Raw genomic sequence first — 70,896 nt, 5'->3', positions numbered from 1 at the left:
CATCGGAGCGACGATGTAGTGAAGAAGACTCATCTAACAGAAGGGTTGTAGGTGACCCATCGGACTGCAAGAGATCCGTGAAGGTGTTCAAATCTGGGGACCAACCCGACATTGTGTGAAGAAAGGGGAGTTTGGAAGAGAAAAATGAGATGGAATGGTGTGTGGAATGAGCTCCACCCGGGTAGGGGTATATATAGAGGGATTGGGGATGAAATTTGTGATTTTTTGCAATTTTTTTCGAATTTTTTGGACTCCAAACGGTCAAAAACGGCTAGTTACAACGGCTAGCACACGTGGACCAATCAGATCGCGACACGTGGACCAATCAGATCGCGCCACGTCGCTCTCGCCCGCGCTCTCGCCCCGCGCTCTCGCCCCGCCAGTGCCTCGCCTCCCTCTCGCCTCCCTCTCGCCCGCCTCTCGCCCGGGCGGGCGCTCCAGCGCGGGCGAGAGCGAGGCGATATCGTCCGCTCTCGCCGGGCGCCAGCGCCATCGCCCGGCGCCGGCCTCTCGCCCGCCTATCGCCTGCGCGCGGGCGGCAGCGGCCTCTTCTCGCCCGCACTGGCACCAGCCTAAGGAAAGCAAACATCCATCACGCATCCCATAGCTAAGGGAATACTGCCACATGTATACAAGTCGTCACGATTGAGACCTGCGCAGTAGAATTTTTTTTTAGTCACAACTATGCCTACAAACCAAACACACGCATAAGTTAGAACATGCGCATAAGTTAGAACATGTCTAAATTTAGACGTCACAAACTGTAGCAAATAAAACAAACCTATACAAAAATAACCCTATGTATGGAGTATGGTTGTTGCCGTGGAGTGGAGAATCAGAAGCATAGGAGAGTAAAAAAGTGTTTTGGATGACCATATCCTAAACTGTCGGGTCATACAATCCTAACTAGGGCTCCTGTTTAGGCAAGCACATTCAGACCCTTCCTATAACCAGTAAGGAACAGAGGAATGCCCAGAAAGTGCAACAAGAATTCAGTGCAAGGATATGATACGATGCTGCAGTTTCCAAATCGATGCAAGGTCAACATCCATGCAACGGTTTACTCCTGGTTTCAACAAAGAGACGTTGCTGCATCTGGAGATTACAGTCAGTCAGGTAAACATTGCATTGCATAACGGCATTATACTACATTACACAGCTGAGCAAGTACATCACATGACTGAATGGATTTGTCTTGTCCGGCTTCGCTATTGCTACTACTAACTTGCCCAAAAAAACTAAAAGAGAGAGAGAGAGAGAGAGAGATAGAGGATGGATTAATTTTTCAAGATAGAGAGATAGATTGACTGATGAGTCAAGCGATAGATTGATTGATGAGAGTCTAGCTAGACCTATCACTACAGTACTACTGATGGATGACCTAGGAGGAAGAGGAAGATAGGGATAGGAAGCAGGGGGATGATGAATGGAAGGGAAGGCGGATCTATATCTCCATCTGCAACGGAACAGTTGGAATCAGGAGAGCGGACTTCTCATGATGCATATATGACGCCCGATGAGAGCGCCATAAGAAGAACAGCGGCCCTCTCCTCCTCGCTCATGCACTTATTGTGGCGCATCCGGCGGCGCTGCTTGAACGTCGCCTCCTTGCCGAACCCCACCACGTGGAGATCCACGGTGACTTGCTGATCCTTCTTGTCCGTGTCTTTCTTGGTGATGCTGGTGTGCTGTGGATCGGTGGCAGCGGCAGCGGCAGCTGCTCTCTTTCTCGGCTGATGCCGATCCTGCTGTGGATTAGCGACCGCTGTTGTCTTCTTTCTCAGCTGATGCTGGTCCTGCTGCTGCGGATCGACGGCGGCCTTCTTCTTTGGCTGCTGCAGATCTTGCTGTGAGTTGGCGGCGGCGGCCGCTCCTGCGTCGAGACCGATCGCCTGCCTCCTCTTGCGGTAGCGGATGCCGCAGGCGTTGCAGAGGGACTGCAGAGGATACAGACATATAAGATGATGAGCCCGGGACTATTGACTATGATGATAAATAAGTAAAACAAAACGAAAGAGCGATTCGGCGACCGGCCGGAACGAAATGCATTGGAATATGACTGACTGGTGGTGTATGAAAGAAAAAAAAACTAGACCTTGGGGCCCTCCGGTCCTCCGCGCCAGAGCGACGTCTTGGTGGTGTGGCAGTTGGCGCAGGCCTTGGCGTCGCCTGAGGCAGTGGCGGCCGAGGGGGAAGTATTAAGATTGGGATACGTCTCCATGTCTATCTCCATCCCCATTTCCGTGGGCAGGGAAAACAAACCCAAGCAGCAGGCGCGGCGGATAACGATCCTGCAGCAACAAGCTAGTCAGGAGTTGCGATCCGACGACGATGGATCGCCGATCCAATTCGCCGGAGAAGCAGTGGAGCCGAATGCCAAGGGGAAAGGAAAATGGGCGGGCAGGGAGAGCAAGGGTTTTAGCTCGATACGACAGTCAGAGGTGGGTGATGGGCGAGTGCGAAACCAAAGGTAGGATAATGCCAGTGACGGCGTTGCCGATGGAACCCTAACGCCGCCTCGGGCTTCCCTTCCCGCTTCCTCTTCTGTGTGAATGGACGAGAATGCCCCCCTCCCTCTCAGCATTTGGCCCATTTGGCTTGGCACTACGGCCCAGCTGTTGTTCCAGCAAGGCCAGCACCCGGGCAAGGGGCAAATCCAATGCAATGCACGTTCACCATCCTATTGCAAAACACTATTTTACACCGAAAGACCGTACTATTTATATACTACAGTTTAAAATTTAAAAAATAAAATAGCCTTATCTTTGGAGAAGTTTGCTACGCCGTGGCTAGAGCCTCAAAATGCAACACAGACTGGAGGAGCGGGAGCTCGTGGGGGAGCTACTATGGCAAACAAAGTTTTAGTTGGGTTTTATTTGATGGACCCCCTGTCGAGATCCTCCGAACCAGGTCTATCAAACATTTTGCAACAAAGAAACATTTTTCAGTAAAAGCACAAGAGTAAGAAGGTATTTTAATTTATTTATGACTCCTCTAAAAACCCCTTTAAATAATTTATTTATGACTCCTTTAAAAAAACCCTTTAAATAATTTATTTGTGACTCCTCTAAAAACCCTTCAAAACATATTTGGGAGCCAGAGCATTGGAGGAGATTGGATGGCTAAAATCCTTCTACTGTTCAATCCCCTCAATTCTCCTTCTCCCAAATAAACCCTAAAATAAACCCCCTTAACCTGCACAATCACCCTGTGATGCTCTATACATTGCTTTGCTCTCCCATCCAGTAGAATGTACTATCATAATTGTCGGCGTTTCGACCCCGGGGGGTCCCTGGACCGACGAGTAAATTTGTCGCTGCGTGTCCTAGCCCAGATGGGTTGGCGGGAGATGGAACACAAGGGGGAAAACGCGGCTCGTGTTATCCTGCGTCGGGGGATGCGCTCGTAGTAGGGGTTACAAGCGCTCGCGAGGGAGAGAGAGTGAGCCTGTTCGTTAGCCCATTCTCCCGCGCGACCCTCTCTCATGAAGGCCCTGGACCTCCCTTTTATAGATGCAAGGAGAGGGTCCAGGTGTACAATGGGGGTGTAGCTATGCGCTAACGTGTCCGGCAGAGAGGTGTCTAAGCCCTGTGTACATGCCAACGTGGCTGTCGGAGATGTGCTAGAGCCCAGTGTACGCGGTATCGTGGCCGTCGGAGGAGCGCTTGAGCCCTGTAGAAGCACAGCTGTCGGGTGCTACTGGGAGCTTGCTGACGTCTCCTTGCTTCCGTAGGGGGCTGAGAACCACCGTCTGAAAGGGAATTAGGCTTACACCTTTTTCCTAATTAATTTTGGTGGTTGAATTGCCCAACACAAATAATTGGACTAACTAGTTTACTATAGTCTATAAGTTCTACAGGTGCCAAAGGTTCACAATAAGCCAATAAAAAGACCAAGAAAGGGTTCAAACAAAGAGAGCAAAAGACATCCCAAATGGCACCCTGGTCTGGCGCACCGGACAGTGTCCGGTGCACCACCAGACAGTGTCCGGTGCACCAGGGCACTCGACGCTGAACTTGCCATCTTCGGAAAATGGGAGGCCGCTCGGCTATAATTCACCGGACTGTCCGGTGTCCCACCGGACTGTCCGGTGTGCCAGCGGAGCAACGGCTACTTCGCGCCAACGGCCGACTGCAACCGCATTCAATGCGCTACAGTGCGCGGCAGAGTCAGAGCACGCACAGTTGGCGCACCGGACAGTCTACAGGACCTGTCCGGTGCACCACCGGACAGCACAGAGGCCCCACAAGTCAGAGCTCCAACGGTCGAACCCCAACGGTCTGCTGACGTGGCTGGCGCACCGGATAGTGTCCGGTGGCGCACCGGACTGTCCGGTGCGCCATGCGACAGCAATCTTCCAACGGCCATTTGAAAGTCACCTAGAGGGGGGGTGAATATGGCGAATCTGAAATTTAACAACTTAAGCACAACTACAAGTCGGGTTAGCGTTAGAAATAGAAATGAGTCCGAGAGAGAGGGCGTAAAACAAATCATGAGCGAATATAAAGAGTGAGACACGATGATTTGTTTTACCGAGGTTCGGTTCTTGCAAACCTACTCCCCGTTGAGGTGGTCACGAAGACCGGGTCTCTTTCAACCCTTTTCCTCTCTCAAACGGTCACCTAAACCGAGTGAGCTTCTCTTCTCAATCAAACGGAACACGAAGTTCCCGCAAGGACCACCTGAGAGCACCTAGAGGGGGGTGAATAGGTGATCCTGTAAAAACTTAACTTATAGCCACAAAAACTTGTTAGAGGTTAGCACAATAATTGCCAAGTGGCTAAAGAGAAGATCTTGCACAATACGACAATCACAGAGAATTCAACACAGAGGAGACACGGTGATTTATCCCGTGGTTCGGCCAAGTACAAAACTTGCCTACTCCACGTTGTGGCGTCCCAACGGACGAGGGTTGCAATCAACCCCTCTCAAGCGGTCCAAAGACCCACTTGAATACCACAGTATTTTGCCTTGCTTATCTTTATCCCACTTGCGAGGAATCTCCACAAATTGGAGTCTCTCGCCCTTACACTTAAGATTCACAAAGAAGCACGGAGTAAGGGAGGGAAGCAACACACACAAATCCACAGCGAAACGCGCACACACACGGCCAAGATTCGAGCTTAAAGACTATCTCACAGTTTCTCACAAGAACAGAGCTCGAATCACCTAGAATCACAAACGGATGCGCAAAGACTGAGTGTGGATGATCAAGAATGCTCAAGAGTTGCTTGGTGTACTTCCTCCATGCGCCTAGGGGTCCCTTTTATAGCCCCAAGGCAGCTAGGAGCCGTTGAGAACAAATCTAGAAGGCCATCTTTGCCTTCTGTCGTCGGGCGCACCGGACAGTCCGGTGCACACCGGACAGTGTCCGGTGCCCGATTCCTTTCCTTAAATGGCGAAGCTGACCGTTGCAGATGCGGGAGCCGTTGGCGCACCGGACATGTCCGGTGCACACCGGACAGTCCGGTGCCCCCTTCCGACCGTTGGCTCGGCCACGTGTCCTGCGCTGATCGCGCGGCCGACCGTTGGTCCTGGCCGACCGTTGGCTCACCGGACAGTCCGGTGCACACCGGACAGTCCGGTGAATTTTAGTCGAACGCCGTCAGCAAATTCCCGAGAGCGGCCTCTTCGGCCGAGGCAGCCTGGCGCACCGGACACTGTCCGGTGCACCACCGGACACTGTCCGGTGCACCACCGGACAGTCCGGTGCCCCAGACCGAAACAGCCAGTTGGCTGTACACAGCCAACTTTCTTCTCTTCTTCTTCTTCCTGTTTCTAATACTTAGACAAGTATATTAGTACACAAAACCAATGTACTAAGACTTAGAAACATACCTTTGCTCTAGATTTTCACTTTGTTCATCCATGGTTATTGATTCACCTTTAAGCACTTGTGTTGACACTCAATCACCAAAATACTTAGAAATGGCCCAAGGGCACATTTCCCTTTCAATCTCCCCCTTTTTGGTGATTTATGCCAACACAACATAAAGCAACTAGAACAAGTGCAAAATCACTTCAAATTGGTTTTGATTCAATTTTGGCATATATGGATCATCCTTTGCCACCACTTGGTTTGTTTTTGCAAATCAAACTCAAATCTCTATTTCTATGTCAAACACACATGTTGAGGCATAAAGAGAGTCATTCCAAAAGAGATTGATCAAAGAGTTCAAAAACTCCCCCTATTTCCCATAATCAACACTTCTCCCCACAAGAAGCCAACTTTTGACAATAAGAGACAATAAAAGCTTTTGACAAAACAAAAACTCTATTCTACTATTTTCAAAATCTCTCAAGTGGTAGCTGATCCATTTATCACTTTGGCATTTATTTTCTCCCCCTTTGGCATCAAGCACCAAAACGGGATCAATCTTGGCCTTTTAACCCCATTGCCTCACCAAAGTCTTCAATTAAGAGCAAATGGCAATAAGATTTCATGAGATGAACTTGGAATTAGTTACCCTCTCATCGGAGTGCAGTGGAAGTCTTTCATGGTCCAAGTCCACCTTTTCCCTTTCAATCCTCCTTCGAGACTAAATCATCAAACTTAAGCACATGGTTAGTCTCAAAGGGTCAAGTTGTAACACATCTCCCCCTAAACATGTGCATCACTTTGCAACGGACTTGTGAGGTCCAGGGAGTGTTTGTACAACTTGAGCACCATAATAAGCAACAAAATGCAAAAAGGAACATGATCAAAAACATAAGTACATGTATGCTACAATTCAATCCAGGTTCCGCGAATCTATGACATTTAGCTCACTACGCAACCTGCAAAAGGTCTTCTCATCTAGAGGCTTAGTGAAGATATCGGCTAGCTGGTTCTCGGTGCTAACATGAAACACTTCGATATCTCCCTTTTGCTGGTGGTCTCTCAAAAAGTGATGCCGGATGTCTATGTGCTTTGTGCGGCTGTGCTCAACAGGATTCTCCGCCATGCGGATAGCACTCTCATTGTCACATAGGAGTGGGACTTTGCTCAGATTGTAGCCAAAGTCCCGGAGGGTTTGCCTCATCCAAAGTAGTTGCGCGCAACACTGACCTGCGGCAACGTACTCGGCCTCAGCGGTGGATAGGGCAACGGATGTTTGTTTCTTAGAGTTCCATGATACCAGGGACCTTCCTAAGAATTGGCACGTCCCCGATGTACTCTTCCTATCGACCTTACATCCAGCATAGTCGGAGTCTGAGTATCCAACTAAGTCAAAGGTAGACCCCTTTGGATACCAGAGCCCGAAGCAAGGCGTAGCAACCAAATATCTAAGAATTCGCTTCACCGCCACTAAGTGACACTCCTTAGGATCGGATTGAAATCTAGCACACATGCATACGCTAAGCATAATATCCGGTCTACTAGCACATAAGTAAAGCAAAGAACCTATCATTGACCGGTATGCTTTTTGATCAACGGACTTACCTCCTTTGTTGAGGTCGGTGTGTCCGTCGGTCCCCATCGGAGTCTTTGCGGGCTTGGCGTCCTTCATCCCAAACCGCTTTAGCAGATCTTGTGTGTACTTCGTTTGGGAGATGAAGGTGCCGTCCTTGAGTTGCTTCACTTGGAACCCAAGGAAGTAGTTCAACTCGCCCATCATCGACATCTCGAATTTCTGCGTCATCACCCTGCTAAACTCTTCACAAGACTTTTGGTTAGTAGAACCAAATATTATGTCATCGACATAAATTTGGCACACAAACAAATCACCATCACATGTCTTTGTAAAAAGAGTTGGATCGGCTTTCCCAACCTTGAAAGCATTAGCAAGTAAAAAGTCTCTAAGGCATTCATACCATGCTCTTGGGGCTTGCTTAAGTCCATAGAGCGCCTTAGAGAGCTTACACACATGGTCGGGGTACCGTTCATCCTCGAAGCCAGGGGGTTGCTCCACGTACACTTCCTCCTTGATTGGCCCGTTGAGAAAAGCGCTCTTCACATCCATTTGGTACAACCTGAAAGAATGGTGAGCGGCATATGCTAGCAAGATACGAATGGACTCTAGCCTAGCCACAGGAGCGAAAGTCTCCTCAAAGTCCAAACCTGCGACTTGGGCATAACCTTTTGCCACAAGTCGAGCCTTGTTCCTCGTCACCACCCCGTGCTCGTCCTGTTTGTTGCGGAACACCCACTTGGTTCCCACAACATTTTGCTTCGGACGAGGCACCAGTGTCCAAACTTCATTGCGCTTGAAGTTGTTGAGCTCCTCCTGCATGGCCAATACCCAATCCGGATCTAGCAAGGCCTCCTCTACCCTGAAAGGCTCAATAGAAGAGACAAAGGAGTAATGCTCACAAAAATTAACTAATCGAGATCGAGTAGTTACTCCCTTGCTAATATCACCCAGAATTTGGTCGACGGGATGATCCCTTTGAATCATCGCTCGAACTTGGGTTGGAGGTGCTGGTTGCGCATCTTCCTCCATCACACAATCATCTTGTGCTCCCCCTTGATCACACGCCTCCTGTTGATGAACCTGTTCATCGTCTTGAGTTGGGGGTAGCACCATAGTTGAGGAAGATGGTTGATCTTGTTCATCTTGTTCCTGTGGTCGCACTTCTCCAATCGCCATGGTTCGTATAGCGGCCGTCGGAACATCTTCTTCATCTACATCATCACAATCAACAACTTGCTCTCTTGGAGAGCCATTAGTCTCATCAAATACAACGTCGCTAGAGACTTCAACCAAACCCGATGATTTGTTGAAGACTCTATACGCCTTTTATTTGAGTCATAACCTAACAAAAACCCTTCTACAGCTTTGGGAGCAAACTTAGAATTTCTACCTTTCTTCACTAGAATGTAGCACTTGCTCCCAAATACACGAAAGTAAGATACATTGGGTTTGTTACCGGTTAGAAGCTCATACGAAGTCTTCTTGAGGAGGCGATGAAGGTAGACCCTGTTGATGGCGTGGCAAGCCGTGTTCACGGCTTCCGACCAGAAACACTCGGGGGTCTTGAATTCTCCAAGCATTGTCCTCGCCATATCGATTAGCGTCCTGTTCTTCCTCTCTACCACACCATTTTGCTGTGGTGTGTAGGGAGCGGAGAACTCGTGCTTGATCCCTTCCTCTTCAAGGAATTCTTATACTTGAAGGTTCTTGAATTCGGACCCGTTGTCGCTCCTTATCTTCTTCACCTTGAGCTCAAACTCATTTTGAGCTCTCCTGAGGAAGCGCTTGAGGGTCACTTGGGTTTCAGACTTATCCTGCAAAAAGAACACCCAAGTGAAGCGGGAAAAATCATCAACAATAACTAAACCATACTTACTCCCTCCTATGCTCAGATAGGCGACAGGTTCGAAGAGGTCCATATGCAGCAGCTCCAGAGGTCTTGAAGTGGTCATCACGTTCTTGCTGTGATGCGCTCCTCCCACTTGTTTACCTGCTTGACAAGCTGCACAAGGTCTATCTTTTTCGAAATGCACGTTAGTCAAACCTATCACGTGTTCTCCCTTTAGAAGCCTGTGAAGGTTCTTCATCCCCACATGTGCTAAGCGGCGATGCCACAGCCAGCCCATGCTAGTCTTAGCTATTAAGCATGCATCTAGACCGGCCTCTTCTTTTGCAAAATCAACTAAATAAAGTTTGCCGTCTAATACACCCTTAAAAGCTAGTGAACCATCACTTCTTCTAAAGACAGACACATCTACATTTGTAAATAGACAGTTATACCCCATATGACATAATTGACTAACAGATAGCAAATTATATCCAAGACTCTCTACTAAAAATACATTAGAGATAGAATGCTCATTAGAAATCGCAATTTTACCTAACCCTTTTACCTTGCCTTGATTCCCATCACCGAATATAATTGAATCTTGGGAATCCTTATTCTTGACGTAGGAGGTGAACATCTTCTTTTCCCCCGTCATATGGTTTGTGCATCCGCTATCAATAATCCAGCTTGAACCCCCGGATGCATAAACCTGCAAGGCAAATTTAGGCTTGGGACTTAGGTACCCAACTCATGTTGGGTCCTACAAGGTTAGCACAAATATTTTTAGGAACCCAAATGCAAGTTTTATCTCCCTTGCATCTTTCCCCTAACTTTCTAGCAACAATTTTCTTATCCTTTCTACAAATGGCAAAGGAAGCATTTAGAGCACAATAAATTTCGGAAGGTTCATTCACTACTTTCCTAGGAGCATTATGAACTACATTTCTCCTAGGCATTTGGTGAACAACATTTCTTCTAAACACATTTCTGCCATGCATAACATGAGAACTAGAAGCAGTCATAGCATAAGAGTCATAAGCATGTGAATCAAAAACATCATTACTTCTAAAAGCATTTCTAGAGTATCTCCTATCATAGTACATGAAAGCATGATTCTTCTTAACACTATTAGCCATAGGAGCCTTCCCTTTCTCCTTGGTGGAGATAGGAGTCTTATGGCTTGTTAAGTTCTTGGCTTCTCTCTTGAAGCCAAGACCATCCTTAATTGAGGGGTGTCTACCCACTGTGTAGGCATCCCTTGCAAATTTTATTTTATCAACTTCACTCTTGCTAGTCTTAAGTTGAGCATTAAGACTAGCCACTTCATCATTTAGTTTTGAAATTGAAACTAAGTGTTCGCTACAAGCATTAACATCAAAATCCTTACACCTAGTGCAAATTGTAATATTTTCAACATACGAGTTACTTGCTACTTCTAGTTTAGCAGTTAAATCGTTAATTTCACCTTTTAAAGAAGAAATGGTTTCATTACAAGTAGAAAGTTCACAAGAAAGTATTCCATTTCTTTTAACTTCTAGAGCAAGTGAATTTTGTGCACTAACAAATTTATCATGTTCCTCATATAAGAGGTCTTCTTGTTTCTCTAAGGTTCTATCCTTTTCATTTAGGGCATCGATCAACTCATTAATCTTAGCTATCTTAGTTCTATCCAATCCCTTGAATAAACTAGAGTAATCAATTTCATCCTCACTAGATTCATCATCACTAGAAGACTCATAAGTATTAGCATTACGAGTGATTACCTTCTTTTCCCTTGCCATGAGGCAAGTGTGATGCTCATTGGGGAAGAGAGCCGATTTGTTGAAGGCAGTGGCGGCGAGTCCTTCGTCGTCGGAGTCGGACGAAGAGCAATCCGAATCCCACTCCTTTCCAAGGTGTGCTTCGCCTTTGGCCTTCTTGTAAGCCTTCTTGTTCTCTCTCTTCCCATTTTTCCCTTGCTCCTGGTCACTATCATTTTCGGGACAGTTAGCAATAAAATGACCAAGCTTACCGCATTTGAAGCATTATCGCTTTCCTTTGGTCTTGGCCTTGCTTGGCTGTCCCTTTCGACCTTTTAGCGTCGTCTTGAATCTCTTGATGATGAGAGCCATCTCTTCATCATTGAGCCCGGCCGCCTCAACTTGCGCCACCTTGCTAGGAAGCGACTCATTGCTCCTCGTTGCCTTTAGAGCAATAGGTTGAGGCTCATGGAGTGGACCGTTCAATGCGTCGTCGACGTATCTTGCCTCCTTGATCATCATCTGCCCGCTCACGAATTTTCCAAGTACTTCCTCGGGCGTCATCATCGTGTACCTGGGATTCTCACGAATATTGTTCACGAGATGAGGATCAAGAACGGTAAAGGACCTGAGCATTAGGCGGACGACGTCGTGATCCGTCCAACGTGTGCTTCCGTAGCTCCTTATTTTGTTGATAAGAGTCTTGAGCCGGTTGTAAGTTTGAGTTGGCTCCTCTCCCCTTATCATGGCGAATCGTCCAAGCTCGCCCTCCACCAACTCCATCTTGGTGAGCATGGTGATGTCGTTCCCCTCGTGAGAGATCTTGAGGGTGTTCCATATCTGCTTGGCATTGTCCAAGCCACTCACCTTATTGTACTCTTCCCTGCACAAAGACGCTAAGAGAACAGTAGTAGCTTGTGCATTTCTATGAATTTGTTCATTTATAAGCATAGGGCTATCCGAGCTATCAAATTTCATTCCATTCTCCACAATCTCCCATATGCTTGGATGGAGAGAGAATAAGTGACTACGCATTTTGTGACTCCAAAATCCGTAGTCCTCCCCATCGAAGTGTGGAGGTTTGCCAAGAGGAATGGAAAGCAAATGCGAATTCGAACTATGTTGAATACGAGAATAATCAAATGAAAAGTTCGAATTGACCGTCTTTTTGTAGTCGTTGTCATCATCCTTTTGGGAAGAAGTAGACTCATCACTATCGTCGTAGTAGATGATCTCCTTGATGCGCCTTGTCTTCTTCTTCTTCCCTTCCTTCCGTCTATGCCCCGAGCCGGAGTCGGTAGGCTTGTCGTCCTTCGGCTCGTTGACGAAGGATTCCTTCTCTTTGTCGTTGATCACGATTCCCTTCCCCTTAGGATCCATCTCTTCGGGCGGTAAGTCCCTTTGTGAAGAGAACGGCTCTGATACCAATTGAGAGCACCTAGAGGGGGGGTGAATAGGTGATCCTGTAAAAACTTAACTTATAGCCACAAAAACTTGTTAGAGGTTAGCACAATAATTGCCAAGTGGCTAAAGAGAAGATCTTGCACAATACGACAATCACAGAGAATTCAACACAGAGGAGACACGGTGATTTATCCCGTGGTTCGGCCAAGTACAAAACTTGCCTACTCCACGTTGTGGCGTCCCAACGGACGAGGGTTGCAATCAACCCCTCTCAAGCGGTCCAAAGACCCACTTGAATACCACAGTATTTTGCCTTGCTTATCTTTATCCCACTTGCGAGGAATCTCCACAAATTGGAGTCTCTCGCCCTTACACTTAAGATTCACAAAGAAGCACGGAGTAAGGGAGGGAAGCAACACACACAAATCCACAGCGAAACGCGCACACACACGGCCAAGATTCGAGCTTAAAGACTATCTCACAGTTTCTCACAAGAACAGAGCTCGAATCACCTAGAATCACAAACGGATGCGCAAAGACTGAGTGTGGATGATCAAGAATGCTCAAGAGTTGCTTGGTGTACTTCCTCCATGCGCCTAGGGGTCCCTTTTATAGCCCCAAGGCAGCTAGGAGCCGTTGAGAACAAATCTGGAAGGCCATCTTTGCCTTCTGTCGTCGGGCGCACCGGACAGTCCGGTGCACACCGGACAGTGTCCGGTGCCCGATTCCTTTCCTTAAATGGCGAAGCTGACCGTTGCAGATGCGGGAGCCGTTGGCGCACCGGACATGTCCGGTGCACACCGGACAGTCCGGTGCCCCCTTCCGACCGTTGGCTCGGCCACGTGTCCTGCGCTGATCGCGCGGCCGACCGTTGGTCCTGGCCGACCGTTGGCTCACCGGACAGTCCGGTGCACACCGGACAGTCCGGTGAATTTTAGTCGAACGCCGTCAGCAAATTCCCGAGAGCGGCCTCTTCGGCCGAGGCAGCCTGGCGCACCGGACACTGTCCGGTGCACCACCGGACAGTCCGGTGCCCCAGACCGAAACAGCCAGTTGGCTGTACACAGCCAACTTTCTTCTCTTCTTCTTCTTCCTGTTTCTAATACTTAGACAAGTATATTAGTACACAAAACCAATGTACTAAGACTTAGAAACATACCTTTGCTCTAGATTTTCACTTTGTTCATCCATGGTTATTGATTCACCTTTAAGCACTTGTGTTGACACTCAATCACCAAAATACTTAGAAATGGCCCAAGGGCACATTTCCCTTTCACCACCACACAATTGGTGTCTCTTGCCTTGATTACAATTGAGTTTGATCGCAAGAAAGAATGAGAGAAAGAAGCAATCCAAGCGCAAGAGCTCAAAAGAACACAACAAATCTCTCTCTCTAATCACTAGAGCTTTGTGTGGAGTTGGGAGAGGATTTGATCTATTTGGTTGTGTCTATAATTGAATGCTAGAGCTCTTGTAAGTAGTTGGAAGGTGGAAAACTTGGATGCCATTGAATGTGGGGTGGTTGGGGTATTTATAGCCCCAACCACCAAAATATGGCTGTTGGAAGGCTGCAGTCGCATGGCGCACCGGACAGTCCAGTGCGCCAGCCACGTCAGCAGACCGTTGGAGTTCGACTGTTGGAGCTCTGTCTTGTGGGCCCGCCTGGCTGTCCGGTGGTGCACCGGACAGGCCCTGTAGGCTGTCCAGTGTGCCACCCGCGCGTGCTCTGCTTCTCTGCGCGCGCAGGCGCGCATTTAATGCGTTGCAGACGACCGTTGCGCGTGAAGTAGTCGTTGCTCCGCTGTCACACCGGACAGTCCGGTGACTCACCGAACAGTCCGGTGAATTATAGCGGAGCTCCTTCGAAAATTCTCGAAGGTGAAGAGTTGGGCGTCGAGTTCCCTGGTGCACCGGACAGTCCGGTGCGCCAGACCAGGGCACACTTCGGTTATCCCTTGCTCTCTTTGTTGAACCATTTTCTTGGTCTTTTTATTGGCTTAATGTGAACCTTTGGCACCTGTAGAACTTATAGACTAGAGCAAACTAGTTAGTCCAATTATTTGTGTTGGGAAATTCAACCACCAAAATCAATTAGGAAAATAGGTGTAAGCCTAATTCCCTTTCAATCTCCCCCTTTTTGGTGATTGATGCCAACACAAACAAAAACAAATATAGAAGTGCATAATTGAACTAGTTTGCATAATGTAAGTGCAAAGGTTACTTAGAATTGAGCCAATATAAATACTCGTAAGATACGCATGGATTGTTTCTTTCTAAAATTTTAACATTTTGGACCACGCTTGCACCACATGTTTTGTTTTGCAAATTCTTTTGTAAATCCTTTTTAAAGTTCTTTTGCAAATAGTCAAAGGTAAATGAATGAGATTTTTGAGAAGCATTTTCAAGATTTGAAATTTTCTCCCCCTTTTGAACATAATGAGATACCAATTTGAAAATCATAGTTTAAAATTAGGTGGTGGTGCGGTCCTTTTTGCTTTGGGCTAATACTTTCTCCCCCTTTGGCATGAATCGCCAAAAATGGATACTTTGAGTGAAATATAAGCCCTTTTCTACTTTCTCCCCCTTTGGCAAACGAAATGTGAGTGAAGATTATACCAAAGTTGGAGAGTTGCTCGGAGCGACGGCGAAGGATGAGTTATGGAGTGGAGTGGAAGCCTTTGTCTTCGCCGAAGACTCCAATTCCCTTTCTATACACCTATGACTTGGTTTGAAATTCACTTGAAGGCACATTAGTCATAGCACATGAAATAGACATGATCAAAGGTATATTTATGAGCTATGTGTGCAAGACATCAAAAGAAATTTCTAGAATCGAGAATATTTAGCTCATGCCTAAGTTTGTTAAAAGTTTGTTCATCTAGTGGCTTGGTAAAGATTTCGGCTAATTGATCTTTAGTGTTAATATATGCAATCTCGATATCTCCCTTTTGTTGGTGATCCCTTAGAACATGATACCGAATGGCTATGTGTTTAGTGCGGCTATGCTCAACGGGATTATCCGCCATACGGATTGCACTCTCATTATCACATAGAAGAGGAACTTTGGTTAATTTGTAACAATAGTCCCTAAGGGTTTGCCTCATCCAAAGTAATTGCGCGCAACAATGGCCTGCGGCAATATACTCGGCTTCGGCGGTGGAAAGAGCGACGAAATTTTGCTTCTTTGAAGCCCAAGACACCAAGGATCTTCCCAAGAACTGGCAAGTCCCTGATGTGCTCTTTCTATTAATCTTACACCCCGCCCAATCGGCATCGGAATAACCAATTAAATCAAATGTGGATACCCTAGGATACCAAAGCCCAAACTTAGGAGTATAAGCCAAATATCTCAAGATTCGTTTTACGGCCGTAAGGTGAGCTTCCTTAGGGTCGGCTTGGAATCTTGCACACATGCATACGGAAAGCATAATGTCCGGTCGAGATGCACATAAATAGAGTAAAGAGCCTATCATCAACCGGTATACCTTTTGATCGACGGATTTACATCCCGTGTCGAGGTCGAGATGCCATTGGTTCCCATGGGTGTCTTGATGGGCTTTGCATCCTTCATTCCAAACTTGTTTAGAATGTCTTGAGTATACTTTGTTTGGCTAATGAAGGTACCCTCTTGGAGTTGCTTCACTTGAAATCCCAAGAAGTACTTCAACTCCCCCATCATTGACATCTCGAATTTCTTTGTCATGATCCTACTAAATTCCTCACATGTAGATTCGTTAGTAGACCCAAATATAATATCATCAACATAAATTTGGCATACGAACAAATCATTGTCAAGAGTTTTAGTAAATAAAGTAGGATCGGCCTTTCCGACTTTGAAGCCATTAGTGATAAGTAAATCTCTTAGGCATTCATACCATGCTCCTGGGGCTTGTTTTAGCCCATAAAGCGCCTTAGAGAGTTTGTAAACATGGTTAGTATACGCACTATCTTCAAAGCCGGGAGGTTGCTCAACATAGACCTCTTCCTTGATTGGTCCATTGAGGAAGGCACTTTTCACGTCCATTTGATAAAGCTTAAAGCCACGGTAAGTAGCATAGGCCAGTAATATACAAATTGACTCAAGCCTAGTTACGGATGCATAGGTTTCACCGAAATCCAAACCTTCGACTTGTGAGTATCCCTTGGCCACAAGTCGGGCTTTGTTCCTTGTCACCACACCATGCTCATCTTGCTTGTTGCGGAAGACCCACTTGGTTCCTACAACATTTTGGTTAGGACGTGGAACTAGATGCCATACCTCGTTCCTAGTGAAGTTGTTGAGCTCCTCTTGCATCGCCACCACCCAATCCGAATCTTGTAGTGCTTCCTCTACCCTGTGTGGCTCAATAGAGGAAACAAAAGAGTAATGTTCACAAAAATGAGCAACACGAGATCGAGTAGTTACCCCCTTTTGAATATCGCAAGGATGGTGTTCACGGGGTGATCTTGTTGGATTGCTTGGTGGACTCTTGGGTGTGGCGGTCTTTGTTCTTCATCCTCCTTGTCTTGATCATTTGCATCTCCCCCTTGATAATTGTCGTCATCTTGATGTGGCTCATCTTCTTGATCTTCTCCTTCATCATCTTGAGCCTCATCCTCATTTTGAGTTGGTGGAGATGCTTGCGTGGAGGAGGATGGTTGATCTTGTGCATTTGGAGGCTCTTCGGATTCCTTAGGACACACATCCCCAATGGACATGTTCCTTAGCGCGATGCACGGAGCCTCTTCATCACCTATCTCATCAAGATCAACTTGCTCTACTTGAGAGCCGTTAGTCTCATCAAACACAAAGTCACAAGAAACTTCAACTAGCCCTGAGGACTTGTTAAAGACTCTATATGCCCTTGTGTTTGAATCATATCCTAGTAAAAAGCCTTCTACAGTCTTAGGAGCAAATTTAGATTTTCTACCTCTTTTGACAAGAATAAAGCATTTGCTACCAAAGACTCTAAAATATGAAATATTGGGCTTTTTACCAGTAAGGAGTTCGTATGATGTCTTCTTGAGGATTCGGTGTAGATACAACCGGTTGATGGCGTAGCAGCCAGTGTTGACCGCCTCGGCCCAAAACCGATCCGAAGTCTTGTACTCATCAAGCATGGTCCTTGCCATGTCCAATAGAGTTCTATTCTTCCTCTCCACTACACCATTTTGTTGTGGGGTGTAGAGAGAAGAGAACTCATGCTTGATGCCCTCTTCCTCAAGAAAGCCTTCGATTTGAGAGTTCTTGAACTCCGTCCCGTTGTCGCTTCTAATTTTATTGATCCTTAAGCCGAACTCGTTTTGAGCCCGTCTCAAGAATCCTTTTAAGGTCTCTTGGGTATGAGATTTTTCCTGCAAAAAGAATACCCAAGTGAAGCGAGAATAATCATCCACAATAACTAGATAGTACTTACTCTCGCCGATGCTTATGTAAGCTATCGGGTCAAATAGGTCCATGTGTAGGAGCTCGAGTGGCCTGTCAGTCGTCATGATGTTCTTGTGTGGATGATGAACACCAACTTGCTTTCCTACCTGACATGCGCTACAAATCCTGTCTTTCTCAAAATGAACATTTGTTAGTCCCAAAATGTGTTCTCCCTTTAGAAGTTTGTGAAGATTCTTCATTCCAACATGTGCTAGTCGGCGATGCCAGAGCCAGCCCATGTTAGTCTTAGCAATTAAGCAAGTGTCGAGTTCAGCTCTATCAAAATCTACTAAGTATAGCTGACCCTCTAACACACCCTTAAATGCTATTGAATCATCACTCCTTCTAAAGACAGTGACACCAACATCAGTAAAAAGACAGTTGTAGCCCATTTGACATAGTTGAGAAACAGAAAGCAAATTATAGTCTAAAGAATCTACAAGAAAATCATTTGAAATAGAATGGTCAGGTGATATGGCAATTTTACCCAAACCTTTGACCAAACCTTGATTTCCATCCCCGAATGTAATAGCTCGTTGGGGATCTTGGTTTTTCTCATAGGACGAGAACATCTTTTTCTTCCCTGTCATGTGGTTTGTGCACCCGCTATCGATGATCCAACTTGAGCCCCCGGATGCATAAACCTACAAAACAAGTTTAGTTCTTGACTTTAGGTACCCAAATGGTTTTGGGTCCTTTGGCATTAGATACAAGAACTTTGGGTACCCAAACACAAGTTTTTGATCCCTTGTGTTTGCCCCTAACATACTTGGCAACTACCTTGCCGGATTTGTTAGTTAAAACATAAGATGCATCAAAAGTTTTAAATGAAATGTTATGATCATTTGATGCACTAGGAGTTTTCTTCTTAGGCAATTTAGCATGGGTTGATTGCCTAGAACTAAATGTCTCACCCTTATACATAAAAGCATGATTAGGGCCAGAGTGAGACTTCCTAGAGTGAATTCTCCTAATTTTGCTCTCGGGATAACCGACAGGGTACAAAATGTAACCCTCATTATCCTGAGGCATGGGAGCCTTGCCCTTAACAAAATTAGACAATCTTTTAGGAGGGGCATTAAGTTTGACATTGTCTCCCTTTTGGAAGCCAATGCCATCCTTGATGCCAGGGCGTCTCCCACTATAGAGCATGCTTCTAGCAAATTTAAATTTTTCATTTTCTAAGTCATGCTCATTAATTTTAGCATTAAGTTGAGCTATGTGATCATTTTGTTTCTTAATTAAAGCTAGGTGATCATGGATAGCATCAGCATTAATATCTCTACATCTAGTACAAATGGAAGTATGCTCAACGGTAGATGTAGAGGGTTTGCAAGATTTTAATTCTACAACCTTAGCATGCAATATATCATTTTTACTTCTAAGGTCGGAAATGGAAGCATTGCAAACATCTAATTCTTTAGCCTTAGCAAGCAATTTTTCATTTTCAATCCTAAGGCTAGCAGAAATGTTCAATTCTTCAATCTTAGCAAGCAAATCAATATTATCATTTCTAAGATTGGGAATTGAAACATCACAAGCATTTGAATCAACCTTAGCAATTAAACTAGCATTCTCATTTATAAGGTTATCAATAGTCTCATGGCAAGTGCTTAACTCACTAGATAGTTGTTCACATTTTTCTACTTCTAGAGCGTAAGCATTTTTAACCTTAACATGCTTCTTATTTTCTTTAATAAGGAAGTCCTCTTGGGTGTCTAAGAGATCATCCTTCTCATGAATAGCACTAATCAATTCATTTAATTTTTCCTTTTGTTGCATGTTTAGGTTGGCAAAAAGAATACGTATGTTATCCTCCTCATTGCTAGCATTATCCTCATCACTAGAGGTTTCATATTTTGTGGAGGATCTTGATTTTACCTTCTTCCTTTTGCCGTCCTTTGCCATGAGGCACTTGTGGCCGACGTTGGGGAAGAGAAGACCCTTGGTGACGACGATGTTTGCGGCGTCCTCGTCGGAGGAGGAGTCGGTGGAGCTCTCGTCGGAGTCCCACTCCCGGCAAACATGGGCATCGCCGCCCTTCTTCTTGTAATATCTCTTCTTCTCTTCTCCCCTTCTTGTCGTCGCCCCTGTCACTATCACTAGATAATGGACATTTTGCAATAAAATGACCGGGCTTACCACATTTGTAGCAAACTTTCTTGGAGCGGGGTTTGTAATCCTCCCCCCTCCTTTGCTTGAGGATTTGATGGAAGCTCTTGATGATGAGCGCCATTTCCTCATTGTCGAGCTTTGAGGCGTCGATTGGTTGTCTACTTGATGTAGACTCCTCCTCCTTCTCCTCCGTCGCTTTGAATGCGACCGGTTGTGCTTCGGACGTGGCGGGGCCATCAAGCTCGTTGATCTTCTTTGAGCCTTTGATCATCAATTCAAAGCTCACAAAATTCCCGATTACTTCCTCGGGAGTCATTAGTGTATATCTAGGATTGCCACGAATTAATTGAACTTGAGTAGGGTTAAGGAAAACAAGTGATCTTAGAATAACCTTAACCATTTCGTGGTCATCCCATTTTTTGCTCCCGAGGTTGCGCACTTGGTTCACCAAGGTTTTGAGTCGGTTGTACATGTCTTGTGGCTCCTCCCCTTGGCGAAGACGGAAGCGACCGAGCTCCCCCTCGATCGTCTCCCGCTTGGTGATTTTGGTCACCTCGTCTCCTTCGTGTGCGGTCTTTAGCGTATCCCAAATCTCCTTAGCACTTTTTAACCCTTGCACCTTGTTATACTCCTCTCGACTTAGCAAGGCGAGGAGTATAGTAGTGGCTTGGGAGTTGAAGTGTTGGATTTGGGCCACTTCGTCCTCATCATAATCTTCATCCCCTACGGATGGTACCTGTACACCAAACTCAATAACATCCCATATACTTTTGTGGAGTGAGGTTAGGTGATATCGCATCAAATCACTCCACCTAACATAATCTTCACCATCAAACGTTGGTGGTTTGCCTAATGGGACGGAAAGTAAAGGTGTATGTTTAGGAATGCGAGGATAGCGTAGGGGGATCTTACTGAACTTCTTGCGCTCATGGCGCTTAGAAGTTACGGACGGCGTGTCGGAGCCGGAGGTGGATGGCGACGAGGAGTCGGTCTCGTAGTAGACCACCTTCCTCATCTTCTTCTTCTTGTCACCGCTCCGACGCAACTTGTGTGAAGGGGATTCCTTTTCCTTCCCCTTCCCTTTGTTGTAGGACTCTCTCGATGGAGCTTTCCCGTGGCTTGTAGCGGGCTTCTCGCCGGTCACCATCTCCTTCTTGGCGTGATCTCCCGACATCACTTCGAGCGGTTAGGCTCTAATGAAGCACCGGGCTCCGATACTAATTGAAAGTCGCCTAGAGGAGGGTGAATAGGGCGAATCTGAAATTTAACAACTTAAGCACAACTACAAGTCGGGTTAGCGTTAGAAATAGAAATGAGTCCGAGAGAGAGGGCGCAAAACAAATCGTGAGCGAATAAAGAGCGAGACACGATGATTTGTTTTACCGAGGTTCGGTTCTTGCAAACCTACTCCCCGTTGAGGTGGTCACGAAGACCGGGTCTCTTTCAACCCTTTCCCTCTCTCAAACGGTCACCTAGACCGAGTGAGCTTCTCTTCTCAATCAAACGGAACACGAAGTTCCCGCAAGGACCACCACACAATTGGTGTCTCTTGCCTTGGTTACAATTAAGTTTGATCGCAAGAAAGAATGAGAGAAAGAAGCAATCCAAGCGCAAGAGCTCAAAAGAACACAACAAATCTCTCTCTCTAATCACTAGAGCTTTGTGTGGAGTTGGGAGAGGATTTGATCTATTTGGTTGTGTCTAGAATTGAATGCTAGAGCTCTTGTAAGTAGTTGAAAGGTGAAAAACTTGGATGGCATTGAATGTGGGGTGGTTGGGGTATTTATAGCCCCAACCACCAAAATATGGCTGTTGGAAGGCTGCAGTCGCATGGCGCACCGGACAGTCCGGTGCGCCACCGGACACTGTCCGGTGCGCCAGCCACGTCAGCAGACCGTTGGAGTTCGATCGTTGGAGCTCTGTCTTGTGGGCCTGCCTGGCTGTCCGGTGGTGCACCGGACAGGCCCTGTAGGCTGTCCGGTGTGCCACCCGCGCGTGCTCTGCTTCTCTGCGCGTGCAGGCGCGCATTTAATGCGTTGCAGATGACCGTTGCGCGCGAAGTAGCCGTTGCTCCGCTGTCACACCGGACAGTCCGGTGTGCACTGGACATTGTCCGGTGACTCACCGGACAGTCCGGTGAATTATAGCGGAGCTCCTCCAAAAATTCCCGAAGGTGAAGAGTTGAGCGTCGAGTTCCCTGGTGCACCGGACACTGTCCGGTGGCACACCGGACAGTCCGGTGCGCCAGACTAGGGCACACTTCGGTTATCCCTTGCTCTCTTTGTTGAACCCTTTTCTTGGTCTTTTTATTGGCTTATTGTGAACCATTGGCACCTGTAGAACTTATAGACTAGAGCAAACTAGTTAGTCCAATTATTTGTGTTGGGCAATTCAACCACCAAAATCAATTAGGAAAATAGGTGTAAGCCTAATTCCCTTTCACCATTTTTGGTGGTTGGGGCTATAAATACCCCAACCACCCCACATTAAATGGCATCCAAGTTTTCCACCTTCAACACATTACAAGAGCTATAACATTCAATCCTAGATACTCCAAAGAGATCAAATCCTCTCCCAAGTCCGGAATCACTCCAAAGAAACATTTTTGCAACAAAGAAACATTTTTCAGTAAAAGCACAAGAGTCAGAAGGTATTTTAATTTATTTATGACTCCTCTAAAAACCCCTTTAAATAATTTATTTATGACTCCTCTAAAAAACCCTTTAAATAATTTATTTATGACTCCTCTAAAAAACCCCAACTTATCTATTTCCTCATGTCCGCCTCCCTCACCCAGATTCTTCCACAAAGGATTGGACAAGAACAGTTGAGGGAGATAAGGAAGAGGCATGCCGCCGGCGATGCGTGGCTGAACAACCGACTTTCGGTCGACATGTGCATCCACAGTAACATTTTATCGAATATTTATGTGTAGTTACAACAAACGAGTATTGTACTAGTTATCAACATGTGACAATTAGAGAAAGAATCAATAAGAATTAAATCATGATTGCTACACGCTAGACTATTACTATATATTCTACAAAGGGTCAGATATATACTATAGTTAACATGCACAAAGATTCATGGTACCTTTAGATCGTGGCAGTGTAGGGTCTTATTAGGACTATACGACCTAGGTTGATCTAGCTCAAGGCGACTAGGGTCTGGTTAGACCTGGTAGGGGTGGCTACTGGCTAGGTAGGGGGAGACTGAGATCGGGACCTGATGGGGCCGTTCTGGTCAAGGTGACCATGTCGGGGATTGCTATGGTCGGGGCTGACCTAGTTTGGATGACCAAGTCGAGTAATTCTGGTTAGAGCTGGATACCGAGCTAGGTCGGGTTTTAAACTGACTTGTTAAGCTGATGAGCTCAGGGGCGGATATGGGCTCAGGGCCAGCTGGGCCGTGGCCTGGGGCGCATCCCAAAAATCTTCTTATATATATATGTCTTTTTTCAATCAAAAAATCTAGCTCAAAATACATTTCAGCCCAAAAATATGGCCTAAAAGACGTCCTGCTTGCACCGATTGAGCCTGGCGGCCTCCCTCAGTCGCTCAAGTCACGAGAACATAAACTCTTTCAATTATTTTGCAAACCTGTGCGGCTGCGTTTCCTATGTTGCCAGCGGCGCGACCGCCTCCATTCAGTCTTCTATCGCTCTCCACGCCTTCAGGCTCTACGAATTCGGCAATGGCACAAGGCAGCAACCTCAGAGGCGGCCGGGCGAGCTCTGACTCAGGCATCCGCCACCGCCAGTCCGGCCTCCACCTCCACCAGTTCGCCTCTAGCGTCCCTGTAGCAATGACGCGCGCGGCCTACACTGGCGCCGCGCCACTGCCCAAATCTACCTCTGCCATTACATCTAAGCGGCAAGCGCTGTGTGCTGAGTGCTTCTCCTCTGTTGTGAGTAATTGTTCTCGAACGTCTGATTCATTTTCCCTATCTGCCACAGTTCCATTGGATTGTTTTAAATGTTACTACCTAAGTGCGAAAAATTAAAAGACAAGTAGTACATCATTATATTTTTAGAGTGGCCTGAGGCGTTATTTTTACGGAGCTCCGCCACTGGATGAGCTGGCTCACTGGTTAAGAAACCAAGCTAGAGAATGGGCTCGGGCTAGCTTGGCTCATTTGCGAGCTGGAGTTGAATATTTTAGCTCGCGAACCACAACATGTTCATTTTAGCTCGCGAATATTTTAGTCATCAGTTTATCACAAAATAATAATTCACACACATGTTCATCAGTTTAACCCATAGATACAGTCACAAAGACTAATTTAACAAGCAAACACAATCCATCAGTCATCAATTTAACCCACAGGCCATAGACACGGCACATACATGTAACATGTTCATTTTGCTGAAATATGATAGATTATTTGAGCTCGCGAACTGGCTCGTTAACAAACCGAGTTAGGATGTTAGTTCAGCTCTAAATAATTTTTAATGAGCCAAGCTAACCAAAGCTGACCTCAAATCGAGCGAGTCAACGAGTATTTTGTCCGGCTCTAGTTCTGGTTGAGACTGACCTAGTCGAGGACTCGAGGCTAACTTAGTTATGACTAGGATAAGAACATAGTGTCTGTTGTCTCCTTCTATGTCTATCAACTCCCTACATATATGCTGGTTCAATCAATGCAAATAATCAGGAAAAGGTTTGTAAGATAATTTGCTGTATTCTCCTTTTGTTTTGTTGCAGCAAAGAATTAGCAATAGGTAATTCCTGCTGTTCATCTAACTACTGTACTAGTATGGCAATAGACCAACCGTGTAGTGGCTGACATCAGCCATGTAGAGTCGTTGGGCTACTAGTATGGCAATAGATGGAGTGGCTTATATCAGCGATGTAGAGTAATTGGGCTGAGAATAACCAGGCACTGCACTTGTCCTTGTGCTCAACCTCTGTTCTTCTACCTCAAGCTGAAGTGTTGGTACCTGCATATGTGCAGAACTGTCGATTTCCAATGATATATAAACTCGGTATATAATTACTCCCATCGTTTTAAATATACTCGCTCCGTTCTAAAATATAGTTCTTTCTAACCCACTTTTTTTTTTCTATCTACATTCATTCAAATGATAATAAATATAAACATACATGCAAACTACATTCATATGTTACTTAATGAATGTGTAATTAGTCTAGGACAGAGGGAGTAAGTTATTTTGACTAAATTATAAGTAATTTTAACTTTTTTGGTATATCACATTCACATTTGATTTGACTAGGTATCTAGATATATGTACATATCAAAATCTATATAAAAAACAGTAAAGCGACTTATAATTTAAAACAGAGGAAATGATTAAAGAGATTTGTTACATAGAGTTACTCTGTCTCGATGCATCAAGGTAGATCAAACTAAGCTTTGGATATATGCATGCATATTCACGCTTGGATAAATAGCATGAAATCAGAACCACTCCAGCGGCAGCCTATAGCCCAATACACGATTACACGAACAGTCAGTATAAAGACTGCCAGACGCCAGGTGATCGCTCGGCATGCACAAACATAATACTTCTACATGCTATTGTTAAGAAACATCCAACTGCACCCGCAACAATATCCAGTACTTGGATTATTAAGAAACAAAGCACACTTTTTAAGTACCAAAACTCAGTTTAAAACAAACATGCTTTTACAACACCTATTGGTTCTTGGCAACTCATGTCAAGTGATCTGCAGTATATGACACCTCCACAACACTGGACGACACAAGTGTCATCGCTGTTCCTATGAATTAATCCTGCAACAACCTAGCTACCACATACAGTAGAGTATACCTTTTTCTCTAACTCCCTCATCTGGTTTCCCTACAAAAAACAAGAGGACACCATAATGTGCATAAGATAATATACATCACCTATCAAACTCAAACCCAACCGGGAAAGAGAGGGGAAACTCGTTTGTACCTCACTGCCATGCAACACTCTATTCGCTCTTTCATGCACCATGTGAAGCTTTATTTCCTGAAGCACTTGCTGGGAAGTCGGTGAGACGAAAGCTCGTAAGGGCTGGTCCAAGGGCACTGATCTTCCCAGCACCTGCAAACGCTGCCTCAGCATCCATGCGCCTCTTGAAGATCACCTGAGCAGAGCTGGTACTGTTTGCAACCTCTGCCTTGGCTTCATTAACAGGACCGTATTGGCTAAAGATCTTGATAAGGTCACTGCATGATGGAACATCACTTGGCCTGCTGAAGTGCAGCACCAGTCCAGACAGAAAGCTATTTTCCATCTCTTCACCAGATTTTGTCCCATTCTGTTGAGATCCATTTGCAGAAAACAGCTTCGTTTTGTTCCTAAGTTGTTCCCCATTTTCTGTATCTTGGTTGCCTTCACTCCTTGGCTCATCCGCATTTTCTGCAGTCGCCAATGAATTAACAGGAGGTTTCTTAACCTGAGGTGCCTTCTTGTTTGCTCTTTTCTTACTCTTATATATCTTCTTTTTGAGGCTAGATAACGGCTCCTCCACATTAATGAGAATGTCGGACCAATAGTCATCCTGCATATGATCAACAATGGGCTGTTCTGAAGGAGTGGACTCGGCGTTGGTTGCCTTCTCAGGCATCCTCTCATCGACATCAGAACTAGAAAAAATGGAGTTCTTCCTAAAATCGGTAAAGAAATTAACACTTGAAGGAGCAATTTCCTCTCTCTGCTTAAGACCACATGCTGCTAATGAGATCTGCCGTAGCATTTCTCCACAAGATAGAGACTCCTTACTAGCGGCTTTGCTGTTCCCCCGATTTACCTTCATATGACGTGGAGATTTGTCTGCAGCATTTACTTGCCTGTGCTTAGCCCTACGTGGTTTCGTCTGAGACACTGCACTAATAGCTTTGACAGCAGGTGCTGCCTGTAACATGTTGCTCCCAGCTGCTTTGCTCATCAGTTCTCCAACCTTTGTGGACTTCTTAGGAGAGAGAGGCTCTGACTGTGAAGATAAATCCCCTAATGTGTTGAGCTTCTTTCTTTTCCTAGTCATCAATGTATCCTTAGAGTGGCGATCAGCATCCTCAGGTTTCTCAGCTAAACCATGCAACGAACGCTTCCCTCGAGCTTTGCTCTTACCACCCGATACAGAATTAGGCCTGCCTATAGCTGCCATGAGTTCAGAAAGTTTCTTCTTCTTCCTACCATGCTCGGAGATGGTCACTGGCTTGATTATTGAGTTTTCATTATGCCCCAATCTTCTCTTGCTTGGAGAAGTTAGATCCTCAGCATTGCAATCTCCAAGTCTATGATACCCATCCTCTGTGATTCTACCCTTGTGTGCAGAGCCTGCACCATGCCTCTGATTGTTTTCTTTAAGAACGGGGGCATCTTTGCTTTTTCCTGCTAATTCCTCAATTCCATGCTTTGCCAGCCTTTTCAAACCCTCTAATGCATCTTCCTTCTTGCTCGTGGATCGCAGTGTGCGCCCAGATTTTCTCTCGCTCAAAACATCATCTACTCCCTTCTTGTCCAGTGTTCTGCTGTCAGCAACAGAATCAGTTTTGAGTCCATATAAATGTTTGTAAATGTCTGTTTTCTTCTTCGATGAACTCTTCACACGCTTTGACTTTTCCCCCTGACTCAACGTATCATTTCCTGCCCCTCCATTGCTGTCTTCATCTATAGCATCATCATTTGCAGCCTCTGGTAAAGCCTCTCCTTTTCTACGTGAACTCCCAGCGCGCCTCGATTTCTTCTCCTTGCTCAGAACATCATCCTCACTCTTGTGCATCCTTTCTCCCTTTGTGTGTGTCATCTCTGTAATCTCCGCAATGCCCTCAAACATCACAAACTCAGGAAGGTCCCTTGAACCCCTTGAACGATTGAATGCCCTCAACTGTGCTTTGGCGGTGGCTAGGTCAAGAAGATCAGCACCGGCTAGTGGCTTCTTTCCTAGTGCTGAGATGTAGTCAAGAAATGTTTTGCCATGGAAGGCATCCCTCGTGTAGACAGAGTCTATCGCCGCACCATACGCCCCTTGCCGGATACCGGAGTTTTGAACCTCCTGCTTCGTGGCAATGTTGGAACTGAAGCAACCGCACGAGAGGCCAGCCTCTACGCGTCGCTCAACCTCCAACAGCGCGGAGTCGATGGCGGAGACGAAGCTAGACATAGTACTCTGGGTGGATAGTCGCGTAAAGTTGGCGCAGAAGGGGAGCAGCGCAGAAGAGTCGCTCCACGCGAAGGTCCTGTCCCAGAAGTAGGCGATGAGCGGGGCGCCGGCTTTCCGGTGCTGCAGTGCGATCTCTGACGCATCGGCGGCGTCGAATACCTGTCCGGGCCACCAGGGGTGGCTCCGCACCTTACCCCAGACCAGCTCCGGCGGCGCGAAGTCGCGGCCCCCATCGCCCTCGTCCTGGAAGGCACAGCTGTATTGCGCGCGCTCGAATTTCTCTTCCTCCGTCGCTGCCTTCTCCTTTCCCTTCTTCCTCTCCTTCACCTTCTCCTCCAGTGGCGGCGGGGGATGAGGCGGAGGCGGCTGCTTCTTGGGGCGGCTACGGCGAGGACTCGTCAAAAAATCCTTGACTTCCTGGCGCATGACGCGGAGGCGCGCCGGGCGAGTGGAGGTGCTATCCTTGTCAGCGCTCTTGGAAGCTATTCCTCGCGAATCCGCCATGTAGCTAGGTGAAGACCAAGGAAGAAAAAGGGTTAGGTGGGGAGTTCGCGCTGGTGGAGAGGAAGAAAAGGAAGGCGGGGCAAATCTTACCACGATGCGGAGGAACCGTGGGAGGACGGGAAGCCAGGGTTCGCCGGTGGCGAAGGAGCTGGGGAATTTTTTTTTTGGAGACGCGTCACGCGCCGGGCAGAAGAGAAACGTGCGTGTGCTGGGATGGATTCGGAATTAAGTTTTTAGACGAGGGCCTGGTTGATAAAGTTCATCAGTACACAAACTCATGCACACAGGACACCGTCAGGATTTTTGTTTAAGTTTTTGATCCGCCAGATGCCAGAATCAGCTTCTATTAAACGCTATTTTTTTGAAAACCGTTCAATACAGAATTCGCTGAGTCGTCGCAACAGGAGAAATCTATCGCCTCCGCTTTCTATTAAACCGTGGACCTCTTTATCTTCCCTCACATACAAGGCTCGTGATATCCAGATTTTCGTGGTAGCAGAATCTAGATTATCAAAAAAGCTTCTCGAAAATAGTTGCACCAAACAAAACCAATATAATGGACATTGGAGAGTAACTCCACCATCCATAATCCTATAATGATTTTGAGGCCATCATCCTACTACTCCTTCCGTTCCAAACGAAATCAACTTTGAGAGTTGTCTAAGTCAAACTAAGTTGTCATCTTAAGTGAAAATTATTTTAGATCTGACTAAGTTTATATAAAAGAGCTACTACCATTTTTTTACTTAAAAAATATTTGAATGCACTAGAGCTAATAGTTAGTTGACTAAAATGTAAGTAGCTAATACTTAAACTATTACCTTCAAGAGACTAGCCAAATTTTGGATATTTAACAGTAAAATAACTCTCCAACAGACTAGCCATTCAACTCGCCAAACCATCCGACTTTTCAAATTAGCTCCATCTCTAGCCAAATTTAGCTAGCCACTAATCCACTACGGCTAGCTTAGCTGTTAGAGAGTCTGTTGAAATGAAATAGTACCTATAGAGTGTAATATTTATGAAGAGGTTAGATAGAAATTCAAATAGAAAAAACTAAAGAGTTTCTTAGATATGCTCTTAGCTAGACTGTTTAGATATTCAACTAATTTTATCAACTAACTATTAATTATAGTGTATTTAAACATGCTCTAAATGAGTATCATTGGATCATGAAATATAGTATTTGCTTAATAGTGATTTTGACACCAAATTGTTATCTTTTTTATTCTAAAAAAATGTGCAGAAACTATTCAGGGACGGAGATAGGCAGACAAGCCAAGCCGTCTTGGCTCCAATGACGACTCTGTCAATTAGTCAAAAGCTAATAAATTTTAAAAAAAACGGTGAGCCCGTCAATGGCAAAGCACGGTGATTGTCGTCATCGGCTCATCGCTGCTCATTGGTTATGCACGACCACTGCTCAGATCTGGATGGCCACCACGTTGCCGCTGTGACTGCCGTCGGCGTGGATTGGCGCTGGGGTCGCTGCTGGATGCAGTGACACCTTTTGCTTTGGAAAAGAAGCCACATAGTACATACGCAGATCCCCTCAACCCGGCTGCCTTCGTGATTAAGAATCAATCCCGTAGCATTCCTTCCTCTTTAATTGCTCTCTTATTTGGAGCAATGCCTGTTGAACAGTTCAATCCGTCATTCATCAAAAGGGCATGCAAAAACACAAGGAAGCATAATTTCCATAAAGAGGAAAAAGGGCAAAAGTTAATAAAGGGATATGCAAGTTTAAATGCAGAAAACATAATTCCAGTTCATGAAACATGCCGTGCTATTACATAATCGAATCCAAGTGAGTGTTGGATGATTAGAAAAAGGCTGCCGTACATGGATTTACAGCTCACACAAGCAGCAGAGGTATGGTATGGTATGATATGGTATGAACAAAGAAAAGCACCAATTAAAGCGAATCAATCAAAGGAAATAAAGCTCAAAGCCAGCAGGAAAAGAAAGCTAGCTACTATAGCAAGCATATGATGATAATACTTGATAGATAGACATATAAGCAGGTAGCAACAGAACCAGTCATCCGAGATCGATCGCTCAGCTAGCTAGCATTAGCAAGATGCATTCGCAGCACCTATACCCACTACCACACCGGCGTTTGAGCAACACGATGATAGGCTACCTGAACCTGGTGACGCTGGTGGCATCCATCCCCATCATCGGTGCAGGGCTGTGGCTGGCCCATGGCTCTGCGGCGGTGACATGCGAATCCGCACTGCAGACGCCGCTCCTAGCCATCGGGTTCATCGTCCTCCTCATCTCCCTGGCGGGCTTCATCGGCGCATGCTACCATGTGACATGGGCGCTGTGGCTCTACCTCCTGGCCATGCTGCTGCTCGTCCTCGCCCTGCTCGGGATCACAGTCTTTGGCCTGGCAGTCACGGCCGGCGGCGGCGGCGGCAGGCAAGTGCCCGGCAGGCCCTACCGGGAGTTCCGGATCACAGATTACTCGGCTTGGCTCCAGAGGCATGTCGAGGTCGATCGCTACTGGCGGGCAGCGCTCGCATGCGTGGTCGGGTCAAGAGCCTGCCCCAGGATAGCCGCCTGGACTCCCCTGGACTACCTCCAGCATAATCTCACGCCGATACAGGTACGTAACTACGAGTACGCGAGGGTCTTCTTCTTCTTCTTGTTATTTCTAGCTTGCTTGCTATTAATTAAACTGCAATGCAAAAAACGCGCGCAGTCTGGATGCTGCAAGCCACCGACATCATGCACATACAACGAGCAAGGCATACCCATCGCTGCGCCGGCGCAAGACGAGGAGGACTGCTACCGGTGGAACAATGCCCCCAGCGTCCTGTGCTACCAGTGCGACTCGTGCAAAGCCGGAGTGCTGGAGCAGGTGCGCCGAGACTGGCACACCATCACCATCCTCAATGTCATCGTCCTTGTTCTACTCATAGCCATCTACTCCTGTGGCTGCTGTGCTTTCCGCAATGCTCGCCGTGCCGACTACACATACGGTGGCATGTCGTCCAAGACCAATCCACGATGGGATTACTTCTGGTAATAATGAGGAGGAGTATGTGTTTAAGGGATCGATGTGCATGTATCAACATTTTTCTGAGTTGTGGTTTTGGTGCATGCAGGTCAAGGTGGTGGAATGGCCATAGAGAGCAGCTGTATTAATTAGTGATGCTATAGGCTAGTAGTATGTTTAAGTGATAACTAGGTGTATGCCCGTGCGTTGCTACGGAGTCAAGATATAATGGTAAAATACATTGAGATGTGAAGTATTATGATGCCCTCTACTCTCTATATAAATCCATGGTGAAGAGGGACCTCCGCACCTGTCTTCACAGTGAAACCATGTGAAGCTCTGGCAGCTCCCGCATGAAAAGAAAGGCAGGATTCAGTTTCTCAATGTCGACGGTTGACGCCTTTCTGTATCGTGTCCTCCAATGTTTCATTGTTCACTGCACTCTGCACAGAGTGGACCTATTGGAAGAGATTACTGCACCATAGTCAATGGACAGTAGAGCACTGTGGATTTCTAAGCAGGACATCATGATTTCCACCTGGGCAAACAATGACACAGTGGAGCCACCAAAGCCCAGAATCCTGAAATACACAATATGGAAGGAATTTAAGATCTTTACAGAACCAGAGGAAACGAAGAGTAATAAGCTGACTTTACCATCCTGGAGTCGGGAGGCCTCCTCTTTCAAACAATATCGGGTCTGTCATAGCAGTAAGCCAGTATGTGCATCTTTCACAATAGCTGAATCAGCAAAATGCTTTACCACATAGGATTAGAGATTATCGTTCAATATCCTCCACTGCAAATCCATTAGCATATTGTGTTCCAGATTGATATTGCTTCAAACATTCATAGAGAAGATAGAAGATATTAATTACCCTTCCATAATAGCCAAGTACATACTTCAAATATTGCTGGAAAAGATATTACTTGAATGAATGAACAAGTTAAAATCATATGTAAAACATTTAAAAGTAATAATATACCTTATTGAACTGGTAGCATATATAGTCAAAGGTGATGTGTCATGGGAAATGGCGCGATCTGGTATTTTCCAAAGGACATTGGACAGTAACATAATAGCATAGGGGTTATCACTAATGCTTCGAACCTTTGCATCCCATTCTGCCGAGGAACCAATGGCGCCATCTTGAACATATGTACATGGGATGGATGAAAGATGAAACATCACCTATACAAGGAAGCAGTCTGTCAACAGATAGGGAGATGCTATTACTAAATTAAGAAGGGTAAAAAAATTTGGATGCTGAAAAAAGGGGCTAACAGTATTATCAGGACCGGGTCATTCATTTGCCAGCACTTCTGGTGATTCATACTGAACAAAGTAGGAAAAGGCATCCAGTTTTAAAAGGTATAGAAGATGTTGTATAAAAAATTGAGTTTCCAGAACACGCGAGAGAGTCGTGTATCATCATTTAAAGAAGGGAAAGGATACAAAGGGAACCACCCAAACACTATGCACATGTACGCACACCACAAATTTACGTACGCTAGGTAATTAGAATAAACACGGAAAAGGCATTAAACCAGGGAGGGAGACATAGATGAACTCGGTGACTGAGTTCCTGAGATCCCTGGCCTTGATGTAATCACATATATGGAGACTGGTATTACTGGATACAAAGTCGTAACAATGCTTACGCTGCTCTCAAGCATCAAGGGTAGTGTTGAGGCCTTCTCCAAGTTGCTTGCTGGCTCCCAACCAACAAGGAAAAAAAATAGTTCCTTGCAGTAATGATTGTCTCATTTACATTAATGTACTTTGGATGGTTGAGTTAGATTCTGAATTTGTATACAAAAACTCTTGTCATGCGCTGTGTGCCTTCTGTTTTGCATTTTGCCCACTTGCATTTCCTGGGTTCATGAGTCCTTGTTTCCTACTGGTTCGAGTAACTGTTGGTATTCCCGAATCCCGAATATCCTTGATCCCAACATAGAACCAAATGTTCCGATGAAAAAACATAAAACTCAATGTTTATCTTATGAACGGTTTGTCAGAGAGCTCTCAAAGAAAGCACAGAAAGCAAACAACATCTGGTGGAGGCTGAGCGGACTGCTGGGTGACCGGAACCGGCAGGTCATGTACATACTGCTCCAGGCGCTGTTCACAGTGGCAACAATGGCCCTGACGGTCCCTATATTCCTGTCCTACCGGATGCACGTGGTGTTCCTGATACTCAAGGTGTGCGCCTCGACATGGAACGGTGGCAGCTTCATCTTGGAGGTGATGCCTCGACAAGTAGAACGGAAGCAGCAGAAGAAACTGGGCATGAAGCCCATCGAACAGGGGAGCTGGACACAAGGGGCGCCGGCATTCATTTGCCAGCACTTCTAGTGATTCATACTGAACAAAGTAGGAAAAGGCATCCAGTTTTAAAAGGTATAGAAGATGTTGTATAAAAAATTGAGTTTCTAGAACAAAGCTCACTTTGCATCCACAAGAAGTTGAAAACCTTGAGATACATCTTCATAACTGAAGCTGTGAACACAGTGTCCAGGGGGACCCTAGCATCATACTGGTCAGCAGGAAGATAATTGCCCCTGCACATAGACATGTTATTGCAAAATTTTTACTTGGTCAAAAACTGTGAGGTGGTCAGGACTCAGTTCTCAGAGCAGATGCAATGAAATATTAGTACATTACTCCTTGGATTTAATAAGAAGTTTCTGAGATTCAATGTATTTTTTTAACTTCTGGTAAGCAATATTCTAGAACAAAATGTAGTAGTTTGTGTGATACTGTGTACCTCTGAGACGCAACACTTTTTTCTACAGTTAGAGCAACCTGCCAGTCTTCAAATAGATTTGGATATTCAGAAGGATCTGCTAGAGACTCTGTAGCTTTTGGATTAATCTGCATACAGACAAAAAGAATAAGATAATAGCATGCAGTTTTTTCTAATGACACGACACTTTTCAGAAAGAAGACTTAAGATGAGAACATTAAGAAATTACTTTACTCAGGTCGTCTCTCCAAATTGCCACTATCTCTAGTACTTTGCTAGGAAGATATGAACGTGCCAGTAATGCAGCTTCAGGTATACGGTTACTGCAGAATACACAAGATAATGTTTAGTTCTCAAAGGAAGAGCACCAAAACAAGGATTTAATCACAGCAAACAAGATTTACCTGTCTACAAGCAATTGTATGCAATCTTCAACTTTACCAAGCATAAAAAGGCAGAGGAAAGCAACATTGTTTTTTCCGTGTTCTTTTGCCAAAGAAGCAAGCTTTTCAATTCCTTCAGCATCTCCAAGAGATGAGTACAGTAGCAACAAGCCACTTAAGTCCTTTGCTTGAAGAAGGCATTCCTCTGCCATCTCTAGCTGCAATGTAGAGTTGTGGCATACCCACGCCAAAAGGCTATCATTCACGAGCTAATACAGATAGGATATGTTCGATTTAGGTCATGTCTCAATTTGACATCATTCACATTCGCATTGAGAGTTTTAGCAAGAAAAACAAGTACCATTGACCATCTCCTATATTTTGACCATACAGCTGGACAGAGGGAATGAACTCCATTCTGTAATGAAATATCAAGTTTAGTGATGTAAAAGGATAAACTATCAGGAAAACAATATTATGGTTTGTAATTTGTTTCGTAGCTTGAATAAAAAATCATGGCAGATCTAGGCATAGATAGTATTAGGGGTGTTTGGTTTAAGGATCAACTCATCCTAGATGAGGAGGTATATCGTGAGTTCATTTCATGAGCCTGGTGGAATCATCCCATTTGTCTCTACAAATATTGGGTCAGTGGAAAAGGACCATATTCATGGGGATCTGACTTTGCCATCAGCCAGTGTTTTACTTTCTATAAGCTGCAATGGTGCTAATCAAGGAAGTAAATATGAAACCAACCTTCAACCAGGGACTGCTACAGAGGATATGATGGCTTTCGAAGAGCAGAATGCAGACAAGTCTCACTTAGAAGCCTACCAGTTCAAGCGCATCACATACACGGTGACCCATGTACAGCAAGGGACCAGGAAGCGCAAGGGAGATGGATGGGAAAGAAATTCGGAGCCAAGAACGAACCAGTGGGCACAGGTGGAGTGGGTACAGGTGGACATGGCGGCCGCAGCTGCGGCGGGATCGGAAGTCGGCGGCTGCCGCTGCCATGGCGGTTCCAAACCGCCTCGTCTCGCCGCTTGGCCTGTGGCTCCTGATGAACTATTATATATATATGTACATGAAGTTCCCAAGAGAAAAAAAGAATAAAAATGAACAGAGCTAGAACGGATCTGATTTTTTGTTGCTTCCTACACCAGCACAGCTTTCCTTACTTTTCCCCCCGGTCGATGTTCCTAGTTATGCGAATGTCGGTGTCCAAGTGTTGGATCCCTGAATTGATGAATGGATGAAATAGTTCATATATATCAGAGACAGGGTACTAAAATTGGACACACTTTTACAGCGACGAAACAAAAAAAGCATACAAATGGAGAACATAAATAAAACAAAATAATTTCTCATGATATCTTCGATTCTGTATACGCATGCCATTTAACCATATGATCTCTGATGAATAACAGAAAGCAGGAAACAGCACAGTTACCAAACAGACCTGCGGATACTCGAGGGGCACTCCCCTCTCCCGCAGTCGAGACGGTCGTCGCCTGATGCTTGTTCCTTCCTTGTAAAATGGAGAAGAAACAATGTAGTTAGTTTCCTGTCCACTGATACCATCCTCTGCAGGCAAGGTAAGTACGTACTTGTGCATTTCAAATCTGAGAGCAGCTGCATTGGCAAGAACCACATGCATGGAAATGGAACCTGTCCTCCATGTTATGATCAGTTGATCACACGACTCACAATTAGCCTGTATAGGTGGCTGTGTAGATGAGTGTCTTGTTAGCTCGAGTTGGCAATCCACTGCCAGTATCTTGAGCTCTTCATAATGCCGCACAATGCAGCCATGACGTCTTTTTCACCATGAAGCTTGATCTTCAACTTTTCAGCAACGTCACTCACATGGATAGAAAAAACATCATTCTCACACTTGGCCTCCCTACCATGTTGCGTCACGGGGGCATGATGATTTTGTCCTTCAAGATAAGATCATCATCCACCAGGCCTTGCACCACATCTTTCACAGCTGACTGACCATTATCTTCACAATTCCTTGATTTTTTTTCTCTATCTAGTTGGGAGTTGCAGGAAACACCTAGACAACAGAGGTTGATCGACCAACAACATTCCTTCAGTAAAATGAAATGCAATCGAGTGCCCGTTTGTGCTTTTATGGGCTTGTAGCATGACTCCACCTACTGAACTGGAACTTACGCCTCGAAATCCAAGTTAACCTCGCTCTCAAAAGAACATTGTCGCAATTATCTAAATATGCAAAAACACCGGCACAATAGGGGAGAGCATGCGGATCCAGCGGCAAATGACGCACCTTTTGGGTTTTGACATATAATGATACAAATAATTGCTTCTAGTACCGAGAAACAAGCAGACAGAGAAACAAATGTGGGTGCAAGAAGTTTCAGAGGCTTGTCGGTCTGCTTACCAGGGCAAACACGGGGTAGTCCACGATGGCCATGGCCAGGAGGCCTGACCTGGTGATCGTTGGCACCCACGACGCGGCCGGCTATAGGCAGATGAGAGCGAGGCTCCGCCTAGCGCTGGCGTAGGCCCCAACAATGGACGCGGCGGCGCTGCCGCCCTGGAGGAGCGCCGCGTGCAGCTCAGCGGCCTTGGCGACGGTGGCATGGATGTCTATGCTTGAGGTCGGGAGGTAGGTGGGCGAGGGGTAGATGGCGGTGTCTCCGAGGGCTTGATGGGGCATGCGGCTGGCCTGCGCGGATGGAGCGAGCACAGATCGAGCGAGATGAGGATGCAGCCGCCATCCATGGCGGCGTTTGGGGGGGTGGGCTGCGGGTGCGGTTGCGACGACGGATTGATCGGGGTGTGCGCGGCCGCCATTGCTGACGGCGGATTGATCGGCCGAAAACCTCTCCGAGCATCACAGCGAGGCAGGCAGGCATCACAACGAGGTGCGTCGGGGTTCGCGGCTGGGTTTCCGGCTGACGGGCGGGAGGATTGCAGAGAGATCGCGGCGGGGTTTCCGGCTGGCGGGCGGGCGGGCGGAGGCGGGGGCGGGGGCGGGCGACGGGATGCTCGGCTGGGAATCGTGGCTGACTGGGGGCGAGCGTCGGGATCCTCGGCGGGGTAGTTAGGCGTGTGCGCGGGGGAGCCGCGGGAGTGAGGGGAGAGCGGGGGCAGTCTACAGATGAGTCTTAATAGTTGTAGAGATATGTGCATGTTCTTTCGCTCGATGAAGAGTTTTCTCAGCTGGTTCCGTCCGCCCGGATGTTATAACGCCTAGCTATATATAGAGAGAATCATACATGATGATAATGAAGGGATGCCAATGCATACCCGGTGCCGGTACTGATGTTATAACGCCCGGTTGTATCTTGTTGAGATTGAGACGAACTAAACTGAAATTCGGAATTAAGCGATAACTAGATTTGATTTTTTGCATCCATCCAAACAGGAAGGGAAGCGATAACTATCAGTAGTTCCATTCCTTTCCTTCCCTTTCCCTCCTATTAGTTACAAGTACTAATGGCGCACGGCAGCGCGGAAGCGGCGACGACGTTGCAGTTGCAGAGGAGGAGGAGAGCCGAGCGGCCGAGCCGAGGAGGAGGATTCCGATGGGCGATGGACACGGGATTGGGCTGGACCGCTGTAGTAAATAGTAGTTGTAGAAATTTCAGCCACTGGCCCAGCCCATCCGTAGCAGGGGACTCCACGCGTCACCTCCGTATTGGCCGAGCTACGTGTTCCGTCCCTACTCAGCGAGCGAGCGAACGCTTCCTCTTGTTTGTCCGTCAGGCGTCAGCGCAACTCAGGCAAACAACGGAACGGAAACCCCGGCCGTCACTGCGCCAGAGCTGGAGACAGAGATCATGGTGCGGGCATGGGGGCGGCGGACGGCGCTGCCTCCGCTCCTCATCCTTGGCCTCCTCCGCCTGCACTACTCCTCGCTGGTCGTCGCCCAAGGTGCACCTCCCTCCCCTGTTCGGCGCCATCCCTTCCCTGTTACGCGCCATCACCCTAGCAGCTAGGTGCTCGTCGATTCGATTGCGTAAGAATTCGACTGGATCTCCAACTATCGAATCCTTCCCCTCTTTATACTCAACGGATTCCATTGGTTGGTTGGATCTTGGAGTCAGTCAGCGAGCGCATCTTTTCTTCTTCTTCTTCTGTCACCCGCACAAATATACTCTGCCCAGTGCCCCCTAACTGGACCATTCACGCCTTCTCTTCTTCTTTTATTTTTCTTCATCAGGCTAGGCCACCCATTCTCTGCCCGACTGCCCCTCTGTCTCTCTCTCTCTCTAGCACAGCACACTTCGAATTTAAAATGCCATTTCCTTTTTTCTGGAATTTCAGAAGGACAAGAAAAAGACCCTGCTACTTTGTTCGCACAAGCCTCAGGGATGATGGACCTGAGGAAGTATGATGGGGCGCTTGGCCTGCTAAATGCTGTGTTGGAAATTGACCCAAATCATTCTGAGGCTTATAGGCAGCGTGCATCCGTGCTTCGGCATAAATGCAGGTAAATTATGCTCTCCGGCTGGTTTATAGTCCATTATCTCTCTCTCTCTCTACTAATGGATATGGTAGTAACGGGTAATGCCCTCAACTTCTTTTGTCTTCAGACTTGCAATTAGCTGATTTTCAGATTCTATTCCTAGCGGAGCATCGTTGCCTTTATGTCTGAAAGCTGAGTCCCATATCTGTACCTATATTATATAAACATTCCAAGTTAAGAGTCGTAGCCAGTTTTCCTAAGAGGAGTATTATCTGATGAATTAGAGATAATAATAGTTCTAATTGGCTTGCTATCCCATCTGTAACCCGAACTCACAAACCATGCTTATATAAACATTCGAAGTTAAGAGTCGTAGCCAGTTTTCCTAAGAGGAGTATTATCTGATGAATTAGAGATAATAATAGTTCTAATTGGCTTGCTATCCCATCTGTAACCCGAACTCACAAACCATGCTTGTACGGCTTAGAATAGCACCCGTTCAGCCATAGTGCATAGTCCGATTCTAAGATGTATTGGAACATGGGATGAAAGTTGTTTGTTTCTGTTGCTACGCACGGACATGTTTGCTTATAAAAAAAGGGAAAGAGGACATGTCTACCAAAATCCTTGTCATTTTACACCTGCCATTACTTATTCCTTGCATGTCTTATGTGCAACTGTATGCTTTTCTTAAAGTCCAGATACGAGGAAGCTGAGAGGGACTATAACAAACACCTGGAGCTAAGTCCTGGGTCTGCTTCAGTGGTGAAGGAATTATCCCAGCTTCTGCAGGCTCAAAATTCATTACAATCTGCTTATGGCCAATTCGATTCTGGAGACTTCTCAAAAGTCGTGGAATACATCAACAAAATTGTGCTGGTTTTTTCTCCAGGTTGCTTAAAGGTGTGATACGGATAGGCAAATTCCATCTAACCCTTTCTCCTTGGTCTGTGGTGCTAAAGATTGAATTTGCAGGCAAAGCTTCTCAAGGCTAAAGCATTGCTAGCACTGAAAGACTACTCAAGTGTTATTTCAGAGACCGGATTCATTCTAAAGGAAGATGAAGACAACTTGGATGCACTGCTATTACGTGGTCGTGCCTACTATTACCTTGCTGATCATGATGTGGCCTCCAGGTAATCTGGAAAGCATATGCATGTGCTTATACACACACAAAAAAATTTTAGACTATACCCAAATAATCCTTTTTGTTTAGGCACTACCAGAAAGGGCTTCGTCTTGATCCAGAGCATTCCGAATTGAAGAAAGCATATTTCGGGTTAAAAAATCTTTTGAAGAAGACCAAGAGTGTGAGTGCCATTTCTTCTTATCATCAATTTGGAGTGTACAGTGTCCTAGTAGTTAAATCAGACGGTGTGGATGCAGGCAGAAGATAATGCTGCCAAGGGTAAGCTACGTGTGTCTGTTGAGGACTACAAGGCAGCTCTAGCAATGGATCCAGACCATACTGCTTATAATGTACATCTTTATCTTGGGCTGTGTAAAACTCTGGTTAGACTTGGGAGAAGTAAGGAGGCAATCAGCACTTGTACGGAAGCACTGATCATAGACAGTGAACTTGTTGATGCGCTTACACAGGTAACTTGCCTGCCTGGAATCATGCAGAACATCAGTGTAAAATTCAGAATGCAAACTCAAGGTTTCTAGACCTGATCTTACAACTTTGACACTAGTTTCTAAAAAAGTAGGATTTTCATTCTATTTAGGCGCCACAAATGTTAACTGACATGTTATGTAGCGTACACAACTATGCTGGAGTCCAACTAAGACCTGGCGCTTGTTTCTACGAACCGGCTTAGGACAGTATATTAGTGGTGTCAACTGCACACATAAGGGATAGAGTACTCTCTCCCCAGATTTATCATATTTTCATACTCTATGACCAACCATTAAGATCCAATTCAATGCTATGAAGCAGCTTTGGCACTTACAATAATACTGCAATTGTTCAGCATGTTTAAGATCTTCAGTTTAATAGGCACTGTTAATATGTTTTGAGTCCATAGCTAGATCACATGGATATTGTAATGTATCTTTTTTCCATAAAATGCTATATCAGGAAGTAACATGATAGCACCATAGTTGAATAGGCACTGTTAATATGTTCTGAGTCCATAGCTAGATCACATGGATATTGTAATGTATTTTTTTTCTTCATAAAATGCTATATCAGGAGGTAACATGATAGCACCATAATTGAATTTTGGGCTGCACAAGTTTTTGCAAGCATGACAGACATTCTTATCTGTTTCTTGGGATATTTGGTGTCATTTTTAATAATCCTTGCTGCAGAGAGGTGAAGCTAAACTTCTCTCAGAAGATTGGGAAGGAGCAGTTCAGGATTTAAAAGAGGCCGCCCAGAAATCTCCACAGGTATTATATTTGGCCTGAAAGCACAAAATTTGGGTGGTATAGCTCTTGCATTTTGTTCTTTTCCTGACATTGTCACCCCCAAAACAACACCAACAGACACACCCACCCATCCTGTCTTCATTGTTTCAATTTGAATTTATATGATGTCTGCTGTGGATGCTGCAGTACAATGAAAAGCTATTGCTAGTGCAACATAAGGTTGAAAAAGGCGCTGTAGTTTTGTCAAGGCAGAAAAGTTATGCATCAATGGCCATGTAAATTGTTTGACCAAAGTCATAAGATATAGCACCATAGGGAATACCTGATTACTTTGCAAGTGGTAAAATCATTATCTGTTTCTGAACCTGAGAAATCTAATGAAGAATGAACTGATCATGAATATTTGATGGAATATGAAGTTTATTTTTGGTTTTCTGTTAGCATGATAACCTAACATTTTTAACAACCAGGACATGGGTATCCGTGAAGCACTTATGAGAGCTGAAAAGCAGCTTAAGTTGAGCAAAAGAAAAGACTGGTATAAAATCCTTGGTGTTTCAAAGACAGCATCAGCTGCGGAGATAAAACGCGCCTACAAAAAGCTGGCGTTGCAGTGGCATCCAGATAAAAACGTGGATAACCGGGAGAAAGCAGAAAACATGTTTCGAGAAATTGCTGCTGCTTATGAGGTACGATGAAGTACTGCTGCTCTATGGGACTGTTCTCTCTTTAGAAAATCAGAAAACCACTATCTTTGCCAAGCTTTATGGGATAATGGGAATGATGGTTCTTGCATACGATGGTAGTAGGTTACAGTGCACATTCTATTGACAACATTGCTATACTTAAGATGCTAGTTCAATCTGGCATTACAATACAATCATTTTTTTTATGGTTTTCCGGCTCTGTGAATGTTGTTTCGCTGGAATGTATTGTGCGATATGTTTGTCACAAGCTTCTGCTGCATGTGTCAGGTGCTTGGTGATGAAGACAAACGTGTAAGGTATGACCGTGGAGAGGATGTGGAGGAGATGAATATGGGAGGCGGGGGTGGCTTCAATCCTTTTGGGGGAGGCGGCCAGCAGTACACGTTTCAATACGACGGTGGCTTCCCCGGCGGCGGCTTCCCTGGAGGTGGCGGCTTTCAGTTCAACTTTGGATAAACTGTGCCATGCACCATGACATTTTCTTGGCACTGGAATTGTTTTAGGAATTCTTAACGGCAGCTGGTAGCTATTCTTAGGCAGGCTGAGACTGTTCTACTATGTTACATAATAATGACAAGTGTTACGATTTTTTCCTTCATCATTTGTTTCCTGCTTACATACACACGCACACATTGTCTCTCTGATACATCAGTTGAATGTAAGAATGGAAATAAAGTTACTTTTTTTTTCTTGGGGAGGATGCCTTCTATTGGGTGAGCTACACAAAACACCACATTTCGGAGCCACTGTAGCTCTATTTGCATTAAAATTTGATAGCTTTGTGTCCCTATGTATCTTCCTAAGTCTCTAGATCGCCAATCCGAACTACTTTGATGATGATAGAGTCCTAAAACCTAATCTACGAGGTGTGATCTGATACATACCCTCCTGGCCGAGTGTGATGGTGACATTGGTCATTGTCGAGGTGTGATCTGCTACATACCCTCCTGGCCGAGTGTGATGGTGACATTGGTCATTGTCGTGGTATCGATGGCCAGAGCTCCGCCTCCCTATGGTTCTACTCTTCTATTGACCTATTCATAGTTAGGGCTTGTTCGGTAATCCATTTGAGTTAGGGCTTGTTCGGTTAGCTCTCAATCCATTCGGTTAGCTCTCAATTTATATAGATTGAGTGAGATTGGATGGGTTTGAATCCCAAACAAGTCAAACTTTTTCTTAATTTTTTTCCAATCTCATCCAATCCATATGTATTGAGAATAACCGAACAAGACCTTAGTTGGTGAAGTAGGGCGCTCCTTATCCCTGGTCTTATTCGGTCACTCGGGAATATGGGCGGACCAGGCTCCTCCATCAATGTTAATGAACTTGTCAACATGCACCAAACAGTGAAATATAGTTAAACGTGGATAAAAACTAGATAAAACAATATATTTATAGTATGAGTATCTAGATCGTTACACTTATGGAATTTCTCCAGGGTAGACTAGATCTCATAAGCTATACCTAAATCTCCAACTCGTTCAAACTCAGCAAGCGAGAGACAAAACAACAAAACGTTTCAGGACATGAACTCTATCTATAGAGGGCGTGATTCGAGCACCATAGATCTCGAAACCAGCATCAAGGCGAATCTCCCGTACTTTGTAACTCATGCTCTGAAAATACGCATGCATGCAAATATTTTAGTACGGTTAGTTCGTCCCATCGAAGAACATAAGCTTGCCAACACCTCGTTCTATGTCGACTTCGCGGATCTAAAACCGATTAAGCTGGAAAGATCCTTAACGACTCCGATACAAATTGAAGGACCTGTAAGGCAACTATAAGGGGGTGAATGGGAGCCAAAAAAATTCTCCACTAGAGAGCACCGTGACTTGTTCCCAGATTCAATTCAAACCCCATGGGACTCCAAAAACAGTGTAGCACTATGCAGACCAATCCAATGTTGATCGACTGTACCAAAATTCTAGAGGAGAACCAACTCAAATGTCTGCAGGAAACCAGAAGCAAAACTATAGAGAAGGGCAAGCGGTAGTGCCGCTCTGATTACTGGCAGTGCCGGGCCATGGCAGTGCCGCGCAGGGGAACAACAACAGTGCTGTCAGTACCCTGAAACAGGGGTACCCCTTACTATAGCATGAAGACGTGGTGCCCACACGACTATCTCTAGTCACGTGGTGAGCAGCACCCGACCCCACCACGTGGCCAGCTCTAGGGCCGCCACGTGGCCAGAGAAGATGATATCCTGACGTAAGGCCTCTGAGCCGCGCGGCCTCTGCATTTAATGCGGATAAGGTGTGTCGCCTGTCCATTCCACTGGCGGGCGATGTGCCGCCTCAGCATTAAATGAGCACTGTCCACTCCACTGGCGTGCGATGTGCCGTCTCAGCATTTAATGTGCCCTGTCCGCTCCGTTGACGGGCGGCGACCAGGCCATCCTGCAGGCGGCGTGCCTGTCCATTCCGATGGCAGGCAGTACGCCCGTGCTGCGGCATACACTGTGCTCATCATGGCTCGTGCGTTACCGAGGAAGCAACCGCGAGATATTAATACTATATGGACTACGGACAATATGGCGCTCGGAGATCTTCTGGGCGACGCTGGCGTTGGATACTTCTATATGTATTTCCTTCGTTTTGCCCCTGGGCCTGCATGTCGGGACCCAGCACCCTTGTACGTGCCCCCCTTGAGCTATAAAAGGGAGGGAACACGACGTTACAAGGCAGACCGGACTTAGGCTCAAGCTCACTTAGACTCTCAAGCTCTCAAGCTCAATACATCACACAGTGGAGTAGGGTATTACGCTCCGGCGGTCCGAACCACTCTAAATCCTTGTGTGTTCTTGTGTTCTTCTCGTTTTTACCTAACAGGCAAAACGCTTAGGCCTCTCCTCATCTTAGGATTTAGGGTGGGTGCATTCCGCCACCCTGCCGGAGAATTCCTCTCCGACATTTGGCGTGCCATGTAGGGGGCTAGACATTTAGGTTTTTGCTTGTTTTCTGGCTCAGCATGATGGTGCAAATCGTTGAGCACCGCGCCGAGACTTCAGAGAATTTCCTGGTGGAGGAAGAAGCTGCTTCTTCCACGCCACGTGTTCCCAACTGCCCAGTGCCGGGCACTGCTGCTGTGCACGCTGCACAACAACATACAACTGCGCAAACATCCCGGACTTCGTCGAGGGCTGCTCCGGGGGCGTTGTCTGTGGCCAGGGAGTTGCTGTGCCACCCTCCAAGCTCCACGGCCTCACTGGGGGCCATGAAGCAGTGACGTGACGACGTCGACCGACTGCTCGGCATGGCGCATTCTGGCTCGACCAGGTCTAGGCCACGGTCATCCCGCCGCCAACATGAGGCAACGACGTCTGTGCGCTCACCCTCTGTGAGGGGTGCACAAACCGACGACCTCCGGGTAGACCTCAACCATAGGCGTGCGGGAGAGGATGCCCGGGTCTCTCTGGATAGGGCGCGGGAGCGCCGACAAAACTTCGAGGGTCGTGAAGACGCTCGAGTCTCTCTAGAGAGGGCGCGTGAGCGCCGGCTAAACATCGAGGGTCGCAACCTCGATCAAGACTTTGTTGCGGTAGCACCGCAAACCCCAGTGGGCGCCCGGTTCTAGGTGGGTGTCCATTTGGCCGGCGTGGGCTGCGCCGCGCTCGCGAATCATCTCCACGCAGCGACCTGGTGAAAGTCGCCTAGAGGGGGGGGGGTGAATAGGCAAATCTGAAATTTATAAACTTTAAGCACAACTACAAGCCAAGGTTAGCGTTAGAAATATAATCGGGTCCGAAAGAGAGGGCGAAAACAAATCACAAGCAATAAGAGCGGATGACACAGTGATTTGTTTTACCGAGGTTCGGTTTTTGCAAACCTACTCCCCGTTGAGGTGGTCACAAAGACCAGGTCTCTTTCAACCCTTTCCCTCTCTCAAACAGTCACTTAGACCGAGTGAGCTTTTCTCTTCAATCAAACAGGACACTTAGTCCACTACAAGGACCACCACAACTTGGTGTCTCTTGCTTTGATTACAATGATCTTGAGAACAAGAAAGGAGGAAGAAGAAAAGTGATCTAAGCGCAAGAGCTCAAAAGAACACAAAAGTCTCTCTCTCTAGTCAGTAATTTGTTTGGAGTGATTCCGGACTTGGGAGAGGATTTGATCTCTTTGTTTGTGTCTTGGAACGAAGTCTAGAGCTCTTGTATGAGGTTTGATGGCTGAAAACTTGGATGCATTGAAGTGTGGTGGTTGGGGGGTATTTATAGCCCCAACCACCAAAATGGTCGTTGGGGAAGGCTGCTGTCGTATGGCGCACCAGATAGTTCGATGCACCACCGGACACTGTCCGATGCGCCAGCCACGTCACCTAACCGTTAGGGTTCGACCGTTGGAGCTTCTGACATGTGGGTCACCGGACAGTCCGGTGGTGCACCGGACAGGTCCTGTTCACTGTCCGGTGCGCCATCTGATGCCTGCTCTGACTCTGCGCGCGCAGTCGGCACTGTTCATTGTACCCGTTGCAGACGACTGTTGGCGCAGGTAGCTGTTGCTCCGCTTGGCACACCGGACAGTCCGGTGCTACACCGGACAGTCTGGTGAATTATAGCGGAGTGGCTCCCAGAATTCCTGAAGGTGGCGAGTTCGGAGTTGAGCTCCCTGGTGCACCGGACATTGTCCGCGCGGCACACCGGACTGTCCGGTGCGCCAGACCAGGGCTGCCTTTCGGTTGTCTTTTGCTCTTTTTATTTGAACCCTTTCTTGGACTTTTTATTGGTTTGTGTTGAACCTTTGGCACCTGTAAAACTTATAATCTAGGACAAACTAGTTAGTCCAATTATTTGTGTTGGATAATTCAACCACCAAAATCATTTAGGAAAAAGGTGTAAGCCTATTTCCCTTTCAATCTCCCCCTTTTTGGTGATTGATGCCAACACAAACCAAAGCAAATATATAAGTGCAGAATTGAACTAGTTTGCATAATGTAAGTGCAAAGGTTGCTTGAAATTAAACCAATATTTATTTCATATGATATGCATGGATGCTTTCTTCGTATTTAACATTTTGGACCACGCTTGCACCACTTGTTTTGTTTTTGCAAATTCTTTTGGAAATTCTTTTCAAAGTCTTTTGCAAATAGTCAAAGGTAAATGAATAAGATTTTGAGAAGCATTTTCAAGATTTGAAATTTTCTCCCCCTGTTTCAAATGCTTTTCCTTTGACTAAAAAACTCCCCCTCAATGAAATTCTCCTCTTAGTGTTCAAGAGGGTTTTAGATATAAATTTTGAAAAGGGTTATACCAATTTAAAAGTTCTATAAAAAATAAGATACTAATTAAAAAACCTTCTTTTAATACAAATTTGAAAGACTACTTTTTTGAAATTGGTGGTGGTGCGGTCCTTTTGCTTTGGGCTAATACTTTCTCCCCCTTTGGCATGAATCATCAAAAACGGATACTTGTGAGTGAAATATAAGCCCTTTTACTTTCTATCCCTTTGGTAAATAAAGTAGGAGTGAAGATTATACCAAATTGGAGAGCGATGCGGAGTGTCGGCGAAGGGTGAATAACTTGATGGAGTGGAGTGGAAGCCTTGTCTTCGCCGAAGACTCCATTTCCCTTTCAATCTATGACTTGGTATGAAATACACTTGACAAACACATTAGTCATAGCACATGAAAGAGATATGATCAAAGGTATTGAAATAAGCTATGTGTGCAGAATATCAATCCAAATTCTTAGAATCAAGAATGTTTAGCTCATGCCTAAGTTTGGTAAATGTTTTCTCATCTAGTGGCTTGGTAAAGATATCGACTAATTGTTCTTTGGTGCTAACATATGCAATCTCGATATCCCCCCTTTGTTGGTGATCCCTCAAAAAGTGATACCGAATGACTATGTGCTTAGTGCGGCTGTGCTCAACGGGATTATCCGCCATGCGGATTGCACTCTCATTATCACATAGAAGAGGAACTTTGGTTAATTTGTAACCATAGTCCCTAAGGGTTTGCCTCATCCATAGCAATTGCGCGCAACAATGGCCTGTGGCAATGTACTCGGCTTCGGCGGTAGAAAGAGCTACAGAATTTTGCTTCTTTAAAGCCCAAGACACCAGAGATCTTCCTAAGAACTGACAAGTCCCTGATGTGCTCTTTCTATCAATTTTACACCCTGCCCAATCAGCATCTGAATAACCAATTAAATCAAAAGTGGATCCCTTGGGGTACCAAAGGCCAAACTTAGGAGTATAAACTAAATATATCAAGATTCGTTTTACGGCCCTAAGGTGAACTTCCTTATGATCGACTTGGAATCTTGCACACATGCATACGAAAAGCATAATATCCGGTCGAGATGCACATAAATAGAGTAAAGATCCTATCATCGACCGGTATACCTTTTGATCTACGGATTTACCTCCCGTGTCGAGGTCGAGATGCCCATTAGTTCCCATGGGTGTCTTGATGGGCTTGGCATCCTTCATCCCAAACTTGGTGAGTATGTATTGAATGTACTTCGTTTGGCTGATGAAGGTGCCCTCTTGGAGTTGCTTCACTTGAAATCCTAAGAAATACTTCAACTCCCCCATCATAGACATCTCGAATTTTTGAATCATAATCCTACTAAACTCTTCACAAGTAGATTTGTTAGTAGAACCAAATATGATATCATCAACATAAATTTGGCATACAAACAAATCATTTGCAATTGTTTTAGTAAAGAGAGTAGGATCGGCTTTTCCGACTTTGAAGCCATTAGCGATAAGAAAATCTCTTAGTCATTCATTACCATGTTCTTGGGGCTTGCTTGAGCCCACAAAGCGCCTTAGAGAGTTTATAGACATGGTTAGGGTACTCACTATCTTCAAAGCCGGGAGGTTGCTCAACATAGACCTCTTTCTTGATTGGTCCATTGAGGAATGCACTATTCACGTCCATTTGGTAAAGCTTAAAGCCATGGTAAGTAGCATAGGCAAGTAATATACGAATTGACTCAAGCCTAGCTACGGGTGCATAGGTTTCACCGAAATCCAAACCTTCGACTTGGGAATAACCCTTGGCCACAAGTCGGGCTTTGTTCCTTGTCACCACACCATGCTCATCTTGCTTGTTGTGGAAGACCCACTTGGTTCCTACAACATTTTGGTTAGGACGTGGAACTAAATGCCATACCTCATTCCTTGTGAAGTTGTTGAGTTCCTCTTGCGTTGCCAACACCCAATCTGAATCCCTTAATGCATCTTCCACCCTATATGGCTCAATAGAAGACACAAAGGAGTAATGTTCACAAAAATGAGCAACACGAGATCGAGTGGTTACCCCCTTATGAATATCGCCGAGGATGGTGTTCACGGGGTGATCTCGTTGTATTGCTTGGAGGACTCTTGGGTGAGGCGGTCTTCTACCCTCATCATCTTCCTTGTCTTGATCATGGGCATCTCCCCCTTGATCATTGTCCTCCTCTTGAGGTGGCTCCTCTTGATCTTCATTTTCATCATCTTGAGCTTGATCCTCATCTTGGGTTGGTGGGGATGCTTGCATGGAGGAAGATGATGGTTGATCTTGTGCATGTGGAGGCTCTTCGGATTCCTTAGGACACACATCCCCAATGGACATGTTCCTTAGCGCGACGCATGGAGCCTCTTCATCATCTAACTCATCAAGATCATCTTGCTCTACTTGAGAGCCATTAGTCTCATCAAACACAATGTCACAAGAAACTTCAAGTAGTTCAGTGGACTTGTTAAAGACTCTATATGCCCTTGTGTTTGAATCATAACCAAGTAAAAAGCCTTCTACAGCCTTAGGAGCAAATTTAGATTTTCTACCTCTTTTAACAAGAATAAAGCATTTGCTACCAAATACTCTAAAATATGAAACATTGGGCTTTTTACCGGTGAGGAGTTCATACGATGTCTTCTTGAGGATTCGGTGAAGGTAGACACGGTTGATGGCGTAGCAAGTGGTGTTGATTGCTTCTGCCCAAAACCGGTCCAAAGTCTTGTACTCATCAAGCATGGTCCTCGCCATGTCAAGTAGAGTTCTATTCTTCCTCTCCACTACACCATTTTGTTGTGGGGTGTAAGGAGAAGAGAACTCATGCTTGATGCCCTCATCCTCAAGGAAGCCTTCTATTTGTGAGTTTTTGAACTCCGTCCCGTTGTCGCTTCTAATCTTCTTGATCCTTAAGCCGAACTCATTTTGAGCCCGTCTTAAGAATCACTTTAAGGTCTCTTGGGTTTGAGATTTTTCCTGCAAAAAGAACACCCAAGTGAAACGAGAATAATCATCCACAATTACAAGACAATACTTACTCCCGCCGATGCTTATGTAAGCGATCGGGCCGAATAGATCCATGTGGAGTAGCTCAAGCGGTCTGTCGGTCGTCATGATGTTCTTGTGTGGATGATGAACACCAACTTGCTTCCCTGCTTGACATGCGCTACAAATCCTGTCTTTCTCAAAATGAACATTTGTTAGTCCCAAAATGTGCTCTCCCTTTAGAAGCTTGTGAAGATTCTTCATCCCAACGTGGGCTAGTCGGCGATGCCAGAGCCAACCCATGTTAGTCTTAGCAATTAAGCAAGTGTCGGGTTCAGCTCTATTAAAATCAACTAAGTATAGCTGACCCTCTAACACTCCCTTAAATGCTACTGAATCATCACTTCTTCTCAAGACAGTAACACCTATATCCGTAAAAAGACGGTTGTAACCCATTTTGCATAATTGAGAAACAGAAAGCAAGTTATAATCTAAAGAATCTACAAGAAAAACATTGGAAATAGAATGGTCAGGAGATATAGCAATTTTACCAAGTCCTTTGACCAAACCTTGATTTCCATCCCCGAATGTGATAGCTCTTTGGGGATCATGGTTTTTCTTGTAGGAGGAGAACATCCTTTTCTCCCCAGTCATGTAGTTTGTGCACCCGCTATCAATTATCCAACTTGAGCCCCCGGATGCATAAACCTACAAAACAAATTTAGGCCTTGTTCTTAGGTACCCAAACGGTCTTGGGTCCTTTCACATTAGAAACAAGCACCTTGGGTACCCAAACACAAGTCTTTGACCCCTTCTGTTTGCCCCCAACATATTTGGCAACTACTTTGCCTGATTTGTTAGTGAGCACATAAGATGCATCAAAAGTCTTAAATGAAATATTAGGTTCATTTGATGCAATAGGAGTTTTCTTCTTAGACAATTTAGCATGAGTGGATTGCCTAGAACTAGATGCCTCACTCTTATACATAAAAGCATGATGAGAGCCAGAGTGAGACTTCCTAGAGTGAATTCTCCTAATTTTGTGTTCGGGATAACCGACAGGGTACAAAATGTAACCCTCTTTATCCTGAACCATGGGAGCATTGCCTTTAACAAAGTTGGATAATTTCTTAGGGGCATTAAGCTTGACATTGTCTCCTTGTTGGAAGCCAATGCCATCCTTAATGCCTGGGCGTCTCCCACTATATAGCATGCTTCTAGCAAATTTAAATTTTTCATTTTCTAAGTCATACTCATTAATCTTAGCACTAAGTTGAGCTATGTGATCATTTTGTTGTTTAATTAAAGCTAGGTGATCATAAATAACATCAACATTAATATCTCTACATCTAGTGCAAATGGTAACATGCTCAGTGGTAGATGTAGAGGATTTGCAAACGTTTAATTCATCAATCTTAGCATGTAACATGACATTCTCATTTCTAAGATTGGAAACAATATCATTGCAAACATTTAAATTTTTAGCCTTAGTAATCAATTTTTCATTTTCTATCTTCAGGCTAGTAATTGATTCATTCAACTTGTCAATCTTAGCAATTAAATTAGCATTGTCATTTTTAAGTTTGACAAGAGAATCATCACAAACATTTAAATTCTCAATCTTAGCAATTAATTTAGCATTTTCATTTCTAAGGTTAGAAATAGTATCATGGCAGGTGCTTAGCTCACTAGTTAATTTTTCACATTTTTCTATCTCCTGAGCATACATATTTTTAACTTTAACATGCTTCTTATTTTCTTTAATAAGGAAGTCCTCTTGGCTATCCAAGAGTTCATCCTTCTCATGAATAACACTAATCAATTCATTCAATTTTTCTTTTTGTTGCATGTTTAGGTTGGCAAAAAGGATGAGCAAATTATCCTCATCATCACTAGAGTTCTCCTCATCACTAGATGTTGCATATTTAGTGGAGGCTCTAGATTTTACCTTCTTTTTGTCGTCCTTTGCCATGAGGCATTTGTGGCCGATGTTGGGGAAGAGGAGACCCTTATTGACGGTGATGTTTGCGGCGTCCTCGTCGAAGGAGGAGTTGGTGGAGCTCTCGTCGAAGTCCCATTCCCGGCAAACATGGGCATCGCCACCCTTCTTCTTGTAATACTTCTTCTTCTCCTTTCTTCTCCCCTTCTTGTCGTCGCCCCTGTCACTGTCACTAGAAATAGGACATTTTGCTATAAAGTGACCATGCTTACCACACTTGTAGCAAACCTTCTTGGAGCGGGGCTTGTAATCTTTCCCCCTCCTTTGCTTGAGGATTTGGCAAAAGCTTTTTATGATTAAAGTCATCTCCTCATTGTCGAGCTTGGAGGCGTCGATGGGAAGCCTACTTGATGTAGATTCTTCCTTCTTCTCCTCCGTCGCCTTGAAGGCGACGGGTTGCACCTTGGATGTAGAGGTGGCGCCTTGCTCGATGATTTTCTTGGAGCCTTTGATCATTAATTCAAAGCTCACAAATTTTCCTATCACTTCCTCGGGAGACATTAGTTTATATCTTGGATCACCATGAATTAATTGAACTTGAGTAGGGTTAAGGAAAACGAGTGATTTAAGAATAACCTTGACCATTTCATGGTCATCCCATTTGGTGCTCCCAAGGTTGCGCACTTGGTTCACCAAGGTCTTGAGCCGGTTGTACATGGCTTGTGGCTCCTCCCCTTGGTGAAGCATGAAGCGACCGAGCTCCCCCTCGATCGTTTCCCTCTTGGTGATCTTGGTCACCTCGTCTCCTTCGTGCGCGGTCTTTAGCACGTCCCAAATTTCTTTGGCACTCTTCAACCCTTGCACCTTATTATACTCCTCTCGACTTAGAGAGGCGAGGAGTATAGTAGTGGCTTGGGAGTTGAAGTGCCGGATTTGGGCTACCTCGTCCGAGTCATAGCCTTCATCCCCCACGGATGGTTCCTGTGCACCAAACTTAACAATGTCCCAAATGCTAGTGTGGAGTGAGGTTAGATGGTGCCTCATTTTATCACTCCACATACAATAATCTTCACCGTAAAAAACCGGTGGTTTGCCTAGTGGGACGGAAAGTAAAGGGGTGCATTTGGAAATGCGGGGGTAGCGTAAGGGGATCTTACTAAACTTCTTGCGCTCATGGCGCTTAGAAGTGACGGACGACGTGTTAGAGCCGGAGGTGGAAGGCGACGAAGAATCGGTCTCGTAGTAGACCACTTTCTTCATTTTCTTCTTCTTGTCGCCACTCCGGTGTAACTTGACGTGGGGAGGTGATTCCTCCCTCTTCTTGTTGCCGGACTCTCCCGATGGAGCTTTCCCGTGGCTTGTGGCGGGCTTCTCGCCGGTCAACATCTCCTTCTTGGCGTGAGCTCCCGACATCACTTCGAGCGGTTAGGCTCTTAATGAAGTACCAAGCTCCGATACCAATTGAAAGTCACCTAGAGGGGGGGTGAATAGGCAAATCTGAAATTTATAAACTTTAAGCACAACTACAAGCCGGGGTTAGCGTTAGAAATATAATCGGGTCTGAAAGAGAGGGCGAAAACAAATCACAAGCAATAAGAGCGGATGACATGGTGATTTGTTTTACCGAGGTTCGGTTTTTGCAAACCTACTCCCCGTTGAGGTGGTCACAAAGACCGGGTCTCTTTCAACCCTTTCCCTCTCTCAAACGGTCACTTAGACCGAGTGAGCTTATCTCTTCAATCAAACGGGACACTTAGTCCACTACAAGGACCACCACAACTTGGTGTCTCTTGCTTTGATTACAATGATCTTGAGAACAAGAAAGGAGGAAGAAGAAAAGTGATCCAAGCGCAAGAGCTCAAAAGAACACAAAAGTCTCTCTTTCTAGTCACTAATTTGTTTGGAGTGATGCCGGACTTGGGAGAGGATTTGATCTCTTTGTTTGTGTCTTGGAATGAAGTCTAGAGCTCTTGTATGAGGTTTGATGGCTGAAAACTTGGATGCATTGAAGTGTGGTGGTTGGGGGTATTTATAGCCCCAACCACCAAAATGGCCGTTGGGGAAGGCTGCTGTCGTATGGCGCACCGGACACTGTCTGGTGCGCCAGCCACGTCACCCAACCATTAGGGTTCGACTGTTGGAGCTTCTGACATGTGGGTCACCGGACAGTCTGGTGGTGCACCGGACAGGTCCTGTTCACTGTCCGGTGCGCCATCTGACGCCTGCTCTGACTCTACGCGTGCAGTCGGCACTGTTCACTGTTCATTGTACCCGTTGCAGACGACCGTTGGCGCAGGTAGCCGTTGCTCCGCTTGGCACACAGGACAGTCCGGTGCTACACCGGAGTACCGCACAGTCCGGTGAATTATAGCGGAGTGGCTCTCAGAATTCCCGAAGGTGGCGAGTTCGGAGTTGAGCTCCCTGGTGCACAGGACACTGTCCGGTGGTGCACCGGACATTGTCCGGTGGCACACCGGACTGTCCGGTGCGCCAGACCAGGGCTGCCTTTCGGTTGTCTTTTGCTCTTTTTATTTTAACCGTTTCTTGGACTTTTTATTGGTTTGTGTTGAACCTTTGGCACCTGTAAAACTTATAATCTAGAACAAACTAGTTAGTCCAATTATTTGTGTTGGACAATTCAACCACCAAAATCATTTAGGAAAAAGGTGTAAGCCTATTTCCCTTTCACCTGGCCATCCAAGTTCCGGCCGCACCTGCCGGAAAAGTACGATGGTACATCCAACCCGTCGAAATTCTTGCAGGTGTACGTCACCGCCATTACGGCAGCGGGTGGAGACACCGCCGTAATGGCAACATATTTTCATGTTGCCTTGTCTGGGCCTGCACGGACTTGGCTCATGAACCTTACCCTAGGATCAATATACTCCTGGGAAGGGCTCTGCGCGTGGTTCACAGTGAACTTCGCCAGCGCTTATCAACAACATGGCGTGGAGGCCCACCTCCACGCAGTGAGGTAGGAGCCCGGGGAAACCCTCCAGACGTTTATCTCCCGCTTCACCAAGGTACGAGACACCATACCCCGTATTTCAGATGCTTCCATCATCACTGCTTTCCGCCAGGGAGTACGTGATGAAAAGATGCTGGAGAAGTTGGCCACGCATGACGTGGAAACTGTCACCACGCTCTTCGCTCTAACCGACAAGTGCACCAGGGCCATCGAGGGTCGTGCATGGCACTCGGCACCACAGACCGGGGCTGCCCAGATGGGTGGCTCGGGTGCCGTCGCTCAGGACGGCAAAAAGAGGAAAAAGAACCACGGCCACGAGAAGCCGTCGTCTGCCGCTCTGGTCGTCGCAACTGCGACTGGGGGCTGGAACGAGCGCAACAAGCGCCCACGGCCGCAGAGGGGTAACAACGGCTCATGCCCTGTACACCCCAATAGTCACCATAGCGCCGCGGAGTGTCACGAGATCATCGAGCTCGCGAAGCGTGTCAGCGAGCGGCGCGAACAGACCTCCAGGGATGGCTCCCCACCTCGTCGCCGCCCTAGCAAGGAAAGGGTCGACAACGGCGAGGTGGCCACGGGAGAACGGGACCTCGAGTATCAGTCACCCGAGGGGGTCCTGAAGGATGTCTTCACCGGAGGCTCCAAATCCGGTGACGACAGCTAGCCAGGCTACCGGGGCGACCCTGCCCTTTCTAGTCTATGGGCCTGAAGCTTGTCTTCCCCGAAAACCCTTATGGGCTCCCCACGGACCCAGTCTTTTGATGAGTCTATGCAGGAACAGCTACGGCGTGAAGGCGCGGACTCCACCGACGACCGCAGATGGCGAGCGGTGATCCGAAATGCACAGTACAACCAAGCGCTACCACTAGCGGTTCGTGCATAGTAGGGAGCCCGGGGTCAGGGACCTGGTCCTAAGGCGAATCCCAAACCGAGAAGGGCTCCACAAACTCCCCTCTAGTTGGGAAGGACCCTTCAAGGTGACGGAAGTATGCCGACCCGGGCGTGTCCGCTTCGCCACAACTGAAGGAGTGCCTCGTCCCAACCCTTGGAGCATAGAGCATCTCCGTAAGTTCTACCCATAGGAACAAGTCTAAGGGGTTAGGTTTTCTTCTTTTTGTAACTAGGTTATGCATACGTGTATGCCAGCTGAAAGGGAAATATGCTTACACCTTTTCCTAATTGATTTTGGTGGTTGAATTGCCCAACACAAATAATTGTACTAACTAGTTTGCTCTAGATTATAAGTTTTACAGGTGCCAAAGGTTCACAACAAACCAATAAAAAGACCAAGAAAGGGTTCAAACAAAGAGAGCAAAAGACAACCGAAGTGTGCCCTAGTCTGGCGCACCGGACTGTCCGGTGCGCCACCGGACAGTGTCCGGTGCACCAGGGACCCAACTCTGAACTCCGCTATAATTCACCGGACTATCCGGTGTAGCACCGGACTGTCCGGTGCGCCAGCGGAGTAACGGCTACACAGCGCCAACGGTCGTCTGCAATGAGCAGTTAATGCGCTACAGTGCGCGCAGAAGTCAGAGCAGAGCCAGAAGGCGCACCAGACAGTGAACAGTGACTGTCTGGTGCACCACCGGACTGTCCAGTGGCCTAGCTGTCAGAAGCTCCAACAGTCGAACCCTAACGGTCGGGTGACATGGCTGGTGCACCGGACAGTGTCCAGTGGCGCACCGGACTGTCCGGTGCGCCATACGACAGCAGCCTCCACCGATGGTTCTTTTGGTGGTTGGGGCTATAAATACCCCCCAACCACCACACTTCAATGTATCCAAGTTTTCAGCCTTCACACCTCATACAAGAGCTATAGCATTCAATACAAGACACAAACAAAAGAGATCAAATCCTCTCCCAAGTCCGGAATCACTCCAAACAATTTAGTGACTAGAGAGAGAGACTTTTGTGTTCATTTGAGCTCTTGCGCTTGGATTGCTTTTCTTCTTTCTTCATTCTTGTGCTCAATTCACTTGTAATCAAAACAAGAGACACCAAGTTGTGGTGGTCCTTGTAGTGGACTTAGTGTCCCATTTGATTGAAGAAAAAGGCTCACTCGGTCTAAGTGACCGTTTGAGAGAGGGAAAGGGTTGAAAGAGACCCGGTCTTTGTGACCACCTCAACGGGGAGTAGGTTTGCAAGAACCAAACCTCGGTAAAACAAATCACCATGTTCATCCACTTTATTTCTTTGTTGATTTGTTTTCCCTCTCTTTCGGACTCAATTATATTTCTAACGCTAACCCCGGCTTGTAGTTGTGCTTAAACTTAATAAATTTCAGATTTGCCTATTCACCCTCCTCTAGGCGACTTTCAATTGGTATCAGAGCCCGATACTTCATTAGAGCCTAACCGCTCGAAGTGATGTCATGAGCATCCGCCAAGAGGGAGATCAGGACCGGCGACAAGTCCGCAAGCTCGGGGAGAACGCACTCAAGGGAGTCCGCCCACAAGCACAAGGAGGAATCCTCTTCCTCCATCAAGTCCCAATGGAAGGGTGACAAGAAAAAGAAGATGAAGAAGGTGGTCTACTACGAGACCGACTCTTTGTCACCTTCCACCTCCGGCTCGGAATCGGCATCCGCCACTTCTAAGCGCCATGAGCGGAAGAAGTATAGTAAGATGCACCTTCTCTATCCTCGTATTTCAAAACGCACTCCATTACTTTCCGTACCATTAGGCAAACCACCTGTGTTTGATGGTGAAGATTATTCTATGTGGAGTGATAAAATGAGGCATCACCTAACCTCACTCCACAAAAGCATATGAGATATTGTTGAGTATGGAGCGCAGGTACCAAAGGAAGGGGACAAGGATTATGATTCGGAGGAGGTCGAACAAATCCAACACTTCAACTCCCAAGCCACTACTATACTCCTCGCCTCTCTAAGTTGAGAAGAGTATAATAAGGTGCAAGGGTTGAAGAGTGCAAAGGAGATTTGGGACGTGCTCAAGACTGCGCACGAAGAAGACGAGGTGACTAATATCACCAAGAGGGAAACGATCGAGGGGGAGCTCGGTCGCTTCATGCTTCACCAAGGAGAGGAGCCACAAGCCATGTATAACCGGCTCAAGACCTTGGTGAACCAAGTTCGCAACCTCAGGAGCACAAAATGGGATGACCATGAAATGTTCAAAGTTATTCTTAGATCACTCGTTTTTCTTAACCCTACTCAAGTTCAATTAATTCATGGTGATCCAAGATATAAACTAATGTCTCCCGAGGAAGTGATAGGAAAATTTGTGAGCTTTGAATTAATGATCAAAGGCTCCAAGAAGATCATCGAGCAAGGCGCCTCCTCCGTACCCGAGGCACAACCCGTTGCATTCAAGGCAACGGAGGAGAAGAAAGAAGACTTTACACCAAGTAGGTCCCCATCGACGCCTCCAAGCTTGATAATGAGGAGATGGCGCTCATCATCAAGAGCTTTCGCCAAATCCTCAAGCGAAGGAGGGGGAAGTGAAAGGGAATTAGGCTTACACCTAGTTCCTAAATAGTTTTGGTGGTTGAATCGCCCAACACAAACAATTGGACTAACTAGTTTGCTCTAGATTATATGTTTTACAGGTGCCAAAAGTTCATCTATAACTATGCTAAATCGACTGTCCGGAATACCGTAGATTATTCCGGACAGGAGAAGCTTTTTGGAAAAACAGGCCAAGCGCGGACCGTCCGGGCCCTTGCGGCGGACCGTCCGCAACACTAAAATGACTCTCGGACAGAACCAATGCAAAAATACAAGTTTCCATTACGGACTGTCCGAAGGAAAAGCAAAGACCGTCCGAGCCCTCGTGCGGACCGTCCGGCCTTAGGCGCGGACCGTCCGGTCGGTAAGAAACCGAAAAACCCGAAGGTAACGGGTTCGGAGAAATGAATTATAGGGGGCCTCGTGGACCGTCCGGGGTGCACGACCGGACCGTCCGCGACTGGCTCTGTCTGACATCTGACGACGCATTAAATGCAATATAGCCGTTGATATAGCCGTTACTGCTGACCGTTGCATTTTCAGCCGTTGATCTACAGGGGCGGACCGTCCGCACCAGGAGGGCGGACCGTCCGCGCTCGGCAGAATGGCCCAACGGCTAGGAAGTGGTTGGTGGCTATAAATACAACCCCAACCACCTCCATTCACTTCATCCAAGCATTCCAACCTTCAACATTCAATACAAGAGCTAGCAATCCATTCCAAGACACATTCAAAGCCTCCATCTCTCCAAGTTTCACAATTGAGAAAAGAGATCATTAGTGATTAGTGACTTGAGAGAAAAAGTGATCCGTGTGTTATTTGTCGCTCTTGTCGCTTGGCTTTTTCAATCGTGCTTTCTTGATTCTTTCATTGCAATCAAACTCACTTGTAATTGAGGCAAGAGACACCAAACTTGTGGTGGTCCTTGTGGGAACTTTGTGTTCCAAGTGATTGAGAAGAGAAAGCTCACTCGATCCGTGGATCGTTTGAGAGAGGGAAGGGTTGAAAGAGACCCGGCCTTTGTGGCCTCCTCAACGGGGAGTAGGTTTGAGAGAACCGAACCTCGGTAAAACAAATCTCCGTGTCTCACTTGCTTATTTGCTTGGGATTTGTTTTTCACCCTCTCTCGCGGACTCGTTTCTATATTACTAACGCTAACCCGGCTTGTAGTTGTGTTTATATTTGTGAATTTCAGTTTCGCCCTATTCACCCCCCCCTCTAGGCGACTTTCAATTGGTATCAGAGCGCGGTGCTTCATTAGAGCCTAACCGCTCGAAGTGATGTCGGGAGATCACGCCAAGAAGGAGATGGAGACCGGCGACAAGCCCACTACAAGCCAAGGGAGCACTTCATCGGAAGAGTCCCGCACCAAAAGGAAGGAGAAGAAGAAGGACTCCTCCAAACGAAAGGAGAAAAGATCTTCTTCCTCACACCACAAAGAGAAGAAGGAAAAATCTTCTTCTCACAAGCCGCATCGGAAAGGCGACAAGCACAAGAGGATGAGGAAGGTGGTCTACTACGAGACCGACACTTCATCAACACCAACCTCCGACTCCGATGCGCCCTCCGTAACTTCTAAACGCCAAGAGCGTAAGAAGTTTAGTAAGATCCCCTTACACTATCCTCGTACATCTAGACATACTCCATTACTTTCCGTTCCATTAGGCAAACCGCCAACCTTTGACGGTGAAGATTATGCTAGGTGGAGTGATTTAATGAAATTTCATCTAACCTCACTCCACAAAAGTATATGGAATGTTGTTGAGTTTGGAGCACAGGTACCATCCATAGGGGATGAGGATTATGATGAGGACGAGGTGGCCCAAATCGAGCACTTCAACTCCCAAGCCACAACCATACTCTTGGCCTCTCTAAATAGAGAGGAATACAACAAGGTGCAAGGGTTGAAGAATGCAAAGGAAATTTGGGATCTACTCAAGACCGCGCACGAAGGTGATGAACTCACCAAGATTACCAAGCGGGAAACGATCGAGGGGGAGCTCGGTCGCTTCCGTCTTCGCCAAGGGGAAGAGCCACAAGACATGTACAACCGGCTCAAGACTTTGGTGAACCAAGTGCGCAACCTCGGGAGCAAGAAGTGGGATGACCACGAGGTGGTTAAGGTTATTCTTAGATCACTCATTTTTCTTAACCCCACTCAAGTTCAATTAATTCGTGGTAATCCTAGATATACTCAAATGACCCCCGAGGAAGTTATCGGGAATTTTGTGAGCTTTGAATGCATGATCAAAGGCTCCAAGAAGATCAACGAGCTTGATGAACCCACCACATCCGAGGCACAACCGGTGGCATTTAAGGCGACGGAGGAGAAGAAGGAGGAGTCTACACCAAGTAGACAACCAATTGACGCCTCCAAGCTCGACAATGAGGAGATGGCTTTAATCATCAAAAGCTTTCGCCAAATCCTCAAGCAACGGAAGGGGAAGGATTACAAATCCCGTTCCAAGAAAGTTTGCTACAAGTGTGGTAAGCCCGGTCATTTTATTGCTAAATGTCCATTATCAAGTGATAGTGACAGGGGCGACGACAAGAAAGGGAGAAGAAAGGAGAAGAAGAGATACTACAAGAAGAAGGGCGGCGATGCCCATGTTTGTCGGGAGTGGGACTCCGACGAAAGCTCAAGCGACTCCTCCGACGACGAGGACGCCGCCAACATCGCCGTCACCAAGGGACTTCTCTTCCCCAACGTCGGCCACAAGTGCCTCATGGCAAAGGACGGCAAACGGAAGAAGGTTAAATCCAACTCCTCCACTAAATATGAGTCTTCTAGTGATGATAATGCTAGTGATGAGGAGGATAATTTGCGTTCCCTTTTTGCCAACCTTAACATAGCTCAAAAAGAAAAATTAAATGAATTAGTTAGTGCTATTCATGAAAAGGATGATCTTTTAGATTCCCAAGAAGATTGTCTAATTAAAGAAAACAAGAAACATGTTAAGGTTAAAAAGGCTTATGCTCTTGAAATTGAAAAATGTGAAAAGTTATCTAGTGAGCTAAGCACTTGCCGTGAGATGATTAACAACCTTAGAAATGAAAATGCTAGTTTAAATGCTAAGGTTGATTCACATGTTTGCAATATTTCAACTTCAAATCCTAGAGATGATAATGTTGATTTACTTGCTAGGATTGATGAGTTGAATGCTTCCCTCGCTAGCCTTAGAATTGAGAATGAAAAATTGCTTGCTAAGGCTAAAGATTTTGATGTCTGCAAAACTACAATTTCCGATCTTAGAGATAAAAATGATATTCTTCATGCTAAGATTGTTGAGCTTAATTCTTGCAAACCCTCTACATCTATTGTTGAGCATGTATCTATTTGTACAAGATGTAGAGATGTTGATGTTAATGCTATTCATGATCATATGGCTTTAATTAAACAACAAAATGATCACATAGCAAAACTAGATGCTAAAATTGCCGAGCACAACTTAGAAAATGAGAAATTTAAATTTGCTCGTAGCATGCTTTATAATGGGAGACGCCCGGGCATTAAGGATGGCATTGGCTTCCAAAGGGGAGACAATGTCAAAATTAATGCCCCTCCTAAAAAATTGTCCAACTTTGTTAAGGGCAAGGCTCCCATGCCTCAGGATAACGAGGGTTACATTTTATACCCTGCTGGTTATCCCGAGAGCAAAATAAGGAAAATTCATTCTAGGAAGTCTCACTCTGGCCCTAATCATGCTTTTATGTATAAGGGTGAGACATCTAGCTCTAGGCAACCAACCCATGCTAAGTTGCCTAGAAAGAAAACTCCTAGTGCATCAAATGATCATAACATTTCATTTAAAACTTTTGATGCATCTTATGTTTTAACTAACAAATCCGGCAAGGTAGTTGCCAAATATGTTGGGGGCAAGCACAAGGGCTCCAAGACTTGTGTTTGGGTACCCAAAGTTCTTGTGTCTAATGCCAAAGGACCCAAAACCATTTGGGTACCTAAAGTCAAGAACTAAACTTGTTTTGTAGGTTTATGCATCCGGGGGCTCAAGTTGGATACTCGACAGCGGGTGCACAAACCACATGACAGGGGAGAAGAAAATGTTCTCCTCCTACGAGAAAAACCAAGATCCCCAAAGAGCGATCACATTCGGGGATGGAAATCAAGGTTTGGTCAAAGGTTTGGGTAAAATAGCTATATCTCCTGACCACTCCATTTCAAATGTTTTTCTTGTAGATTCTTTAGATTACAACTTGCTTTCTGTTTCTCAATTATGTCAAATGGGCTACAACTGTCTTTTTACTGATATTGGTGTTACTGTCTTTAGAAGAAGTGATGATTCAATAGCATTTAAGGGAGTATTAGAGGGTCAGCTATACTTGGTAGATTTTGATAGAGCTGAACTCGATACTTGCTTAATTGCTAAGACCAACATGGGTTGGCTCTGGCATCGCCGACTAGCACATGTTGGGATGAAGAATCTTCATAAGCTTCTAAAGGGAGAACACATTTTAGGACTAACAAATGTTCATTTTGAGAAAGACAGGATTTGTAGCGCATGCCAAGCAGGAAAGCAAGTTGGCACTCATCATCCGCATAAGAACATAATGACGACCGACAGGCCACTGGAGCTCCTACACATGGATCTATTCGGCCCGATCGCTTACATAAGCATCGGCGGGAGTAAGTACTGTCTAGTTATTGTGGATGATTATTCTCGCTTCACTTGGGTATTCTTTTTACAGGAAAAATCTCAAACCCAAGAAATCTTAAAGGGATTCTTGAGACGGGCTCAAAATGAGTTCGGCTTAAGGATCAAGAAAATTAGAAGCGACAACGGAACGGAGTTCAAGAACTCTCAAATTGAAGGCTTCCTTGAGGAGGAGGGCATCAAGCATGAGTTCTCTTCTCCCTACACGCCACAACAAAATGGTGTAGTGGAGAGGAAGAATCGAACTCTATTGGACATGGCAAGAACCATGCTTGATGAATACAAGACTTCGGATCGGTTTTGGGCGGAGGCGGTCAACACCGCGTGCTACGCCATCAACCGGTTGTATCTACACCGAATCCTCAAGAAGACATCATATGAACTCCTAACCGGTAAAAAACCCAATATTTCATATTTTAGAGTCTTTGGTAGCAAATGCTTTATTCTTGTTAAAAGAGGTAGAAAATCTAAATTTGCTCCTAAGACTGTAGAAGGCTTTTTACTTGGTTATGACTCAAACACAAGGGCATATAGGGTCTTTAACAAGTCCACTGGACTAGTTGAAGTCTCATGTGACGTTGTGTTTGATGAGACTAACGGCTCTCAAGTAGAGCAAGTTGATCTTGATGAAATAGGTGAAGAAGAGGCTCCATGCATCGCGCTAAGGAACATGTCCATTGGGGATGTGTGTCCTAAGGAATCCGAAGAGCCTCCAACTACACAAGATCAACCATCCTCCTCCATGCAAGCATCTCCACCAACTCAAAATGAGGATGAAGCTCAAGTTGATGAAGAAGAAGATCAATCAAATGAGCCACCTCAAGATGATGGCATTGATCAAGGGGGAGATGCAAATGAGGAAGACAAGGAGGATGAAGAGCAAAGGCCGCCACACCCAAGAGTCCACCAAGCAATCCAACGAGATCACCCCGTCGACACCATCCTCGGCGACATTCATAAGGGGGTAACTACTAGATCTCGTGTTGCACATTTTTGTGAGCATTACTCTTTTGTTTCCTCTATTGAGCCTCACAAGGTAGAGGAAGCTCTCCAAGATTCGGATTGGGTGGTGGCAATGCAAGAGGAGCTCAACAACTTCACTAGGAATGAGGTATGGCATTTAGTTCCACGTCCTAACCAAAATGTTGTAGGAACCAAATGGGTCTTCCGCAACAAGCAAGATGAGCATGGTGTGGTGACAAGGAACAAAGCTCGACTTGTGGCCAAGGGATACTCCCAAGTCGAAGGTTTGGATTTCGGTGAAACCTATGCACCCGTAGCTAGGCTTGAGTCAATTCGCATATTATTGGCCTATGCTACTTACCATGGCTTTAAGCTTTATCAAATGGACGTGAAAAGTGCCTTCCTCAATGGACCAATCAAGGAAGAAGTCTATGTTGAGCAACCTCCCGGCTTTGAAGACAGTGAGTATCCTAACCATGTCTATAAGCTCTCTAAGGCGCTTTATGGGCTCAAGCAAGCCCCAAGAGCATGGTATGAATGCCTTAGAGATTTTCTTATTGCAAATGGATTCAAAGTCGGAAAGGCCGATCCTACACTCTTTACCAAAACTCTTGAAAATGACTTGTTTGTATGCCAAATTTATGTTGATGATATTATATTTGGGTCTACTAACGAGTCTACATGTGAAGAGTTTAGTAGGATTATGACACAAAAATTCGAGATGTCTATGATGGGGGAGTTGAAGTATTTTCTAGGATTTCAAGTGAAACAACTCCAAGAGGGCACCTTCATCAGCCAAACGAAGTACACTCAAGACATTCTAACCAAGTTTGGGATGAAGGATGCCAAGCCCATCAAGACACCCATGGGAACTAATGGGCATCTCGACCTCGACACGGGAGGTAAGTCCGTGGATCAAAAGGTATATCGGTCGATGATAGGTTCATTACTTTATCTTTGTGCATCTCGATCGGATATTATGCTTTCCGTATGCATGTGTGCAAGATTCCAAGCCGACCCTAAGGAAGCTCACCTTACGGCCGTAAAACGAATCTTGAGATATTTGGCTTATACTCCTAAGTTTGGGCTTTGGTATCCTAGGGGATCCACATTTGATTTGATTGGATATTCGGATGCCGATTGGGCGGGGTGTAAAATCAATAGGAAGAGCACATCAGGGACTTGCCAGTTCTTGGGAAGATCCTTGGTGTCTTGGGCTTCAAAGAAGCAAAATTCGGTTGCTCTTTCCACCGCCGAAGCCGAGTACATTGCCGCAGGTCATTGTTGCGCGCAATTGCTTTGGATGAGGCAAACCCTGCGGGACTACGGTTACAAATTAACCAAAGTCCCTTTACTATGTGATAATGAGAGTGCAATCAAAATGGCCGACAATCCCGTCGAGCATAGCCGCACTAAGCACATAGCCATTCGGTATCATTTTCTTAGGGATCACCAACAAAAGGGAGATATCGAGATTTCATACATTAATACTAAAGATCAATTAGCCGATATCTTTACCAAGCCTCTTGATGAACAATCTTTTAACAAACTTAGGCATGAGCTAAATATTCTTGATTCTAGGAATTTCTTTTGTTAACTTGCACTCATAGCTCATTTGTATACCTTTGATCGTATCTCTTTCATATGCTATGACTAATGTGTTTTCAAGTCCATTTCAAACCAAGTCATAGGTGTATTGAAAGGGAATTGGAGTCTTCGGCAAAGACAAAGGCTTCCACTACGTAACTCATCCTTCGCCGTCGCTCCAAGCAACTCTCCATTCTAGGGGAAGAAATCATGAGCACCAAGCAAAAGGACTTCGTCTTTGGTATAATCTTAACTCATTTATTTTTGACCCAAGGGGAAGGAAACACTTCGAGGGCTCTAATGCTTCCGTTTTTGGCGATTCATGCCAAAGGGGGAGAAAGTAAGAGCCCAAAGCAAAAGGACCGCACCACCACCAATTTCAAAAACTTAAGTGTTGAATATTTTTCAATTGATATCCTATTGTGTTCAAAAGGGGGAGAAAGTAGTATTTCAAAATGACATATCAAAAACCCTCTTGAACACTAAGAAGAGGATCTCATTTAGGGGGAGTTTTGTTTAGTTAAAGGAAAAGCATTTGAAACAGGGGGAGAAAATTTCAAATCTTGAAAATGCTTCTCAAAATCTTATTCATTTGCCTTTGACTATTTGCAAAAGAACTTTGAAAAGGATTTACAAAAGTGTTTGCAAAAACAAAACATGTGGTGCAAGCGTGGTCCAAAATGTTATATAAGAAAGAAACAATCCATGCATATCTTGCAAGTATTTATATTGGCTAAATTCCAAGCAACCTTTGCACTTATATTATGCAAACTAGTTCAATTATGCACTTCCATATTTGCTTTGGTTTGTGTTGGCATCAATCACCAAAAAGGGGGAGATTGAAAGGGAATTAGGCTTACACCTAGTTCCTAAATAGTTTTGGTGGTTGAATCGCCCAACACAAACAATTGGACTAACTAGTTTGCTCTAGATTATATGTTTTACAGGTGCCAAAAGTTCATCTATAACTATGCTAAATCGACTGTCCGGAATACCGTAGATTATTCCGGACAGGAGAAGCTTTTTGGAAAAACAGGCCAAGCGCGGACCGTCCGGGCCCTTGCGGCGGACCGTCCGCAACACTAGAATGACTCTCGGACAGAACCAATGCAAAAATACAAGTTTCCATTACGGACTGTCCGAAGGAAAAGCAAAGACCGTCCGAGCCCTCGCGCGGACCGTCCGGCCTTAGGCGCGGACCGTCCGGTCGGTAAGAAACCGAAAAACCCGAAGGTAACGGGTTCGGAGAAATGAATTATAGGGGGCCTCGCGGACCGTCCGGGGTGCACGACCGGACCGTCCGCGACTGGCTCTGTCTGACATCTGACGACGCATTAAATGCAATATAGCCGTTGATATAGCCGTTACTGCTGACCGTTGCATTTTCAGCCGTTGATCTACAGGGGCGGACTGTCCGCACCAGGAGGGCGGACCGTCCGCGCTCGGCAGAATGGCCCAACGGCTAGGAAGTGGTTGGTGGCTATAAATACAACCCCAACCACCTCCATTCACTTCATCCAAGCATTCCAACCTTCAACATTCAATACAAGAGCTAGCAATCCATTCCAAGACACATTCAAAGCCTCCATCTCTCCAAGTTTCACAATTGAGAAAAGAGATCATTAGTGATTAGTGACTTGAGAGAAAAAGTGATCCGTGTGTTATTTGTCGCTCTTGTCGCTTGGCTTTTTCAATCGTGCTTTCTTGATTCTTTCATTGCAATCAAACTCACTTGTAATTGAGGCAAGAGACACCAAACTTGTGGTGGTCCTTGTGGGAACTTTGTGTTCCAAGTGATTGAGAAGAGAAAGCTCACTCGATCCGTGGATCGTTTGAGAGAGGGAAGGGTTGAAAGAGACCCGGCCTTTGTGGCCTCCTCAACGGGGAGTAGGTTTGAGAGAACCGAACCTCGGTAAAACAAATCTCCGTGTCTCACTTGCTTATTTGCTTGGGATTTGTTTTTCACCCTCTCTCGCGGACTCGTTTCTATATTACTAACGCTAACCCGGCTTGTAGTTGTGTTTATATTTGTGAATTTCAGTTTCGCCCTATTCACCCCCCCCCTCTAGGCGACTTTCAGGAAGGACTACAAGCCCTGCTCCAAGAAAGTTTGCTACAAGTGTGGTAAGCCCGATCATTTTATTGCAAAATGTCCATTATCAAGTGATAGTGACAGGGGCGACGACAAGAAGGGAAGGAGAAGAGAAAAGAAGAGGTACTACAAGAAGAAGGGCGGTGATGCCCATGTTTGCCGGGAGTGGGACTCCGACGAGAGCTCCACCGACTCCTCCTCCGACGAGGATGCCACAAACATCACTGTCACCAAAGGGCTTCTCTTCCCCAACGTCGGGCACAAGTGTCTCATGGCAAAGGACGGCAAGAAGAAGAAGGTAAAATCTAGATCCTCCACTAAGTATGCAACATCTAGTGATGATGATAATTCTAGTGATGATGAGGATGATTTGTTTACTCTTTTTGCCAATCTTAACATGCAACAAAAGGAAAAATTGAATGAATTAATTAGTGCTATTCATGAGAAGGATGAACTCTTGGATAGCCAAGAGGACTTCCTAATTAAAGAAAATAAAAAGCATGTTAAGGTTAGAAATGTTTATGCTCTAGAGGTAGAAAAATGCGAAAAATTAACTAGTGAGCTAGGCACTTGCCATGACACTATTTCCAACCTTAGAATTGAGAATGCTAATTTGATTGCTAAGATTGAGAAGTCAAATATTTGTGATGATTCCACGCCAATCTTAGAAATGATAATGCTAGTTTAATTGCTAAGATTGAAAAATTAAATGCCTCTCATGCTAGCCTTAGAAATGATAATGAAAAATTAATTGCTAAGGCTAAAAACGTAGATGTTTGCAATGCTTCTATTTCCAATCTTAGAGATGAGAACACTATTTTACATGATAAGATTGTTGAACTAAAAACTTGCAAACCCTCTACATCTACCGTTGAGCATGTTACTATTTGCACTAGATGTAGAGACATTAATGTTGATGCTATTTATGATCACCTTGCTATGATTAAACAACAAAATGATCATATAGCTAAATTAGATGCTAAAATTGCCGAGCATGAACTAGAAAATGAGAAATTTAAATTTGCTCGTAGCATGCTTTATAGTGGGATACACCCTGGCATTAAGGATGGCATTGGCTTCCAACAGGGAGACAATGTCAAGCTTAATGCCTCTCCTAAAAGATTGTCTAATTTTGTTAAGGGCAAGGCTCCCATGCCTCAGGATAACGAGGGCTATATTTTATATCCTGCTGGTTATCCTGAGGATAAGATTAGGAGAATTCATGCAAAGAAGACTCATTCTCATCATGCTTTTATTTACAAGAATGAGGCTTCTAGCTCTAGGCGTTCTACAAATGTTAAAATGCCTAAGAAGAAAACTCCTATTGCATCAAATGAACCTAATGTTTCATTTAAGACTTTTGATGCATCATATGTTTTAACTAACAAATCAGGCAAAGTAGTTACCAAATATATTGGGGGCAAACACAAGGGGTCAAAGACTTGTGTTTGGGTACCCAAGGTGCTTGTTTTTAATGTGAAAGGACCCAAGACCGTTTGGGTACATAAGAACAAGGCCTAAATTTGTTTTGTAGGATTATGCATCCGGGGGGCTCAAGTTGGATCATTGACAGTGGGTGCACAAACCACATGACTGGGGAGAAAAAGATGTTCTCCTCCTATGAGAAAAACCAAGATCCCCAACGAGCTATCACATTCGGGGATGGAAATCAAGGTTTGGTCAAAGGATTGGGTAAAATTGCTATATCACCTGACCATTCTATTTCCAATGTTTTTCTTGTAGATTCATTAGATTACAATTTGCTTTCTGTTTCTCAATTATGCAAAATGGGCTACAACTGTCTTTTTACGGATATAGGTGTTACTGTCTTTAGAAGAAGTGATGATTCAGTAGCATTTAAGGGAGTGTTAGAGGGTCAGCTATACTTAGTTGATTTTAATAGAGCTGAACTCGACACTTGCTTAATTGCTAAGACTAACATGGGTTGGCTCTGGCACCGCTGACTAGCCCATGTTGGGATGAAGAATCTTCATAAGCTTCTAAAGGGAGAGCACATTTTGGGACTAACCAATGTTCATTTTGAGAAAGACAGGGTTTGTAGCGCATGTCAAGCAGGAAAGCAAGTTGGTGTTCATCATCCACACAAGAACATCATGACGACCGACAGGCCGCTTGAGCTACTCCACATGGATCTGTTCGGCCCGATAGCTTACATAAGCATCGGCGGGAGTAAGTACTGTCTAGTTATTGTGGATGATTATTCTCGCTTCACTTGGGTGTTCTTTTTGCAGGAAAAATCTCAAACCCAAGAGACTTTAAAGGGATTCTTGAGACGAGCTCAAAATGAGTTCGGCTTAAGGATCAAGAAAATAAGAAGCGACAACGGGACGGAGTTCAAGAACTCCCAAATTGAAGGTTTCCTTGAGGAGGAGGGCATCAAGCATGAGTTCTCTTCTCCCTACACGCCACAACAAAATGGTGTAGTGGAGAGGAAGAATATAACTCTATTGGACATGGCAAGGACCATGATTGATGATTACAAGACTTCGGATCGGTTTTGGGCCGAGGCGATCAACACCGCTTGCTACGCCATCAACCGGTTATACCTCCATCGAATCCTCAAGAAGACATCGTATGAACTCCTAACCGGTAAAAAGCCCAATGTTTCATATTTTAGAGTCTTTGGTAGCAAATGCTTTATTCTTGTTAAAAGAGGTAGAAAATCTAAATTTGCTCCTAAGGCTGTAGAAGACTTTTTACTAGGATATGATTCAAACACAAGGGCATATAGAGTCTTTAACAAGTCCACTGGACTAGTTGAAGTTTCTTGTGACATTGTGTTTGATGAGACTAACGGCTCTCAA

General features: G+C 45.6%; 5 protein-coding genes across 6 annotated transcripts; 2 read left to right on the top strand and 3 right to left on the bottom strand.

The window, feature by feature from the left end:
* Positions 1-1,022: 1,022 nt before the first annotated feature.
* Positions 1,023-2,501, bottom strand: LOC100284189 (uncharacterized). Its single transcript, NM_001157085.2, has 2 exons — positions 2,096-2,501; positions 1,023-1,937 (listed from the first exon to the last, which is right to left on the bottom strand). The coding sequence occupies exons 1-2, from the start codon at positions 2,237-2,239 to the stop codon at positions 1,494-1,496; spliced, it is 588 nt and encodes a 195-aa protein (NP_001150557.1). The 5' UTR covers positions 2,240-2,501; the 3' UTR covers positions 1,023-1,493.
* Positions 2,502-25,397: 22,896 nt separating this feature from the next.
* On the bottom strand, positions 25,398-28,730 carry LOC103636254 (putative PWWP domain family protein). Of its 2 annotated transcripts, XM_008658615.2 has the most exons (3): positions 28,599-28,730; positions 25,808-28,512; positions 25,398-25,708 (listed from the first exon to the last, which is right to left on the bottom strand). In XM_008658615.2, the coding sequence occupies exon 2, from the start codon at positions 28,506-28,508 to the stop codon at positions 25,839-25,841; it is 2,670 nt and encodes an 889-aa protein (XP_008656837.1). In that variant the 5' UTR covers positions 28,509-28,512; positions 28,599-28,730; the 3' UTR covers positions 25,398-25,708; positions 25,808-25,838. The 2 variants fall into 2 exon arrangements, with proteins under 2 accessions (XP_008656837.1, XP_008656838.1); XM_008658616.4 differs by having other exon boundaries at positions 25,808-28,730.
* Positions 28,731-30,559: 1,829 nt separating this feature from the next.
* LOC100192605 (uncharacterized) lies at positions 30,560-32,167 on the top strand. The gene is made up of 3 exons (NM_001137820.1): positions 30,560-31,119; positions 31,216-31,538; positions 31,622-32,167. The coding sequence occupies exons 1-3, from the start codon at positions 30,589-30,591 to the stop codon at positions 31,659-31,661; spliced, it is 894 nt and encodes a 297-aa protein (NP_001131292.1). The 5' UTR covers positions 30,560-30,588; the 3' UTR covers positions 31,662-32,167.
* Positions 32,168-33,872: 1,705 nt separating this feature from the next.
* Positions 33,873-34,883, bottom strand: LOC103637436 (coatomer subunit beta'-1). Its single transcript, XM_020543199.1, has 5 exons — positions 34,664-34,883; positions 34,489-34,582; positions 34,281-34,387; positions 33,962-34,074; positions 33,873-33,877 (listed from the first exon to the last, which is right to left on the bottom strand). The coding sequence occupies exons 1-5, from the start codon at positions 34,852-34,854 to the stop codon at positions 33,873-33,875; spliced, it is 510 nt and encodes a 169-aa protein (XP_020398788.1). The 5' UTR covers positions 34,855-34,883.
* Positions 34,884-38,398: 3,515 nt separating this feature from the next.
* LOC100282148 (dnaJ subfamily C member 7) lies at positions 38,399-42,782 on the top strand. The gene is given in 9 exon segments (NM_001155060.1): positions 38,399-38,551; positions 38,945-39,110; positions 39,788-39,989; positions 40,062-40,222; positions 40,303-40,396; positions 40,473-40,685; positions 41,400-41,480; positions 41,930-42,148; positions 42,434-42,782. Coding segments are annotated over 9 exon segments (1,419 nt in total). The 5' UTR covers positions 38,399-38,457; the 3' UTR covers positions 42,623-42,782.
* Positions 42,783-70,896: the final 28,114 nt, after the last annotated feature.

This window comes from Zea mays, chromosome 8, assembly GCF_902167145.1.
Source record: "Zea mays cultivar B73 chromosome 8, Zm-B73-REFERENCE-NAM-5.0, whole genome shotgun sequence".
Classification (NCBI taxonomy): Eukaryota; Viridiplantae; Streptophyta; class Magnoliopsida; order Poales; family Poaceae; genus Zea; species Zea mays.
Note: the sequence above shows the minus strand (reverse complement) of the source record. Positions and strands in the feature narration are given on the sequence as shown.

Bases quoted from the DNA above. Each gene is read 5' to 3' on its own strand.
- LOC100284189 (NM_001157085.2), bottom strand. From the start codon at position 2,239: ATGGGGATGGAGATAGACATGGAGACGTATCCCAATCTTAATACTTCC. The intron at 1,938-2,095 runs GTCTAGTTTTTT...TATCCTCTGCAG, and splicing joins GAGGACCGGAGGGCCCCAAG to TCCCTCTGCAACGCCTGCGG.
- LOC103636254 (XM_008658616.4), bottom strand. From the start codon at position 28,508: ATGGCGGATTCGCGAGGAATAGCTTCCAAGAGCGCTGACAAGGATAGC.
- LOC103637436 (XM_020543199.1), bottom strand. From the start codon at position 34,854: ATGGCAGAGGAATGCCTTCTTCAAGCAAAGGACTTAAGTGGCTTGTTG. The intron at 34,583-34,663 runs GTAAATCTTGTT...TGTATTCTGCAG, and splicing joins ATACAATTGCTTGTAGACAG to TAACCGTATACCTGAAGCTG. The intron at 34,388-34,488 runs GTAATTTCTTAA...GTCTGTATGCAG, and splicing joins GGAGAGACGACCTGAGTAAA to ATTAATCCAAAAGCTACAGA.
- LOC100192605 (NM_001137820.1), top strand. From the start codon at position 30,589: ATGCATTCGCAGCACCTATACCCACTACCACACCGGCGTTTGAGCAAC. The intron at 31,120-31,215 runs GTACGTAACTAC...AAACGCGCGCAG, and splicing joins ATAATCTCACGCCGATACAG to TCTGGATGCTGCAAGCCACC. The intron at 31,539-31,621 runs GTAATAATGAGG...TGGTGCATGCAG, and splicing joins CCACGATGGGATTACTTCTG to GTCAAGGTGGTGGAATGGCC.